The sequence below is a fragment of the Semicossyphus pulcher genome, unplaced genomic scaffold, assembly GCF_022749685.1.
Source record: "Semicossyphus pulcher isolate SPU_LCO1_2020_fin unplaced genomic scaffold, fSemPul1.0.p SCAF_26, whole genome shotgun sequence".
Lineage (NCBI taxonomy): Eukaryota > Metazoa > Chordata > Actinopteri > Labriformes > Labridae > Semicossyphus > Semicossyphus pulcher.
Genome location: NW_027211700.1, coordinates 4,069,552 through 4,122,815, shown reverse-complemented (window position 1 = coordinate 4,122,815; position 53,264 = coordinate 4,069,552). Strand labels below are relative to the sequence as shown.

The 53,264-nt window shown below is 42.0% G+C and overlaps 3 protein-coding genes across 3 annotated transcripts; 1 reads left to right on the top strand and 2 right to left on the bottom strand.

The window, feature by feature from the left end:
- The first annotated feature begins 428 nt into the window (after positions 1-428).
- Positions 429-5,081, top strand: tmem199 (transmembrane protein 199). The gene is made up of 6 exons (XM_069676627.1): positions 429-817; positions 1,030-1,103; positions 1,447-1,536; positions 1,634-1,676; positions 2,103-2,215; positions 3,540-5,081. The coding sequence occupies exons 1-6, from the start codon at positions 634-636 to the stop codon at positions 3,633-3,635; spliced, it is 600 nt and encodes a 199-aa protein (XP_069532728.1). The 5' UTR covers positions 429-633; the 3' UTR covers positions 3,636-5,081.
- Positions 5,082-9,048: 3,967 nt separating this feature from the next.
- Positions 9,049-12,054, bottom strand: sebox (SEBOX homeobox). The gene is made up of 3 exons (XM_069676739.1): positions 11,952-12,054; positions 11,133-11,338; positions 9,049-9,750 (listed from the first exon to the last, which is right to left on the bottom strand). The coding sequence occupies exons 1-3, from the start codon at positions 12,052-12,054 to the stop codon at positions 9,049-9,051; spliced, it is 1,011 nt and encodes a 336-aa protein (XP_069532840.1).
- A 1,406-nt stretch (positions 12,055-13,460) lies between these two features.
- Positions 13,461-48,393, bottom strand: smtnl (smoothelin, like). Its single transcript, XM_069676582.1, has 10 exons — positions 48,306-48,393; positions 47,095-48,031; positions 23,784-23,865; positions 23,201-23,455; positions 21,625-21,681; positions 21,121-21,181; positions 20,895-21,041; positions 20,682-20,805; positions 18,169-18,320; positions 13,461-14,177 (listed from the first exon to the last, which is right to left on the bottom strand). Exons 2-10 carry the CDS (start codon positions 47,767-47,769, stop codon positions 14,051-14,053), a joined length of 1,680 nt encoding a protein of 559 aa, XP_069532683.1. The 5' UTR covers positions 47,770-48,031; positions 48,306-48,393; the 3' UTR covers positions 13,461-14,050.
- Between the last annotated feature and the right edge of the window lie 4,871 nt (positions 48,394-53,264).

Here is a 53,264-nt window from a genome sequence, read left to right as displayed (position 1 = left end):
TCAATCATCATCATTTAGCAAGTGGGTATAACAAAAAAAACATGCTACTAAAACTGCTTTTGCTTAAAAATCAAGGTTTGAATTTCAATAAAGCCCTTTACTGAATGTAAAACCATGTTGACTGTATTAGCTCAAGCCATAGTCATTGGCTAAATCCTGTTAAAATACATAACTATACTATTTACGAGCTTCAGCGGGGCCCCTTAAGGTACCAACAGAGCTCACGTGTATTGTAACGTTACCAAGCAACGTTTGAGTTGAATAAGGATTAAAACGGTTATTTTCAATTTATTATTAACAGTGATGGTTTACAAAGATGACTAAATTAATTTGACAATTTTAAAAAATGCAAAATTCAAAATAAAATTTCACACAGATGGTCATGTGACGGCCGTCATCGTGTCACAAGACAAATAACATGGCTGCCTTCTTGTTCGTGCATATTTATCCGTAGCTGTGTAAGCTGTCAGACACTTCTATGTATAAAATAGCTGAGGATAGTTTTAATTCGTTTCTTGATAGTTTATGTACACTTGCACCTCTTGCTTCACTGAGAAACAGCTCGACAAAAGGTCTATTTAATATTTATTTGGATAGCTGCGTCGCCTCATTTCAGACAGTGTGATTAAAACCATGGCTTCTGCATTTGTCGTCGGGGAAACATTCAGAAATAAAGTGACGGAGTTATTAGAAAACCCGGACTTATCTCTGCCAAAAGGATTGAGAGAGGAACTAGAGGAGACTCTTGAAAAAGCAGAACCAACAACTCTGTCCTTCAGTACAGCGAGAAAACTAAAGAAATACCTTCAGGACAAAGGTAAAAATAATTTACGAATATTTCTCGATTGCCCTTTCTAAATATGGAAATAATGTTTTATTTTTCCAAATACAACAAGCATATCCTATAGAACCAACATCACAAGTTATAGTGTCTGTAAAAGGATTAATCTAAATTGTTTTTAAAAGAGTTCAATAAATTAACATACTAGCAGTCATGGCAGTAATGTGTAATGCTAATATATTCTCCAGGGCACCCCTTCTACCTGCATGAGTTGCTGGAGGACAGCTCTCTGCACCTGCCTGAGGTTGTGAAGCCTCCCAGAGTGAGTGAAACCATGTTTCTCATGTTATATTCGTCTGATTAACCTCTAACGCTACCATTAGTGAACATGAGAAGAAACATAGTTACTTCAGTGAATCAGTTAATCGTTTTTGAAAATGTTCAAGCCAAAAGAAAGCAATCTGAAGATGTCTCTTTTTTTACAACTGTCTGATATATTGTAGGCTAAACAATCAACTGATGTATCATAAAGATAATCAGTAGATTAATGCATTACTAAAATAATTGCTTGTTGCACCCCTAGTGTTCAGCACCTAAGGAAGAAACCTCTGCAGCCCTGCAAACAACACCAAATTCAAACTGTATTTTTTCCTTTTTTCCTCCAGAACCCCGAGCTGGTCGCACGTCTTGAGAGGATCAAAGCCAGACTAGCCAACGAGGAATACAACAGAATCACACGCAACGTCAACGCTCAGGTATCTTTTGTTATACGTTTCCACTCAAAACATGTTTATCTAAGCCTTTGGTTTATTGAGGTAAAGAACAGCTTCTTATATCCTTCTGTGTTTTCAGGAACTCAACCGCAGCGGACCGTTAGCAGATATTGGACTGCAAGGTTAGTGTGGTAAACTTGTACTGTTCAATATCTTATTTCAAATTCAGTGTTTCCAGCAAACAGAGGCTATGTATTGCATTTTTAATTATACATATTTGTAATAAATTTGCTAATCATAAATGATCTATAAAAGGCTCCTCAGGTGTGATGAGGGCTAAGTCATTTAGTCAGTGATCTGGCACTTCTTCTTTTATTGTGCGATAGTTTGTATGTTGTAATTTTCTGTGTTGTTATTCTTTGTATTGGGTTTGTCTTGATTGATTTGGTGTCTTTTAAAGGCCCAATTTAGGGACGACATTGCAATTTAGCTAAGGCTTTATCTGCTGTGGTGTGTGGCATGAGGTTTACATGCTACATACTTGTCCCCTTACAAACAAAAAAACCTTAATAAATAAATAACAATTATTTTCACATCTCTTTCTCCAGTGCGATCAGCCAAAGCAGTGGTGGTGACTGTATTTAACTTCCTGGTCACAGTGGTTGCTACTTTCGCCTGCTCATACATTGGAAGTCAGTACCTGTTCACCGACACAACTGCGGTAAGAGAAGTTAATTTTACATGTTTACCTAACGTAGCTGTCTTTATCATATTCCTCCTAAAATGGTCAGACACTTCAACTGATGATTCCAAGATTTATTTAAAAAAACAAAAACAATGTAAGAGCTGGTTTAGAAAATAAAATAATATAAATTGGAGCAAAAGTAGCTTACTCTATTAAACTTTGTTAGCATGAGTTACTTAGCCTGTTATTTCAAAACTAAACTTGAAACTTTAAATTCTTGACCGTTTTCTCTGCCGTTTCAACCAAAGACTGTATAAAAAGATGGATGACATGACAGGTCCCTAAAAGTGAAGCCAAAACATTTTGGGCGCCCCCTGCTGACTGGCTGCAGTATAGGTCATAAGCCCCGCCTCCTCCATGTTAGCAGATGGGACATGAGTCAAACTATAAAATCAAAATACAGCCCGAAAATGTTTTCTCAAACATTGTTTCTGTCATTATAGTTCTTATCATGCTGATTTATGTCCAAGTGTTCATTTTTCTGACGAGTTTATTTTTAATTAGTTATTTGATGCTGTCAAAATGATGATTGACAGCTCTGTTGTCAAATTCGGCTCCTGCAGCCGATCAGTTCCAGATTAGCAGAGTAGAGGACAAACGGCGAGAGGAGACGTTACTAAAACAATCACTGCAGTCATTGAAGTTTCCATACCTGTGAACGTTAACCTCAGACCGACACAAAGAAGCTGTTCTGCTGTTAAACACGCCGGTGTGCAGGATACTTGCTGTTTTTTCACTAAGTTAAGTGTGTGTTTGGGTTAGCGGAAGTGGCTACGGCCCCTTCATTCGCCGATCTCTACTGCACAGTCTCTGTGACCGTATGACATCACCATCGAAAAGATGGCAGCGCCTATCACAGGGGCTATTTTGGCATCAATTTCGTACAATGGGAGCAAATGGAGACTCGTTGTCCATCTACATATACAGTCATTGGTTTCACCTCACTCTTACTTTTATGATCGGCAGGAAGTTTCTATTGGTCCTTTCAAAATAAAAGCTTCCGGACAGGAAACAAGAAATAAAATGACATTTGCAGTAAAAAAGGCAAAATAAAAGCATCACAAAACATTTTATGAGGCAATCTCTTTAGAATTAAACAAAAACGGTGTTACTTATTTTACCATTTAAGTCCATCTAGCTACCAGCTGCCCTACAACTACCAACATGTTCAGATCTTGTGTTTCAGATAGGTATTCGACAGTATTCGAATAACAGGTGATTTTGGAGGCTGTTTCTTGTGATGTTTTTGTATTGATTAAGGTAACATTAACTTTTTTTGTTTCTGATGTGTGTTCTGCAGCGAGTGATATCCGCTGTGATCGCTGCATCTGTAGTCGGGCTGGCTGAGCTGTACGTGCTGGTCCGGACCATGGAGGGAGAACTCGGGGAACCTTAGCAGCTGTACAGAAACAACAAGGGAAACGCAATCATCTTCGAACTGTTGCAGCCATCACAGCAGAACTTTGGCCACCGCACAAAGCCCTGTGCTTCAGAACAGACATCTCACTCTGCTGTGAAAACACAGTGGACTTTCTTCTTTGAATTTGACAGTAACACGAGGGAAGTTTTGAATAAGTTACTGAGAATGTGTTAATTGAGACACCAGCGGTACTAAAAAAGGAAGCTGGAACATTAAAGGAAAGAAAATAGGAGTAAAATAACTGAATATCTGTTCTTTCCTGATAAAATACCACTGCTTTATTTTGATGACATTCCACCTACTCTGGCTCTTATTAAATCATAATATGAGAGTTATTTCTTATTTATTTACAGTGATTTTCTTCCTCCTTAGCCCTGCCCTATAAAAAAATATTCCTTAATTTCTGTTTATATTTTTGTGTTCAATAAAATCATCACTGACTCACGCTCACTCCTGCAGATAATCCCTCACTCAGTGTCTCTGTTCCCCATGAAGTTCATCGTCCTCGTCTGAACTTTGCACATGTTTATTCAGAGGAAATTTAAATACTGTTGTGGAACACTTCGACTCTAACCTTGAGTTATTTAAATATGGCCTCAATGAAACTGTTTATAGTGTGTGAGCTGACCTACCCAAAAATGGCTCATGAATGTAGAATAAAAGTACAAAGCTATATTTATTCTTATTGTCAACAAATAACATTACAGTACTTTCCTACCCTGTGTACGCCACTCAAAACCAAACACATTTGTTTCTGCTGAAGACAAAATCTTTATTAAATCAGCTCCTGCCTCCCTGAAGGCCCTCATCCAGGTCTACACTCCCTCACGCTCTGCCAATGAAAGGCGACCTGGTACTCCCATCACAACAGGGCCCTACGTCACTAATTAGACTCTTCTCCTCAGTAGTCCCCCGGTGGTGGAATGAGTTACCAAACTCCATTCAGTCCCTTTCACCTTTAAGAAGAAGCTAAAGACCCAGCTCTTCAAGATAGTGGTGCTATTGATGATGTTGATGATATTAAGGATGTTGACTAGGATATTTATGATGATGATGATATTGACCTTGTTGATGTTGTTGATGAAAAAGTGCTCCTTTACGCCCTGTGCACTGCCTGTCGGCACCAGTGTCCGATCCAATGTTGACACTTGACTTTGTTCCCTCCTGTCTTGATCGTTGCTTGTGTTGTATTAACTCTTAGTTGTATGTCGCTTTGGACAAAAGCTAAATTAAATTGAAACATTGTGTAACATTGAAAATGATCAGTTACTGTGCACCTTGCTAACCAAGCTAGCACTGTTAGCTGAAAACTATGCAAAATCACACTCCCTTCAACCTTAGCTGTACTTTGTGATTAGCACTAGGTTGATAATGTTAGCATGCTAATATGATTAACTAAAGTGGACAACATGGTTAACACTATACCTGCTTTTCATCAGCATGGTGGCATTGTAATTGCATCTAACATTATCATTTAATGTAAAGGTATAATAAGTAGGATTTTCCTGGAAAAATAAAATTTAGACTTTTAAAAATATATGATAAATCATCACTTATGGGCCTCTATACATGTGTGTTGGTGAGTGTTTGTGCAGATCCTTGTGAGACCCTTCTCTCTGCATCTATTCTGTTGTTTTGCTTTGCACAGGACGTTTTCAGGAGGGGCGCTGTCGTGGTTCCCTGAGCCAATCACAGCATATAGGTGAGTGTGGGAGTGGTTCAAATTAGCACCTGGGCCCCATTCAGACAGGCCAACATGGCGAAAGAGCGATGCAGAGTTGGCCTTCTCTCTGTTGGACAGGTAGGTGCCTCAAACCGGGTAGGACAAGCTAACCGGCGGTCGGAATGCTAGCGCAAACGTAACAGGGGGTTAGCAAGCTAGCGCAACGGTAACCGGCGGTTAGCATGCTAGTGCAAAGACCGTGACGCTGTCGGTGTTAGCCCGGCGGGGTGGGCGTGATCTCGCCCCAGGCGAGTGAGAGTGAGTTTCTGGTGACGAAGAGCCCAGGAGGAGGGGCCCGGTTTGAATGTGTTGTTGACATAATGAAAGGAGAAATCCTATTATACCTCTAAAGCACTTCTGCCCATAATTACAGATCATATACTTTATATAAGACGTGCAGAGGGCGACTACACTGGCTGCAAAGAGAAGAAATTCTATGACACCAGAAGGGAAAATGATCCTACTTCTCACTTGATTTAATACTCCAGTGAACATTTCCCGAATGAGTTTATTGTTTCAATCTCTAGTTTCAGGTCTTCTTAAAAACAGCATGATGCTCCTTTTCTAAATTATGTCCCCATTTAGAATAAAACAGACAATAAAGCAGGGTATGCTTTAGGGCAGGGCTACAGATGTGGCCTGTCACTTCTGGTTCCAAAAAAACAAGATGACGGGGAAGGAAGGGTTCACAAATAACAACACAGTAGCCATGTCCACTTCTTTTATGCAGTTTATGGTACAGCCTCACAGAGATGCTAGCATGGATGTAGACTCCTGTTGGGCAACAATGGAGCTCTGAAGCACCAAGGAAGAAAATCTATGGGGCTTTGGAAACACAGACAATACTTGTAGTAGAACGTACTCACAGCTGAGCGAAGGTTGAAAGTCCCTGTCAGTGGTTGTAAATTGACCTTGAAGTTGTTTTGTGGTTTTATTTTGCTCTGTAGCTGCCTTTGTTTTGACTCTTCTGACTAACCCACCCGCTGCGGCATCGGTTAATAATATTTTTCTTGAATGATTTTGATCCTCCGCCTCCAGCCGACAGATGCGTTAATAATTGTCTTCTGATCTGTGATTACTGTATCCGCTCTGAAGTGAATTATCGAGCCAACCAACAGATAAAAAACAAACGATTAATGTAACTCAAGGGTACAGCAGCCGTGATAACAGACTTATCATCCTCAGAACAATAACACCATGTTTCTTAACTCCAAACAATTCCAATACAGCACACAGGATCTGTTTCCTCTGATCCCCTCTGCAGATATGAATTTCTGTAAACTATCCGATCCTCTTCTTATTACGGTCATATCAGTGGAAGATTAAAAGATGTAACTACATCTGGAGTACCAAAAAAAGTATCTTCCTAAGATCTGAGATTTGACACCCGGATTAAAGGTTTATTGAAAGATTATTTGGTATTAAAGATGATTATGATATGCAGAGGTCTCTGGACGAACAGTGTGCGCTGCTGTCGCTCATACTTCCCTCTGTATTATTCCTCTCATGTAATATTTCTGAACTTAAATCCAGCAGAATTACAGAGCCTGTAAGCTGATAGACCCTGAGCTCTGGCTTTAATTTACTTCTTATTTTTCATCTTTTCCTCTTCCCTCTGTCCGTCTGATACTTACAGTGCAGGGAGATATGAAACAAATATATTTTGACTTAGAAAATAATTATTCCTGCCATGGTATCTTACCGCAAGGAATCATTTTAATCAGGATGTTTTGAAAGATAATACTCGCGGGGTCGCAGCATTAAACATGCCACGGTGCAGCTTAGAGCAGGAAAACAGGAGCTGGCAGCTGTGAGAGGAGTCCAAAGACAAGTTACTGAGTTTATCAGCGGCTCCATGAACCCTTCAATAGGTCCTTTATTCATGTAGAAAACAGCAACATGAGAAGGAAAACAAACAATGACCTTTCTACATTACATGCTTTACAGTTGTTCTGGCTCAGCTCTCAGTGCTTAAAGCAATACTTCATTTTGGCATACTTCACACACATCATATTTATGATGCTGTTAAACAGAAGCCAATTCTTTTTCTTTTAAATCCATTTTTTGAGGGGGGCTTTTATGACTTTATTGAGAGAGAGAACAGTGGTGTATTAGTAGTGTCAGAGACAGGGGGATAGAGAGTGGGGATACACGCATTAAGGGGGCGAGGGTGGGAGTCGAACCCGGTGCCGCCATATCGAGGACTGTAGCCTCTGACACGCGATTAAACTGCTGAGCTAAACCAGCACCCAAGAAACTTTTGATTTGATTTGAGGAAAAAAGTCTATCGCATTTCAAGAATAAAGTCAAAGCATAAAGTCACGCTCTCCGTATTAAAGCCAGATAAGAGATTGAAAAAAATCACAGGAAGATTTTTGTTTGTTTTTCTTTGAGAACAAAGACAAAAAACGTTTTCTCCTCTGATTTATTATTTGTAATACCTTACATTAATACTCAAAGAAAGTGAATTTTTATTCTTGCCTTTTCAATTGTATTTTAAATATTCATTCTCTTTTCTTAAACTGAAAAAAAAAAAATTCTTATTACACGGCTGTGTTAAATACTTGATTCTGATTGGTCAATCACGTCATTCCGAGGTCTGCTCTTTCTCGATAGCAGACTGTTGCTAAGAAGAACAGACCGTTGCTAGGGATGCTGTTCTAATCACACAATTCGGAGGACTAACTGTAATCATATCAATCCACGCAAAGAAGTGCGGTGAATTTGACATCAGTCGGTTGTACAGAGGGAAAAAAAAAAAGAGACGAAACAGCGGAGAGAAAGCAATAAAGGTTAAACGATGCAAAAACTCAGTACACAGTACAGGATACGGCGGAGTTTAAAGACGGTTCAAATTAATAAAATAATTTCCAAATCAATATTTTGTGATAAATTTTTTTTTTTTTAAGTAAAAAGCTGTGTAATAAGTGGGATAATGTAGTGAGCAGGTTGTTATAGCGGGGTGTATTCTGAAAACTAAGCATGTAAGGAAAATTGTTTTGTTTCAAGTATTTTGTCAGCAAGTTTGGTCATTTGAATGAAACGTTTTGTACATTGAAACTGAGCCAGAGCAGCTGTAAAATATTGTAAATTGAAGCAGATTGGAAAGAATCAAATCAAATCTTTCAAACTTGACTGGGACACACAGCAGAGAAACACACGACAAAGACCAAATACAATGACTTGAAAACAACGCTAAATTACGAGGTTTAAAGAACTGTAACAGACAGGACAGATTTAAGCCCTTTTTACACTGCGCGTCATGCAGCCTTTGCCATTTTACATTGGACCAAGCAATGCCGGTGTAAAGTGGCCCCAGTGTGTTTTACAGCATTCCGGCATTGCAGAAGTGCCCGAGGTGTTAAAGTGCCTGCTTCAAATATACAGACACACGGCGCTGTCCTGCCCTGCCAGCTCTGTTGTTTCCAGTGACGATGTTCCACCTCCTTCGCCTGTTACTACCTCAGATTCTGGCTCAGAGGCGGAACAACCACCCCACCATTACGTCTCTGTGCGTTTTACATAGAAGACGGAGCGTAACAGAGGAGCAATAATCCCGCCTTGAACTGGCAGCGTAAAAAGGGCTCGTGACACATGACGTGTTTTAAAGGGAAATACTGACAGCAAAGTTCTTCAGTGTTAAAATTTCCTCCACATCCAGACCGATCAGAACTCTAGGAAGTTGGTGACGATAGCAGCGTTGTAGATCAGGTCTGAGATGTAGCCCATGGAGGTCTGTGGTCCCATTTGTGGGTGGTGGTGATGATGGTGTGGGTGGTGGTGTCCTTGACCCTGAGTTACCTCCCAGAACACCTGCTGGGGGTGAGAAGGGACCACCTGGTCTACAGACGTGTGACCTCCACCTCCAGCTCCGCCCCCGTACACAGCCTGATGAGCCCCAGACGGAGCCACAGTCTGGGGTTTGAAGTTCCTGAAGGCCTGGTAGGAGGAGCGGGTGGAGGCCGGGTGGTGTGGCTGCCTGGTGACCGGCTGAGGGAAAGATCCAGGGAGGAAACCGGGGAGTGCTGGTCCGAGGGTCTGATGGTGGTCCTCCTCCCAGAGACGAGACTCAAGCGGTTTGGAGGAGCCCAGTGCGGCCTGCGGGTGGAGTGACGAAGAAGGTGGAGGAGATGAAACAGGGTTGCTGTAGATTTGGATCCAGTCTGAGTACATCTGCGGGCCGTCCTCACAGGAGTGGGTCTGCTCCGGTCTGAACATATCCGCCAGGGAGGTGGAGGAGAGGAAGGCGGAGGTGACGGGGCCAGGAGACGGATCCACTACACCTCTACCTGCCTGCAGGAGCGGCTTGGTGGACTTGGGGAGTCTCCCAGTCTTGATGCTTCTGGCTCGTCTGTTTTGGAACCACACCTGTGGAAAAGTGTAAGATTTGTAATGTCTGGGTCTTTTAATTACACTTTTAGTTTGTTATTAAAAAGAAATGTACATAGTTAAAAAATCTTTGTGGAGAAAGATTACATTTAATAGCTTTCCCAATCAAAAAGAGCCATAATTATATATTTCTAAACAGGTCAGGACTCCTCCTGGGGACGGCAGAAAAACAGGACAGCTGACGAATATGGCTGAACACAAAGATATGACCATGAATTCCCCATTTTAGAAGGTCGTTCTTCATCTTCTGTGTGTTCTCAAGATTAAAGTCATAATGCAGAAACAACCTGAAGCTATAAAAAGATTTATTTTATAACTCACAACGTGGACAGCAAAAGATTGATTTGCAATCAGTGTATCAATCTAAAGTTTTTCAGCGTAATATGACAACAATTCTGTCAAATCGGCAAACCAGGTACCCAGATTTTCTCATTCACAAATAGTTTTCTCTTCTGGAAACTAATTTTGCCGATTATTCTAACGCCATGTGAATGCAGGGTGAATCTTCAGAAACAACATGGATGCTACAAGGAACATGTTGTTCCCTAGCTAACAGCTGTCCTTAAAACCTTTTACCATATTACAAATTACATTTAAGAAAATCTCTAAATAATTAATGAATCAAAATCTTACAATCAACCCCAATTTAATTTTGAAATATGACTGTAATTTAGCAAGTTGTGCACCAAAATGTTCTCCCAGTTTCCGCCTTGAGGGAGCATTTGTGTTCATTTTCTCCATCAAAACCAAATGTTTTAAGAGGTAAGAGCCGTGATAGTGAACCAAAAGAGTAAAGTTGCAGGTCAGAAAATCAAAATATAGAGTTGCCAGACCAAGAAAAAGCACCCTAAAGCAGAGAGGAACAACATAGTAGAGTGATCGTTCTCTGTGGGTTCAAACCAATAGTAATTGTTAATATAAAGTCACTTTTACTGAACTACAAAATCGTGGAAATGTTTTTTTAATTAAAATTTTCCTTCTAATTTAGTGAACTAAAAAAGTAATAATGGGAACTATTTTTTTCTGATTTTTCAGACGCCACATGAACGCAGCTTAAGAGCTGTGACAGTGAACCAAAACGGTAAAAGTGCGGGTTGTACATTCAAAAAAGTTGCAAGAAAAGCGCTCCTTTAAACACAGAGGCACAAAGAGTTGAGTGATAGTTCACTGTGAGTTCAAAACATCGTGATTTTATCCATTTTAATGTAGACATATTTACTGTATAAACACGTCGACATTTTGTCTTCTTCTAATTTGTTAATTTGGCTAACCATACCTTACCTATGAAAAAGGTGTTAGTCACTGATTTACTTCAAAACGTCCACAATTCTGAACCCAATCTTTCCGAGCAGCAGTCTCACCTGTATCTTGCTCTCCGGCAGGTGTGTGCGCGCGGCCAGCCTCTCCCTCAGGGTGATGTCCGGGTAAGGGGTCACGGCGAAGGCCTGCTCCAGCTCGGACAGCTGCGCGCGGCTGAAGATGGTCCTCTTCCGCTTCCTCTGACCCTCCATCAGCCCGGCGGCCCGGTCCGGCTCCGGGGAGGACACCGTGCTCTCTGCCCGGGAGTCTGAGGAGGAAATCACAAAGGGAAGTGAAACTATCGAAATAGAATTAAAGTAAAATGCAATTACAGAAAATAAATATTAATTTAGAGGTATAAAAGTGTAAAAGAAAATAATGAATTAAAATTTAGATTGAGGCCGTTTTTGGGGATCATTTACACAAAATCAGCCAGGTCAAATTAAACAGTAAAAAAACAACCAAATATTGTTTGTCAATCTCACTAAAACATTGAACAGGCTATTTATATTGTACTTTTTATTTGCTATTATAGGTTATCTACAAATATCTTTAGATGTAAATCTTAATCTTAAAGTAATTTGTCTTAATTTCATGTTTTCATATCATATTTTTCTTATTGTAACCGAATGTTAACGAACTTTTGTGCATGTTTTTATTAACTTATAACACGGGTTTAAATATTTCTGTGGGTATAATTATGAATAAAATAATTCGCAAAAATCTGTTGCAAGATGTTTAAGAGATCGATCGCCAATTTATTAAATAATTTCTTTACATTTGTTTTATTTTGTAGGGTGAAATGTAATGACTGGAAACAGACCATAACATTGATTAAAGACATAAAGATGAAAATAAATAAATAAATCTATGAAACTGACCTTTACACAGATCCTGCTCTCCAAAAATCGCCTTGAAGTCCATCATGTCTCTCTGCTGGTTCAGTTTGAGTAAAGAGAAGTCTGCGTCCATGAACAGAGTCATAACTACACACACTCTTACAATAACACACACGCGCGCGCTGCTGAGGGGGAGTGACCGCTTATATACCCAGATCAGCCGGGACATCACATACCCACCACCCTGTAAATCCAGGTGTTTTTCACCTCTGTCTCTAATCCAGCTGAGAGGAGGTCGTGCTTTGTATTACTGCCAGTCTAACAAACAATACACACATATAGATATATGAACTGGCTGTGTGGTTACCAATATATCCGAATATGCTCGATTTGAATGCTTTGAAAATAATCGATTTATTTTTTTCTAAATCGACCCAAATCATGAAATCGAAAGTATTTAGGATAGAAATACGTATCCAATTAGACGCAGGGGGTCGTTAAAATGAGCTCATGTTCACTGTACCGATTAAACACATTTGATTTAAGATACATTTTTGATAAATATATTGTTGTTTTCCTTTTTAAATCTGTCAGACTCAAACTACCAAAGTTTTACAGAAAAGTAAATCCACATCAGTCCCCATGACGTTATTTTTCAAGCAAAACATCCTAGTGGTGTGTTTAATGACATTTTATACGATAAAAACGGCTTTAATCGATTAATTTGCATGGCGGAGTTACTCAAATAGCTAATGTATAAAAAATAGATCCAGACACTGTTAAAAAACGGGTTAGATACTTAGATCAGCAAGCCTCGTTGGTTATTTTCCATAAAAGGGTTTTATATATATATACATATATTTTATGAAGAATAAATCTTTCTTTCTCTTGTTTCTCTCACATTCTCCTGAGTGTGTGTGTGCCTTTGATCTCTTTGTTTAAAGCCTGTTGTTCATGAGTCTGCAGATCAGAAGCGAGATGGTAGACTGAGGAGCTGTGATGTGTTTATATTCCACTTCAGCTGCAGGACAGCACATATGAGTTTACGATCTGCCTCTTTGGGTGATGCAGCAAACATTTGACTAAGTGTAAAGTGTGTCAATCAGCTTAAAGAAACACTGAGGCTTATGCTACACACTGTATATTCTGTAAATGTATGTTCAGTTTAAGTAAAGGGCTGTTAAGGATAGTTACTGAGTTTTCCTGAAGTCGGTGAAGGTTTCATGAGCGTGTCTATCCGCTCCAGTTGTGTTGGTGTTGACTGCGGCCTTTAGCTGAATGTGAGCGAAGTGTGAATAAACAAACAAGGTAAGCTGGATAACTTCTTATAGTATAGTATAGTATAGTATAGCATAGTATAGTATAGTATAGCATAGTATAGTATAGTATAGTTGGCCTATAGTATAGTCAGACATAACAGGTAAAAAGGACAGTGGAGATGAAACATTCAAGTTTACCACCAGATTTTTTCTTGTAAAATGAAGAACAGATGTTTTAGTTTTATTTTCTAATAACACTTAAGACAATTATCTGTTTGACGCCCAGCAAGAAACACAATGTCAGCACGTAGGTATCAAACAAAAAGTACAATTTATTGGTTTCATATTTCAGATCTCAACAACACGACATCACAGGACATGTGTACGTAAATATACTCAAACACAACATTGTATTTATCTGTCAGTGATTGTGCTCCACACGGTGCTCTGCTTCATCACACTCCTACAGTTCAGTTATCAGTGACAATTGTGACACATACGTCATCTCCATTGGTGCAATGTTAAAGGTTAATATGGACTCTTATACAACACAGCATCTCCAGTACACACGCACAAACACGCACATATCTCCTGGTGACAAATCAACCCTGATATTTGTGACCAAAATCTTCATGACGTCACAGGACAGTTTTCTCCCTGTGAGTCCAACGTGTCCTCTGTGCACCTGTGAGGATGAACTGTGAGCTCTCCTCCTGCAGCATGTGGAAGAATATTCATTAATCCACCACCAGGGGGCAGCACAGTCTTTTTAAAGTCCTTGCCTCGAGCTCTTTATCTCCCCTCAGCTCAGAGTTTGGAGCAGAAAATGAAGAAGAGGTTGAGAAAAGTCGAGCTGAGCATCAGATCATCTGCTTCTCTTCTTCACTCAAACTTGCGCAGGTGGTTGTAGAGGGACTGGACGTAGGTGAAGACACACATGGGGTCTGGTTTACGGCCCATGATCATCATGTCGTCCACCTCGATCAGCCGGTCGCAGCCTGCCTTCACCCTGCAGACACAGACAGAGACACACTGGTCAGGCGAAAGGCTTTGTCCTGCAAGAACATGCTTCCAGTACAACCGAAACAGGATTTGGTATTTTATAAAGGAATAACTGAAGACGCTCCTGGGACAGTATATAGGGACAGTGAAACATATGTGCATGCATGAGACCAGCAGCAGTAGAAAACAACATACATAAGCAGGATAAATCATAAATACGGTCTCCTGATCGGTAAACATAATGTCAGGAAACATTAAAATAATCGACATTTCCCTAAAGCCCGAGCTGACATATAAAGATTTATTGTTTTGTCATCCTAACATCGTAAGTATTTCCTATGACTAGCATGAATGCTTCGCAGTTCAATGACTCCACCAACCAGTCAAGTTGAAGTTTACATCCATCAGTCTGTCCCATAGAGAGGCAGTGACGGGATGGGGGACATATACTGAAAATAGCAGCACACGTAGTCCTACATTAAACAGTCGAGGTGGCACACAGATCATTTACAGGAGGGACACGACACTTTCTCTGCAGAGCAGGAGATTGTCAGTAGCTCCTTTTTGCAAACAGCCGAAGCAACAGGAAGATTAGGGGTTGATTCTGCACTTGATTAATCGTGAGTGGCCTTCTCTTGGACGAATAAAGAAATACAAATATGCCGGATGTGATAAAAATCCCTCCATTTGTGGACGCATCAAAATCACAAGAATAGCAGTAGAATTGTAGGCTGAAAAGTGTTTTTTTCCAGGTTATTATGATGTCTCAGACAAGTTGACCTTTGACCTTTGTCCACTGCAGCCTTTTGGGTAAAAACAGTAATCACTTCATCGATTTATCCAATGAGAAACTTGTGAGAAATGTCACACCAAGATCTCATACGATCTTCTTAGAGTGTTGGTGCAGCTTCAGCAGTAATACGGCGTTGCACAGGACCATCATGGTTTAGAAGGAGCTGAGCCTGAATGCAAAGCTTTCGATTTACCAGTCGATCTACGTTCCAACCCTCACCTGTGCTCATGAGCTTTGGGTAGTGACTGAAAGAATGAGATTGCGGACACAAGCGGCCGAAATGAGTCTCCTCCGCAGGGTGTCTGGGCTCAGCCTTAGAGATAAGGAGGGTAAGGAGCTCAGACGTTTGGAGGGAGCTCGGAGTAGAGCTGCTGCTCCTTCGCATCGAAAGGAGCCAGTTGAGGTGGTTCGGGCATCTGATTAGGATCCCTCCTGGGCGCCTCCCTGTGGAGGTTTTCCAGTCACGTCTAACTAGGAGGAGACCCCGGGGCAGACCCAGAGCTTATATATCCCACCTGGCCTGGGAACGCCTCGGGATCCCCCAGGAGCACTGAAAAAATTGGTTGAAAGGTTGGAAAAACCTAGGTAACAATTTCCACACAGAAATTCCTAGTAAACTTAACAGAGGATATTCTCAGTAAAGTCTACATACGAATAGCATTTAGTTTAACCTAAGTAGTTTACTTACCATGGTAAGTAAACTACTTAGAGAATTTAAGAGTAAAAGTTACAAATAATTTCAGTGTGGAAATTGTTACCTAGGTTTTTCTAAGTAAATCGTACTCCCAATTTTTTTCAGTGAGGAGCTGGAAAATGTTGCTCAGGGAGGTCTGGGTCACCTTGCTTACCCTGCTGCCACAACAGCTAAACAACACGAGAAGAGGTGGAACCACAAAATGTTGGTCAAGATGTGAAACCGATATCAGCCGCATGTTTCAGTGTTACCTCTCTAAAGCTAATCTGCGTCTCATGTTGTGTCTCAACTTTTCCCATACATTCTCACAAACATGTTTTCTGCGGTTATAAAACATGGACACTATGCATTTAATCATTCCTATACATTCACTGAGCTGTAAGTCTGAGCTGCGTGATCTCTTTAAGAGGTCAGGTCACATGACGGATTGATTCTGTGACCAAGTGAATATTGTTTTTCAGTGAAATCAGCTTAATTCTGCAGCCGCGTCATCAGAGAGTCACACATCCTTACACAGAGTCTTTAAGCCGTCACGTACAGCACATGTATGTGAGCCTGTTTAATGTCTGATCTGTAGTGTGCGGTCTGTATCTGTCTGAAAACAGTGAAGCAGACTCCGTGAGGCCGTCGAGTCAGGCAGAAGGAATGAACAACATTCACCACACATGTTGTCATAAAAGAAGGAAGTGGCTTTTAAAATGTGCGTGCTGTTTTATGTGATCGGATATGAGAGGGTTATAAAACAAAAGCAACAAAGAGAAACATTGAGATGAAGTGAGCCACAGTAAACTTTCTTTGTTGATTCAGTTTCGCTCAATAAATATTTAAAGGTCGATTCAGGAAAACTCGGAAACCACAACAGACTAATGAATAAGCAGCTGTTTTATAACGAGAGCAGTCGGTTTAGCTGCATGAAGGATTTTTAGTGTGGTTTAAAGTTATTGTTCAATATTTGGGAAAATATGAGAGAAAGATGAGGGCCTGATATCGCTCTGGGTGTGTATGTGTTATGATATTTATGATATAATAATCGGAATAATTTGATATCCATGTATGAATGTACTTTTATTAAAGTGCTAATCTTGAAGATCTCAGTTTCGTTCTTTTTGGCGGCACCTAATGGTGATAAACTGTAACTGCAGGAGCACACTTCCCAGATATCCAGACAGTGCTGCATGTGTGATGTCCACAGTTGGCTCCGGTTGTAACTCTTGATTTTCCTGGCTGACGGTCGCTTTCCTTTTCAGACTGTTTGCTTCATCTGAGCGTCAAGTTTGTTTCTTCTTCTTTGGATTTTCACTTCTTGTTGAAGTTGTATCTGTAGTCATCCATCTTTTCTTTGTTTGTTCAGCCATAGTAGATTACCGTTTACTCGCAACACTTGCAGAGACCACGTAGCTCCGCCTACTCTCTCTGGAAAACCAACCACTGCTGGGTGGCTTTCATCAGTGGGCCTTAGGCTCAATCACCACTGTGCAACCTCATTCGGCGATAGTGACTAACAGAAATGTATTTACATGAAAATCTTTGAGATTATATCTTTAAGAGCGCCCTCTCTCAGTTGTAGTAGATATACTTGATTGGCAGCTTAGAAAAGTTGCCAGTTCATGAGACACATGATCCCTCTTGTCATTCTCAACCTAACACAGAGTTCAGAGGTTGCTTGAACCAGCCAGGAGCTGGAGCCAGGATACGGCTAACTTAGCTTAGCTTAGAAGTTAAATGTGTGTTTTGGTTAGCAGAAGTGGCTACAGCGGCTTCACTCTCTGATCTCTACTGCGCCGCTCTGGCTCCAAATGATGTCACCATCGCAAGGTGGAGACGCATCGTCCATCTTTATATACAGCCATTGGCAGAGACATCGTGATTTAATAATCAGTGTTTGTTGTAGGTGTACAGCAGGTCTGTGAGTTACTTTAGGTGATGATTGTTTATATTAGTCCACCAGCAGTGAGATTTTTCTGTTGGGTAAATTTGATTTATCACAGAAGGAAAACCATTCATAAAATAAGTACAGAATTCTGAGTTGGGTCGTCGTAGTCGGACTTATCTTTAAAGATTGAGCACTGACACTGCACACGGCAGCTGTTAATAAAAACATATGAACAAACTGAAGAGGTGTTGATATAAGTGTGTTTTTCACAGTATTAAGTTTGCAGGCTTCCACTGCTTTTAGTCTTCATGCTAAGCTATGCTAACGCCATCCGGACTCTATCTCTGGATTTAATGCACCAACATGAGATTGGTGTTAATCTTGTTGTCTCACAATTCCCTCAAGACTGCAACGCCACGTTTGTCTCCTTAAAGAGAAACTTATAATGTAGATTTGTGTTGAAACGTTCTGCCAACAATAATAATAATTCACTGTGATTGTGTCTAATTAATAATCAATTTATTTATATGCTGACTTTTATTCCTGCAGCTGGTAAATCATTCTCTAAATTAATTCTCGCCTCCCAAGTGCTGCCCTGTCAGGAAGTGTCTTTATATTGTTATATCACTATCACTCACTCTGCAGTCCCAAAGGCCAGCTCGAAGTTGTGCTTGCGGTCGGCGGGCGACAGGGCGGTGTAGTCGAACTCGGTGGGGAAGAAAGAGTGCACCAGGGCGCAGAAAGCCATCCCGTCGCTCCAGCTGGACGAGAAGTTCTGGATCTCAATGTTCTGCAGAAAACAAACAGAGGACAAGGAGACGTGGTGATGACATGACACGTGTCAGAGTTACTGCATCATTCAGGCCTTCGTGCTGCTGTAAGAGATGAGGAAGAGCACGAGTTGTAAAACTGACTGTCAGCTCCATAAAGACGTCTCCTCGTTCACTGTCTGGAACATAATTATGATGAATAAAACAGACGTCCCTCCTCGTGTGTTCTGGTCTCTTACATGCTTTTGAAATCAAGTCATTCTGAGGCCGTCCTTTATTAGTCTGGAGTTTGTTTTGAATTAAATGCAGCATGTAAAATCATTGACTGAACATCTCTCTCTCTCTCTCTCTCTCTCTCTCTCGTGTGTGTGTGTGTGTGTGTGTGTGTGTGTGTGTTTGCTCCCAGTTAATAAGAGTCTTGGCTTTGCCCGGCTTGACTGTAACCGAAGCCACATGGAGCAGCTGGCACGGGCTGCTGCGAGGAAAAGGGTACCAGAGTGCAGAAATGTGTCGGTGTTTTCAACTATGACGTAAACTAGCTCGACCCTGCACCCTCCGTCTACAACACACACACACACACACACACACACACACACACACACACACAGACACAGGGACACACACTTAAGTAGAGTTAGATATAAACACATTAGCACTGCACCGTGTGCTGACAGGTGAAGCTATATGAAAGACAGACAGGCTCATTTAAAACATATTACTCGTCTCATTTCAAGATAAAGGACGTGTAACATTTCGTTGCTGCTGGCTGGATTTAAATCAGGAGCTACATTATAGATGAGAAGGTTTACTCCACTTTTTAATGTCTGTCCAGCGAGTGAGGAGCTGGTGCCAGGGGACAGTTAGCTTCAAGCTTGAGGCCAAACCTAAGGAATGTTCTTATTACTGCTGTCCCCGAGTGCTCGCTCGTGGTGGATTAAGCTGGCTCTCTGTAGATGATATTAAGAGTACAACATAGACCTGCTCTATTTGTAAATGAGATAACTTTTGTAGTCATTTGGAGCTGTCTGAATGAATATTGATGCATTCATGGAGAACTTAGCATAATGACAAGCCGGGGAAACAGCCAGACAGGCTAATACTTTGCACTGAGCTTTAGGTGGAGCTAAATGGTGATGGCCTAACTTTGCAATCTTTGCAAACAACAACAAGGCGTCAAAAAAGAGGGAAAGGGCAACGAATCATCATCTATAAACCATCCATCCATCCATCTATCCATCCATCCAACCTTCTGCTTATGTGTGGTCGGGTTAGCCCAGACGTCCCTCTCCCCAGCAACATTTTCCAGCTCCTCCTGGGGGATTCCGAGGCGTTCCCAGGCCAGGTGGGATACGTAATCCCTCCAGCGAGCTCTGGGTCTGCCCCGGGGTCTCCTCCCAGTTGTTCCCTGGGCCAATCACAGCGTACAGGTGAGTGTGGGAGTGGTTTGAATTAGCAGCTGGGCCCCATTCAGACCGGCGAACATGGCGAAAGAGCGACGCAGAGTTGGCCTTCTTTCTGTTGGACAGGTAGGTGCCTCAAACCGCATAGGACAAGCTAACCGGCGGTTAGCATGCTAGCGCGAAGGTAACCGTGATGCTGTCGGTGTTAGCTCGGCGGGGTGGGCGTGTTCTCACACGAGAGAGAGAGACTGAGCTTCTGGTGATGAAGAGCCCAGGAGGAGGGGCCCAGTTTGAATGTGTTGTTGACATAATGCAAGAAAAAAATTCTACCTATTAAACCTTTAACGTACAGGTTTGAGATTGACATCAATTTTCTCAGGACCGTATCTCCCAAAATGTATTTAGAAAAAAAAATCAATACCTTAAAGATACTTAAACTGGATTGATATCTAAAGTCTGATGGCTGATGTGGTGCGTTCAGGTGCTGTCAGGAAGCTCTGTTATCTGATACTTATCTGAAGGTTAAGAAACAATATTACATTCAGAAACCGTGATGTCAGAAGGTTAAACCCCAAAAGACAACCAGCTGGAAAACATCCTTAAAAGGACATTTTATTAGCTTCTTTCTGCCGACTGTAAGGCCCCAGAGGACATGAACACAACCTTATTTTCCACTACATTTTTGAGCATTAAAGTCTTTGCCTGTTGATATTCATGCTATTTTTAAATGAATGATATCAGTAAAGGTCTGGGAAGTAGAAAAAACAATGAAATAAATATGTAAACAACTAGGACCTGTTTGGAAAACAGTCGACAGTGTCGTATTATTTGTTCTTTTTGCAGCAAACAGGCTTTAAACTTGTGTTGGGCCTTGTAGCAACTTCAAAAATAAGTAAGTAAATGGATCAAATGTTTGAGAACATCTCTCTAAATACACTAAATATAATGAATGTGATGTTGTGTTTGCAGTTTTTCTTTTACCTGGTATCCAATGGTTTTGGAGCGGCACCATTCAAGGAGGATCTGTTTGATGCTGCTGGCGCTGGACACCCCAAAACTCTGCGACCGCTTCAGTTTGGGTTTGGACTCCACTGGCTTGGGTCGACTGTCAGGAAGCAGATTCATGAGAGAATTCAACACTTTGAAAACTTCAAAATCCCATGTGTTACAAACGCACCGCCACACTGCATTTACCTATTATTGGCTTCAGATTCCAGCCTCTCAAAGATTGACCGACGAGCCTGAGCGCCGATGTTGCGAGGCAGAGTCTGTGACCTCACCAGCTCCCGCCTCCTCTCTCCGACCTGCCCGAAGGGTCTGTCTCCGCTTACATCGCCGTCTCTGCAGGGCGGGAGCACAGGAGGGTCAGACAAAGCAAAACATACTCTATCCCTAAATATGTCCTTTATGAGCCACTCACCTGTCATGCTGAGGCAGCCCTGAGTAGGTCACAGACTTAGCAGGGGCTGAATTAGCTTTCTCTGCAAAAGAAAAAAAGGCACAGTTAAAAACTTTTGTCCTGTTAGAGAGTTCAACATGAACGCCCGTGTGTCCGAAACTTAGACTGTACGAAAGAAGTGGACGTAGACATTGTGACATCACCCTTTGGTTTGTAGACTACGCTTCTGAAGCAGACGCCAGCAGAGCCGTTGTAGCGACTTTATCAATCATGGGTAGCCCCGCCCACAATCATATCCTGCTTTATCGTCTGTTTTACTCTAATGGGACCATAATTGACTAAATTAACATCATGCTGTTTTAAAGAAGATTTTAAACTAATGATTGAGACCAACTATTGAGTGGCCCCCTGCTGGCCATTAGAAAGAATGCAGGTTTAAGGCACTTCCTTTATTGGTTTCACTTCCAAACCAAGAGGCCACGTCCACTTCTCATATACAGTCTATGGTGTGAAAGCACGGCTCACCTTGAAGGCGGGGAGACCCCAGAGCTCTGATAGGTGTAGGAGTCCATGTGGAGGAAACTAACAGCAACAGAAAAAAAGTTCAGAATATGCTGTATTTAAAGTGTGTGGGGGGGAAAGCAGGAGAAAGACAATTAAAGATTACTTCAAACATAAAATACATTTAAGATTAGTTTTACAAAGAGAAAGCCAATTGTGTGTTTACAACGTCAGATTAGACAACAGCATAGATTTTAAAAGACAGAAAGAACATTAGAGCCTGACCAATCTCAGAACCAATCAGCTTTCATCTAACGACGATATAGCCTCTGGGGACAACGGCGAACATGTCGTGCATGTCTGGTTTAGCCAGCGTTTAGCGATAAACGACTTCCAGTCAGACTTCCTTTCCCGTTCGCTGCATTGTTTACAGTCCAGTCAGCAGCTCGAGAAGCGACCGTGTGTTCAGATCAAAGTGAAGTGAAATTCTCCCCTCCAGATATGTTTGCTAACTAAACGCTGTCATGTCTTGGTTCATCACATCCCCCGGAGGAGGTCTTAGTTTCACAGTAAACAGTAAGTTACACAGAGGCTGCACTCTGGCTTACTTCAGTGGCATGAAGCCGAAAAAGAAACAGATTTTTTTGTGATCGACTTTAATTAACGGCTTTTCAGTTTGTTGAAATAACAACATCATGATGCAGATTAAGAACAAGTCAACATGAAGCTTTGTCAGGTCTGTCCTCAAGAGGAGAAGAAAACTACTTTAACAGGACAAGTTTGTTGAATGGAGGTCGGATCCGTCATGTGTGATGCTTTCGAGGAAGTCAGGAAATCTAAACGCTGAGTGGCTTTCATGACACCACATCAAGGGAATTTGTCCCAAGTTGAAATTTTTGATCTAGAACAGATAGTTAGCTGAAGTTGCTTCAGATTTTATAGAGATTATGTTCCGCCTGCTTTTGCTCTCCACACGGATTATTTTTCCTGCATACACCGAAGCCTTCTGATACACGATTGGTCAGTATTACTTGGACTACAAACGTACTACAAACAGAAACCAGAAAACTTCCTGTATTAAAATTTGAAGATTCTAAATGTTTATGTAGAATCTGTAAATAGAGATTAGAGCCTGAGTGGTATGAGATTTTGAGACTGATAAGGATACTGATTGTACCGATACTACTGATATTGCAGCCGATATGGTACATTTTTGAGCTTGAATGAAAATAGACGCTTTCTACTTCCCTCTTGATTGTGCACTTATTTTGCACATAAAACAATATTAAACATTTTTAGACATTGTTAACCAATTCTAGTGCAGACTACAGTCTGCTTAGCTGTGATGCTATGCTACATTTGCTGCAGACAGTGCTCAGAGTATTGTAAACTATGGAGTCAGAACGCCCTCTGCTGGGCAAACACCGTAATGACACCATTTCTAAATCAACCCAAGAATTGTTCTTTGCTTTGTGTGTCGTGTTTAAAAGTTTTCATATCCGTGAATATTGGAAAAAATATCTGCTAAAAATATCGGCTAACTGATATATCAGTCAAACTCTGAAGATAGCTCTTCAGTTGAGCGCATCAGATCAGCCACCTGGTTTAAGTGGAGTCTCCTCTATTGGTTGGGTGTGGTTGATGCTGGAAGCTGATTGGCCGGTGGGTGAGGCCTCAGAGACCGGGGACGAGCAAGAGCCGACAGGGCTGCTGGGAGAGTCGGGGCCCTTCATTTCTGCCGTCTTGGTTGACGCGGTGATGGGGAGGTGGGGCATCCGCATGGCGACGGGGGCCGTGTGCTCGTGTGGGTAGTCATTGGGTGGAGAGATCTTTCCGTGCACCAACGCTGAATGTTCTGGTGGGATAAAATCAGTGAGGAAATAATGTTTAGCTTTACAGGGTTTTATAACACATCCACAAAGAATTATCACCACACCTGACAGCTCCTCTCAGCTCTCAGTCGTTATCAGGCTGCAGAGTCACAGATTATGGGCCGTAAACGAGGCTATGCAATGACGATAAAGTCAATACATTCAAAGGTAGACGTACATCAGGCTTCATGCCGTCCTGACAATATAACCCACATGTGTAAAGAGACGTGTGTAATGAGTAAAACCTGTGGACCTTTAAAATCAATTTTTAGAGCTACTATGACTGCAAACATTGACGTAAGTTGTTGTTACCTGTGTTAGCAGCGTGTCCGTTCTCCAGTGCAGCGTGTGTCGGGGCGGGGTCCACCTCGATTGGCTCCTCTCGCTCAATACTCTGAAACACACAGAGTCAAACATTTAACTACAGAAACACACAGTGACACCTTTCAGAACTCTTACAGGAGCATGAAGTCATATTTGACCTTCAGTGGCGACTGGAGTTTTTTACTTTAAAAACAGAGAGCGAGCTGGAAAGTTGGGTTGGAAAAACAGAAATGTAAGGGGAATAAATCATTATCATCAGCTGTATTGATTGATGTCATTTCTCCTGGGCTCTTGTGCGAGTTCGGTCTGGACTCATTACTTTGTGTTTGGATTAGAGACAAAGAGTCATCGCGTTCTTCTTGTCTGAACAAAAATAAGAAGAAATCCAGATGTCCGTTACTCATCGACTCATTGTTTGACTTTTTTCTTTGCAGGTTTTCCAACATGTGGCCTTTTTCGACGAGACTTCACTCAAACAAAACAAATCTGGGAGGCGTGACAGGACTCAGCGCACTTCAAAGTCGGACGACTTGTGGAGTTTGTGGGGTGTCCTGCTCTGTGTCCTGTGATAAGACTCTTTGTTTCAAAGTCCACAAAGACGCCAAACTCTCTCCGCCGACCCGCTGCTCTCCTGCTGAAGTGATTCAAATGTCAAACATCGTCAGCATCTTGAGTTCAGGTTTCAGTTTTGTTGTCTCTTTTTCCTCTCCGCATGGAAACAGCTAATCGCCCTCCAGAGCTGATACCTTTATCTCGAACTCTTAACCGCATGGTGCTGCTGACCCACATACGCTCTGGGTCAAGCTGTCACTTTCCATGAGGCCCTGTCGGACAGATAGACCGAGCTTTGTGTGTTGATAGTCGGCCGCATTTGGCAAAGAACAACACTTCTCGGGTCAAAAGTGCAGCGCTGATAGCTTTGCACGTTTTCCTCGAGGTCAGAATTAAACCACATGTCATTCTGTGTCTCTGTCAGACCCTAAAACAGGCTTTCAAGAGCGGTAACGCACACCAGGGCAGCCATTTTGGAACTCCTTAGCTCTTTAGAAACAAGGTCTCTGAACAGCTGGTTGTGTTTCCAACTTGGCTGTGACAGCGGAACGAAACAGACGAGGCTGATTTCTGTGTTTGTCCGAGGGCATTATTTCACCGCTGATGCATCTGATGCTCCGGTTCTGTGTTTAGATAACGTCAGCGTGTTTGGAAGCAGAACTGCAGCATCTGGACAGCCTGTCTCTGCCTGTCAGAAAACACTAAATAAATGGACAGATGAGGTGACCAAACAGGAAGACTGTCTTAGTACTTCACATTTATTTGCAATCTCCTGATAGAGAGCCAAACAAGGAATGGGCATGTTCACACAGCCGCCATCTTCTTCTGAAAACACTCAAATGCTGTCATAAAGTCGTACTGCTGTATTCCAGGTTGTTACTCGTAAAACAAAATATTTGACTCTAGATTTAGTAACATTACTGTAGTGTTGATTTGTCCTTTGATCAAAATAACAAAACTCAAAATCAAAGCAGCATAAAGGAAGTGGATGTAACACAGGATCACACTTGTCTGTATCTGTGTCTCAATCCAGGGGCCACATCCTTCAGAGGACGTATTTGAAGGCCGATTGCGTCACAGCGGCGCTTCAAAGGCTGACCCGTTTCTAAGGCTCCTTTAGATGGGGCCGACATCTGCGTCCTCCTTTTACCAGGCCACGAGGATCCATCGGATGCATCCTTCATGGCCCAACATATCCCGAAATTCATTGCACGCCAATTGAAACAAGATGGCAGACTCTTAAACGTTTCTGGTTTCAACTCAATCGAATAGCTCGACATACTAAAGTCACTTTAGGTTAGTTATGTTAGCTAGTTAGCCTGCTAGCTACCTATTGCTAGGCAACTAAGGGCGAGAACAGCTGGTGACACAAACAGGAAGTCCTCGGTAGACCAGACCGTCTCTATTCAGCTCGGCCTTTGCAGACGAACGACCAATCCTCTGTCCCCTGCGTCCTTGGAAGGATGCAGCCCCTGAATTGAGATGCAGCTAAAGTCTATGTACGAATAAAGTTATACACTTTTATATGCGTCACCTAAGGCCCAAACAGCCCAGTACTTTCAAAATAAAGAAATAAGAAATATTCTAAATCATATTACTCAAGATTTTTTATTTAATGTTTATTTGTATAGGGACAAGTATGAAGCAAGTAAACTTTCTGACAGCAAAAAGAAAAAGTTCCGTTTGTGGCAGAAACCTCAAACCACTACTGTAACCCCTCCTGTCTGACACACACACACACACACACACACACACGCATCATATATAAAGAGCAGCATGCTGTGCTCACTTGAGGAAATGGCTGAGAGTGTGTAAATGTGTGTGTGTGTTTGGTTGAGCTCACTATATAGGAATGCTGCTGCTAATGTGTGTGTGTGTGTGTGTGTGTGTGTGTGTGTGTGGCGTAACAGTTTCATATAGGGTGAGTGGTGGATGACACAGCTGTACGGGAATAGGTGGCAAACTGGAGTATCATCATGTATTAAAGGTGAGGGAGATAAAGGGGTAGGGTTGTGTATTGCATGATGGGAAATGAGGCAGAAACAGCTGTCTGTCGAGCGGAGGGGGGGGGGGATAAATAGCAGAATGTCTGGCTTCGGGGAGGGGATCTTAAGTCCTCCGATCATCAGACGTCCAGGCTGGGTCAGAGGGGGAAACATGATCGGCGGGCGGCTGAGGTTCCTGTAAACTCTCTGGTATCTCGAGGTGTTTTTTGTTGGCAGAACACGCTGGTGCTCAACACTTCACATGGCAGAGAAGTGACGCATACAAGCACGCAAAGACAAACTCTTTGGCACCAGAACCTCCTGAGAACGCACACAAGCATCAGCTGATATCTGTTGATGTACGGATTTATTATTATTATTTGAAGCCAAAATACCCCTGTGACGGGCGCTGCCATCTTGCTCTTTGTTGATACATCACAGGCAGAAAGCTTCTCTATGAGAGAGGTTAATATCGCTGCGAGCAGCTGCTACACGCAAATATTTACATTGAGTAGGAGGGTATATTTAAGTCTGCACCAGCAATAAAAAGCTGTGCAAACATACAGCTGCTCTGGGTCCATTGTAACCGATATCTGCATCGGTTGGAGAAAAGTGATGTCATGATAAAGAAAAGGTTGTGCACTCTTACACAAGTACAAAATCTAATTTATGTTGACGTTAGTGAGGTCAGACAAATGTGAGTTTCCAGATTTCCAAGCGAAACAAACCGTCTGCAGCCTCGGAGAGCATCGCCGAGATACAAACCCACCGAGAGACGATCGTATTTCACTCTAAACAGCTTTAGACCCGAGTGAACCTGAAGACACGAACGCTCATTGTTTTGTTTGACTCGAGCGTGAAGAATATTTCTCTTGCGGTGCAGTATATTCTGCATGCTAGTGTCATATCTTGACAACTTCCAGGGCATGTATGTTTCCCACAGGATAAACTGTAAGGGGAGGCTGATTGGACGGTTTAGCTTCCTCTGATTGGACGGTCAGTGTACAACGTGGAGGCGAGCTGATTGGCTAGTTAGCAGAGGCGTCAAGAAAGGGTAGAAATTTGTGCCCGTAGCGTGAAACTTCAGGTTCACACATGTGCACAGGAAATTTGTGTGTCTGTGACTCGGGCTTTGTGAAGTTGAAAATATTTTGGCACAAATTCTACAAATAGTTTCTACGGCTACAAACACTTTTTACACAAGGACAATCCTTTTTGTTACGCATTCACAAATTAATATTCTGACATTCCCATTTTGCATGTATACAAAACAGTGAAATGCAACTGCAGGCTGTGAAATTATTTTTGAACATTATTATTTGACTCAACGGAGGAGGTGGAGGCGTGTAGTCCATCTATACTGGTATTTTTGCGTATTGTGATGGATTTTCTTGGACTATTTTGACTTGCAACCAGTGGTGGCTGACCAATAGAGGGCGCCACCCTCCCTAGTGGAGAGTGTGTTTTTATTTTTATTTATTTTATTTTAAAAAACTAATATTAACAAAATTACGTATTTAAATATGTAATATATATATATATGTATATATACAAAAAAATATATACATTAATTAATGTTTATTGGAAATGTGGGAAACAAGTGTGAGGCTACTCGTCTCTGCTTTAAGGGCGCTTTTTCCAGCGCTATGAGTGATGGAAATGACAATGATGGACGTTGACACCGCAAAGAACTCTGTACGCTCGCTTCTTCAAAATCCGTTCGAGAGGAGAAGTTTAAGTGAAAAATTACGGATTAAAGAAACTGGACCGGATCAGCCAGATGTTAAAATCAACCAACAAGCGGGTGAAAAAAAGTAAAACCTACACCAGAGGATTTTCTCGCAACTGGTTCACCAGAAAGGCTTGGCTAGCTGGATGTAGCCATGTAAACGCACTATTTTGCTTCCCGTGTTTACTTTTTCAAACTGCTGGCACAGATATGGCATGGACTTGTTAAAAACTGAGTATGGCACAGCACAGCCCCACCTAGAATATTTTTCACCAGCCGCCACTGCTTGCAACATATCTCTAAATATCCCTCACTGAGCTCTCGTCTACAGACAGAATAAAGGCTATCATTGTTTGTTGGATCGGCCTCCTAAAAATGTGATAATAATATTTGTGTCCCATGACAGTCTCAAAAACATCAGCAGTGCCAAGAGTCAAACTCCGGACGCAACCAAATATCCTTGTAAATTAGGAATCAAATTTAAAGGCATGAGCTGCAGTCACAACAGAGCTACTCGTCACGTTCCTCTTTATTGGCAGACACGTGCGCACTAGTGTGTCTGATAAGCAGCTAAAAGTAGAAACCATCAAGTCAAGATGTCACTGAAATAGACCGAGCCGAGCTGTGTGGTGTAAGGAAGATTTGATTGACAGTCAGGAGTCGTGTTTACATTTCGCTTCATCCTAATTTATCCCTGAAATCAGAGTTAAAGCTAAGATGGGACCGACCAGTTGTTAAGTCTGGGCGCTGTTATTAGCAGCTGTCGCAGTCCTATTGCTCTACAGAGGTGGAAAAATCAATAAAAGTGGGTACATGCTGAATCTCTGTCGTAACAGCCTCATAAAGGAGCGACAGACGTGTAAGCAGACAAAAGCTCCCCTCTCTCTCTTCTGGGAATAACTAATCCTTTACTCCCTGAGAGTGCGTCATTACACCGTGAGAGGGAAACTATAAAATGTTTGGATGAAATAAATGAAACTGAGAAGAATGTGGAAAAGCCCTCAGTTATGAGAGCAGAGACATGATGAGGAGGGATGAGGAGACGGATTGCTCTAAATGTACCCGGCTTCTGACCGTGTTCTTCAGGTCAACATCGAATAAATGTTCTGTGCTGATAAAAGTTCTCGCAATATGTCCACAGGCAAGAAATACTGGGAACAAACAGAGAATAATGAATCAAAATGTATCATAAACAGCTGTTTGCTGCCCCAAAGCTCTCAAAGAAAATGTCTCAGGGTGACCATATTGTCAAACCCAAAGACCGAGGCTAACCCTTCAGTATTTATTTTTTACATCATAATTTCTCGGGGTTCATATTTCTTCTATGTTAGGGACAGAAAACAATAAACGTCTCTGTAAGCGCTGAAAAACTATGAAATTGTGAGTTTTTGCCTCCTTCGTTTCCAAAAAAATCCCATCCACATAAGCACGGTTATAAAAAATCCCCATCCAAACGCTGTCATGAGAATGCCACACAAGCAGGCGACGATAGAACCCGGTCATGCAAAGAAGAAGAAGAAGAATCGCGGCCAATCAAAAGTCTGAAAAGATCTATCCCAACGCCGTTGTTCCTCAATATAGTGGACGAGTAACTGTACATATATGTGTGTAAAAAGTCCAGTGAAGCATCACTGTTTTTGTCACCTCCAGAATATTTGCAGATGCCTTAATATCAGCTGTTACTGTGGGCCGAGGTGCCCTGGGAGACCTGTCTGTTCAAACAGGAGGAGGTATGAGAGAGCTGGGTGTTTGGTCAGAGGATATTGTTTAGCTGTCAGAGGCTTCTTCATCACTGACACTTTAATAAAGACTCTGTAGGGGAGAGGGGTGAGGTGAGGATGGGACGACTCGGCTGCAGGAGGGCGACTGTTGATGAGGATACACTGATGTCTGCTGGGAAATACACTCCACTCAGAGACAGTGACAGAAAGTTAGGTTAGCTCTCTATGAAACAATGACAGTGATCTTTAACGCTAACTATTAGCTTTACATAAAGGGTGTTATCATCCACATCAGATGCACAATGTAGAAAGTATATCCATTTTATATAGTCTAATTTTGCTTTGGATGTAGCTAAGCTAGCTGTGTCTCTGTTTCCAGCTAATTCACCATAATACCACAGCCGCCGTTATTTCTCCGAAGACACGCTCAGGTTGGGAAGCTCAAATGATGCTATAATGTTGTACTACTGTGTTCCTGGTCTGATGTGGTAAAAATATAAGGATCCTGACTCTTTCACGTAATCACGTAACGCTTCTCAATTAATGAGCAGGTACAGAAAATAGTTGGCCGTAAAAATTCGAAGTGATATTGAGCCATATTGTAAGGTAAAACAACTAACTTGATGACCCATTATCTGTAGAAAACAGCTAATGCTAGCATTCAACCACCTAGCTAACATTTCATTTGTTAGGAAGTATGTTAGGTAGTTAATTGTTTTTATTTCATAAGCAAGTAAGTACGTTAGCTAGTTGTTTGTTTATATTTCGTTTGCTAGGAAGTACGTTAGCTAGTTATTTATTTACATGTCGTTAGCTCGGAAGTACGTTAGCTAGTTAATTGTTTACATTTTGTTTGCTAGGAAGTACGTTAGCTAGTTATTTATCTACATTTCGCTAGCTAGGAAGTACGTTAGCTAGTTATTTGTTTACATTTCGTTAGCTAGGAAGTACGTTAGTTAATTGTTTACATTTAATTTGCTAGGAAGTATGTTAGCTCGTTATTTGTTTCTAGCTTACATTATACTAGGAATAAAGGGCTTTCTATTTTAATCCGGCAACATGCTCAAATGGTAATTCTAGCTTTTAGCCACTTCCTAGCTAACAGTAATAATATCTTGTAAGTGGCTGAATGCTAACGCTTCAGAGGTTGTCCCAAGATTATTGTTAGATTTCAAAGTGGGCTGTTAAAGTTTGGGAATGGCTGTTATAGAAGATTTTTACATTCAAGCAGATAAAAGACTCCTCAGTGAATTTCAAAGTTCCCTTTTTTTTTTTTTTGGTGCTAACACAAACTTTAAGTGCCACTAACAGGTATTTCGGAGTTAAGAAGTCCTCGTTGTTTCGTGTTTTTCTTACTTTAGACCTTACTGGAGCTTCTCTCCTTCAGTCTGGAGTTTTCTTTTTCTTAAACTTGTGTTTTTCTTTCCTCCCTCCATCTAATAAGCTGTCCTCAGTCTTTCAACCTCTGTTTACACCCCCCACTCGCATGCTCTCTGTTAGTTGACATCTGAGCCTCATGGGGCCTTTGGGTGATGGAGGAATGGAGCATTTGAACAATAGCGGCAGGCTGGCGGGAGTCCAACGGGTGCTCGTGTGTTCATCACCTGAAGATACACTCATCAATATGGATTCCTAACTTAGATACTAATTCTTTTTATGTGACAGCCAATGATTTTGTATTTTACTATAGGACCAATAAAACAGCAGTGAAGACAGCTGCAGTGTGAGAGCAAATATGGAGCAAGACGCTTGTTCTTGTGTAAACACAGCTACTGTACAGATATGAGAGTTTCCTCAGCGATCGTAGGAAGCAGTTAGTGACTCCTGCTCTGTAATTTCCTCTCAGGAGTCTCCAGAGGAATCCTCTCAGAGGAACAAAGACACAGTCGAACCACCTGTTCTTCAAATACATCCACGCAGCCTGCAATTTCTCCGCTAGAAAAATCGCAGGGGATACCACTTTGGGTTGAGAGGGGAACACATGCACTGCCTTTGAACTGAGAGGATATAAAAGCTGTAATTGCAGGTGATAGGTTCTGTTCAGTGAAATGTTTTCTTCATAAAAAAACACTAAGTGCATGTTAGAGGGCTGATGACATGATATCACATGTGCTTCTCTGCAAACTGCTTCTTCAAATAAAGAGTGTGTTCAAGCTTTCACGATGCTTTCGAGGTCTGTATTAATCTGTAGCTAAAATAAAAAAGGCTCTTCTTCTCTCACTCTGTTCATCACCAAAGACAATGGATGGTGATTAAAACTGGTCTGTCTCTGTAGATCTGAAGCACCATCAGTTACAGGACAAATTGATGCCCGCTAGAGGATGAGCACTTTCTATTTTGAACCAAACAAGTCTCCTGGCAGTTCAGGAAACAGTTACAAAATCGTACATTAACCAAAATTTCCCTTGTTTTCGTGTCTAATAACTAATATATTCTTTGAAGTAAATTTTGTGCCTGCAAAACAAAGGCCTTTTCATTTCACTTAGCATGTCCCTTGATATCACGCAGTGATGACTGCAGCTCCCTCCTGCCAGGCCTTCCTGCGTGCACATTCAAACCTCTGCAGATGATCCAGATCGCAGCAGCGTGACTGGTCTTCAATCAACCCAAAACAGCTCACGTCCCTCCACTGGCTCCCAGTTGCCGCTCGCATCAAATTCAAACCCTGTTGCTCGCTTACAAAACAGCAACAAAAACGGCTCCTGCCTACCTGAACGCCCTCATCCAGGTCTACACTCTGTCCCGCCAATGAAAGGCGCCTGGTACTCCCATCACAACAGGGCCCTAAGTCTCTAACTAGACTCGTCTCCTCAGTCGTCCCCCGGTGGTGGAACGAGCTACCAAACTCCATTCGGTCCGCAGAGTCCCTTTCACCTTTAAGAAGAAGCTAAAGACCCAGCTCTTTATGACCTCTGACCTTAATTATATTAATGGTACTGATGATGACGACATCGAGGATGTAGTTTATGCTGACTAGGATTTTCATGATGATGATGATGATGACTATACTGATGTTGCTGATGATGATTATTATTATTTTTTTTAAAAACGCCCTATACACTGCCTGTTGGCACGAGTGTCCGATCGCACTTGAAGCTGTTTGTTGCTCTCACTGACTTTGTTCCCTCCTGTCTCGATCGTTGCTTGTGTTGTATTAACTCTCAGATGTACGTCGCTTTGGACAAAAGCGAGTGCTACATGAAATTGTAATTTTCCTCATTAGTAGCGCGAATGACGTGCTCGGGGTGAATTCAGGTTTATTATGTTGGAAGTCTCTTCCTGTTTCCTGAAGGAGATCGCTGTTAATGACTGCTTGAAACTAAAATGGCCGCAGTTTGATTAGGTCCCCAAAAGTTCTTGATTTAAAACACTGAACCTTAAGGAACTTATAAAAGAAGTGTAATGAGTTGTTCTGGTTTATGTATTTTATTTGTATTTCATTGTTTAGGTCATTTCCTGTTTTACTTTGTCTCTTGTCTCTTGTGTGTTTTCCTGCTTGTTTGATTACGTGCCCTGCCCTCATTGTTTTCACCTGCTCCTTGATTGTCTCACCTGTGTCTAATTAGCGTTACCTCCAAAGTGTATTTAGTCTTTGCCTTCCCATGCCTGTGTGCCAGTTTATTGTCTTTCTCTGTGAAACCAACGTTTCTCAAGCTTTAAGTCAACCTTCTTGCTCTACCTTGGACTCCCGTGGACTTTATTTAGATACATGTCTGGACTGCATCTTGTGTTTTCTCCCGTTTGTTGGATTTGATTTGAGTCTTTTGTTGGACGATTGATTCCCTGGACTATTCTCTGTTAGTCTTTTGAGTCTGCACCTGGGTCCTCTCCCTTATTATTAAAACTCTGAAACGTGACGTGAAGGAAGTTATGTGACATAGCGAGGCAATCAAAACTTCCTTGATCAACAAAGTTTACACCCGAGCGGAAGAACTCGTTTTTTAGTTTCTGTTGTGTTTGTTTGGACAGAAATCAAAAAGCAGATCCGACAACTCATCACTGAGATCTTCATTTCAAAGCCAGCAGCCTCCAGCTGCAGTAAACATCACAATAAAACCATCTCCATCTTATTAACTGTACCCAGTCTGCACATGTCACAGTCTGCATCATGTTTACACTCGTAAAAACATGAAGGAGGAAGACGCAGCAAAACGAGAGGACGTGGCGCCGTGAGAGTTTAGATTGAAACATTTAATAAGGTCAGAAGAGAAGACGAGCTTTAGTCCGTCTCCCGACAGGATCCACAATCACCGTGTCATCGTTCAAGCCTTGTTGTGGTACACACAAGCAGCCCCTCTTCGTCTTTCTCCAGCTGTGCTCTGTTAACCATTCGCTATGTTGTATTTTTACTCGCTGCATTCTGTTACTGTAGCTGCTGCACTGCCTCCATTGCCCTGCAGGCCTCGTAGTAATGCGCAACAGGCCGTCTGTTCACCTCCAGCGCACTTTACATTTTAAATTTCATCCTCACAATGATTGACAGGCAGATAGATGAACTCTGGGTCATGAGCCTACTCCTCCTGAGCCTTTAAATGCCCAAGGTAGCTGTGATATCTGGGTCATCCTCCTGCAGTGGGAGACTTAATGTTAACCCCTTTTCTCTCACCCATGACCTCGCACGGTGTCACACAACCTCTACAAAACTACTTTCCTTTAAAGTGCCTTCTGGGCATTCCTCCAAAACACTCGATCTGAAATTAAAGTTTTCCCATGGTGCACTGAGCCGACGTAGCCTTGAAATCTACTTCTCTGAACTTCCAGTAAGGCTTACTGGTTCCTGAGGGGCAGAGGGGGCGAGCTGTCCACACCGGCCAGTCAGTTATTAACCTGTTTCCACAGAGATGATGACGGGAACACGGACTATTGTCTGGAAGTCATTAAGAGAGCCAGGGGTAGCCAGGGAGTGGCTGCATACCTCTGTTAAACCCCCAGCATGTGAACACACACACACACACACACACACTCTCTCTCTCCTTTCAGCTGTGCCCTGCTTTCAGTTATTTCCCCCCCTAAATCTGTCTAATATCGCGTCTCTATCAGAGTAAGTAGAGCCTTTATCACTAGTTTGCATCGCCAAACCACTAATGCAAACTAATAACAGAGATACACAGACTAACATCAGTGCAGAGAGAAATTTATACCTCAACTGATGATTTAAAAGCTTCTTTATATATGTAGAGTTTTAGCTACACTTGTATAAAATGGTTTGAGTGTGTGTTAATACTTGAAACTCTGTTTTCTGTTTCGGTCATGGCTGTATTAATAGCCACAAAGAGCGAGGAAAGGGGGGGGTTGGTGCCAGGAATCCAGCCTTAAAGTGCAGCCTATCTCTGAGGGGGGAGATTGGGGGAGGGGTGGAAGGGTGAGGAAGGGGCCACAGAGGCCGGGATGGATGGATGGATGGATGGACTGGTACGGGTAAAGATTAGACGTCAGAGTGTGAGAGACGGTGGGAGGTGACTCAGCCCGCATGGGGAGTCTCCACAGACGGCGTGTTACATGTCAAACCTGTTTGTCTTGGAGAAGAAGTCCCGATAATTGTGCAAAAAATACTCCAGTGAAAGAACTTTCTCAACTTCTTTAAAGTACAGGCTTTCAAATGTATTCAGAGTATAAAAGTAGAAAGTACCCCTAAAGGACGCTTTTACTGGCTGTTTCTGTGCAAAGCTACTGAACCTCACGTTTATTTATTCTACTTCAAATACGTGTGAAAACAATATTCTTTATCTGTGATGCAAAATAAACATTATCTGTACTTTCCATCAGTTGCTAAGAGACTAAGAAGTCTCTTAACTGTGATCACTGACTGGATATAAAGATTGACGACACGTCTCCATCTCCTCTCATTGTCAACAAAGTGAAGCCAAAATATCCCCGGAGCAAGTGCTGCTATCTGAGTCAGAGCAGTAGAGATCGGCTGGTGGAGCCACAGTACTGACATCCCACCCCTTCCTCTACCCGAAACACACATTTAACTTACACATAAAACAGCAAAGATCCTGCATGTCAGTGTATTTATCAGCACCTCTACTCTGCTACTCAGGGAAAGAGGAGCCCGATTTGTCAACAGAGCTGTCAGTCATGAGGCCACACCCCCTTTTTATAGCATCAAATAATTAATTAAAAGTAAACTGAACACTTGGACATAAATCAGCATGATAAGAACTAACTATAATGACAGAAACCATGTTTGAGAAAAATGTATTTGGCCTGTATTTTGATTTTATAGCTTGACTCATGTCCCATCTGTTAACATGGAGGAGGCGGGCTTTATGACCTATACTGCAGCCAGTCAACAGGGGGCGACGGAGAGGGTTTGGCTTCACTTTAAGGGAGCTGTCAGGTCGTCCATCTTAATCATCAGTCCAGATGAGTTTAAACTGTTTATTAAACTAAAAAACATCCGATTCCGATGTAATGTAAAGACCTGTGGTGATCTCATGTGACAGAAAGTATTGGAGCCCTACCCACCCTGTTTGTTTGAATACGGCCACACAACTGAACAGGTAAATAAAGGTGAAACAACACCCAGGTGCAAATTACCAGAAGTGATAGTTTAAAAGTAGTGCATTCTAAATAAATAATAACCAACATGGGGATAATGCACATTATGGCTCCTACAGAGAGTGAAAGCAGCTGTAAAAAGCACTTAATTTTGGTTTCAACTTCTTGATAACTTAATGCTGAAGATGAATCTGTGCATGTAAACGTGTGCTGCAGCAGCCAGCAATCACAGTGTAATTCAGTTTGGACCAGGATCAGAACATTTTAGAGTCTCCAACGTGCAATCTATCCATCAGTGTATTCTCAGACTGTGACTAAACTAAAACACTGCAGTGGTCTGCTGCTCAAGTGAGTGTGTGTGTGTGTGTGTGTGTGTGTGTGTGTAGATAAGAAACAGATAGCATCAAGGCTGAGTTGTGTAATGTTAGTGGGAGAGGGAGCGAATGGCTGCACAGGGAGGGAGTGCACCAACTCACTCGTAGATTAAATCAGACTAACTTTAATTTTGAAAAAAAGTGTGATAGAACTGTCATATTACTTTTCATTGTTTGCTATAATTGCTTCTAAAATGAGACAACAATGGAGACAATGGGTAGCTTCTGTCTCGTAGCAGTGGTGTTGTGAGTACAGATCAAAAATTAAAACCACATTTCCCATAAATCCTGTTTGTTCTGCAAGGATAAATTGAAAGCAGCGTTAGCCACCGCTAAACAAGACTTCTGCACAGTTTGTTCCACACTGTTTATGCTAGAAAAACCTCCAAATGTACCTGAACTGTATTAACACGGCAGCCATATTCCCCTTTTGTGACACAAGGGTCAGAAGCTTAGATGCTGTTTTAAAGTCCTACAGCAGTCTTTCAGATTGCACTTTGTATAAACCTATTAATCTGACAAATCTCTAAAGAGATAATAGATATTGAAAATCTGAAATGACATCGGACCATATTTCAAGTTAAAACAACGTGTTTGATAACCCACAAGGTACTGACAGCTTATTCACAACAGCTTATTAATAGTATTGAACCATTCCCTCGCTAACATACCATTAGCTCGCACTTATTGTATCGTGATACACTATCGAATGGTAATCTTAGTGGCTGAATGCTAACATTAACTGTTTAACTAGCTAGCAGTTCCCAAAAAACACAGGATAACTCATTATTTACCATCATCATCAACCGTTAGCATTTATCAACTTCTTGGCTAACGGTCGCTAATGAGCTCTAAAAACAACAAAGGAAAACTCATTAGGTACCGACTGTTAAGTCACAGCAGCTAATGTTAGCATTCAGCCACTTCCTAGCTTATATTGCTGTTAGCTAGCGGATATTTCTGTGAGCTACAAATTTAAGGCTTTCCCATCTAATAGTGTCACATCTGATAACTGTAATGTTAGCTAGGAAGCTTCTGATTGCTAACATTAGCTGCTGTGACTTAGCTGTCGGTACGTGATGAGTTATCCTTTGCTGTTGTGAGAGTTTCACTTGGAATATTGCCTGCTGTCCCTCAGGATATTCACGATACATTGTCTTTTCAATTGCTGATAAAATGGGAAGCAGTGAAATGATGACTACTATCAGATCCCCTTAATTTAAGCCATGTGAAATCTAAAACCGCAGTACAACGTTATAAAAGCATTTGAGCTTCCCACTCTCAACGTTACGACAGAGGAAAATGGCCGCTGTGTGACTGTAATATTTCTTCATGTTACACCTTTAAAATGATATTTATGTGACATCTTTACAGCTTGTACGAGGAACACATCCAACTGCCCCTTACTCAACTTTTAAATCTTTAAATCCCCACATATGTGATGCAACTGCTTTATTGAGCCATAAATCAAGCACACCCAGTCTCTATACGTAGAAAGCAGCAGATAACCCTCTGACCTGACTGCGCTTATCTGACACACACACACACACACACACCGGCACGCACACACGGACAAGGAGGAATGTATGTGTGTAACGCTCTGCATGAGTCGTGCAGGTGTGTTTTGGGAAGGTTGGTAGAATGGAAAATTAAAGTGTGTGTGTTTCACTGTGATAGAAAACAGATAAAGAGACAACGTAAAAGATTTGAAGAAATGTTAAAGTAATTAAAGTTCATCTGTATTTATTTACAATCACTCTTTATTGGCCGTTGTTCTACACGTGATAAGCCATCTCCATGATAACTGGGGAAAATTCTATGTGAAGACAGCCAGATGTGGTTGAAAGCTGGAAATTGGACCTTTTTGTTTCATAAATGTCAAAATGTGGCAGTGAAAAATCTGAAAGACAAGAAAAGGGTGCGAGTGAGATTGATAGAGATGAAACGAGTGAAAGAATGAGTCAGAGAGGAAGGGGTCGATTCTGTAATCCTTCCACACTCAATGTATTCCCAATGAAGCACAAGAACCCACACAATGACCCATTGAGACGGCTGCTTTGGCCCTGTAATTGGCCACAGCGGTGTTGTCTGCTTGCTGAAGTGTGTGTGTGTGTGTGCGTGTGTTTGTGTGTGTGTGTGTGTGTGTGTGTGTGTGTGATGGAAAAGCAGAGGAGGAAGAGGAGACATTGTTGAAGAGGCTTAGGTCTTTGTCCTAATCCTAATCTTAACTAATTCCAGTTCCCCTGAACCATTAGAGGATATAAAAGAGCCACACAGCTGCAAACCTCACAAACCATACAGATGGAAGCGTGCACACACACACACACACACACACACACACACACTGTTACACACACAGCTGGGTTTCTATTCAAGTATTTTTACATGAATTCCAACGTTCTGATTCAGACAAGAGCAACAGAGGCGGAAAAATTATCTCAAATGTTGATAAACATCACCTGTCATGTCGATAAGGTTTTAGACAATAAAGGTTGAGTGTTTTGATTAAACCTCTGTAACTCTGGCCGTGATTGGGGATCAATTTGTATATCGAGAGTATCTGAAATGATACATCACGAAGGGGGGATTGTCCCATAATCAAGGTATGGTGATCACAGGAATGGGCCGCAGAGACCTCGACCTTTGACCTTCAAACACCAAATTCTAATCAGTTCATCTTTCAATCAGTGGACGTTCAGACGAATAGGCAATAAAAAAGGCCAGAAAAGTGTTTTTCCAGGACATTTCGATGTCCCAGTCAAGTTGACCTTTGACCTATAAATTGCGTCATAAATAGGCTTAGTTATGGCCAAAACTTTCTTTTGTTTCTACAAGCTGAAAAGGGAACATTTCTAACTTTCATTTTTACGGCTCTGTCTCACGAACAGAGAGAAAAAAACGGGTCGATCATAAAGAAAGACAGCAAGTATTCAGAATTAATACAGATGCGTGCTGCAGGTGTGTTTTCTACATGAATGAGATCAGGCTGACGTGCTGCAGGTGTGTCTGAGTGCAGGTGTGTGTGAGCGTCTTGGCAAGTCCCAGTGAAGGTGCACAGGCTGCCTGTAGAGCAGGCTGGAAGACAGACGTGCATATACACATATCTCTGGCACAGACAGCTGGGATTAAAGCCAGTCTGTGTGTTTGTGTGTGTGTGTGTGCGTGTGTGTAGGTGTAGGTGTGTGTATCGAGTCAATCAGGCCTGTTTGAACAGCCAACTGAACTTCATGTACTGTATCTCACACATGTCTGTTTCTGACAGGCAGGTGAGGATGTGGCAGGAAGAGCGAGCTGCAGTTCTGATTCAAACAGAAGTGTGTTCTGACTGAGAAGCAGCCGACACACAGTGAGTGAGGGGGTAGCAGGGTCTTAAGCGCCCCCTAAAAAGGCTAAGCTCCCACTAAGCCCCCTTTACCCCAGTAATTTAGTGAAGAAAAGTATTTATGGATTTAAAACATGTAATATATTAAACTGACTTTTTTTATGATGAAAAACTAAACTAATCAAACATTTTATGCACAATAATGTTGCAGCGTTTGACACTTTTGGTTTGTATCATTGCAAGTCTGATTTTATGTTCGGAATTATGTTAACAAACAACATGTTGAAGGCAGTTTATGGACCGCTTTGCTTTCGTTATTCCACAAACAAGTGACATGGGTGATGTCGATAGCAACAGTTCACAGCTAATGCAACGCTATCGTGGTGAAGGATATCATGGTGCCAAACATGGAGGACGATGAATAAGAGGGCTGTCTGAGCTAGCTGCTTTATACTGTAAGTTAGCGTCATGAGCTGAAGGTAAGCTACTTCTGTCATGCGCTGTGCACCTCAGGGTAACATTAGCTTCAGCTGGCAGGTAGCTGCTTGCTAGCACAAGTTCTGTCTGTTTCCATTTACGTTAGCCGAATCTGCCATATTTAACTGTAGCTTGCAAGTCTTTTTTGCTGTATGCTAAAGTATTCTGTAAATCCACAAATGTTTTTTTCTGCTGACTATGACTCTGAATATGATTGTTTGTTGTTGTTGTTTAGTTAGTTTTTGTGGGCATTAAATTGTTTGTTTTTTTACTAAGGCTAACACTAGCTACAGCTGGCAGAAAACTGCACGCTAGCTGGAGTTCTGTTTTGCTGTTTCCATACCTTTCCATTATGTTAGCAGAATCTGCCTTACCATATTAAACTGTAGCCAGCGCTGGTCGTTTTCGCTTTAAGCTAATGTAATATGTAAATCCTCAGATGCTTTTTCTGGTGACTCTGATTCTGAATGTTATTATTCACGGATGTTGTTGTTGTTGTTTAAAGGCAGTTATTTAGAAAAAATCGTATCTATTTACTAGATAAATTGTGTTTGTATATTCCAGGGGTGGGCAACCCTGCTCCTGGAGAGCTACCTTCCTGCATGTTTTAGGTTTCTCCGCACTCTAACACATCTGATTCTAATGTTTTGCTCGTTACCAATCCCCTGAGACGCTTCAGTTGGTTGATAACGAGCAGATCATTAAAATCAGGTGTGTTAGAGTGAGGAGAAACCTAAAACATGCAGGAAGGCGGCCCTCCAGGAGCAGGGTTGCCCACCCCTGGTATATTCAATCATATAACTTAAATGTTGTTTTAGCTGTGTACCTGGGGCTAACATTACCAACAACTGGAAGGTAGCTGCTTGCTAGCAGGAGTTCTGTTTTGCTGTTTCCATGTTTACGTTAGCAGAATCTGCCTTACCATGTTAAACTATGTTTTATCTTTATTTACAGGAACAATTGTGTATACATATCTTATTCAATTATAGCCTACACCGTTTTTACTCAGGCTAACATTAGCTACAGCTGGCAGGTAGCTGCTAGCTAGCTAAAGTTCTGTTTTGCTTCTGTTCGGTTTCCATTAGTATAATCTGCCGTATTAACCTGTAGCAATACAACTCTTTTGTGCTCTAAGATAAATGACTTTGTAAATCCACATTGTGATTGTTCATGGTTGTTATTTTTGTTGTTCCAAAAATCTATACACGGTCCAGCCCCCTTTTAGCTCCTCCCATCACACTTCCCTGGCGCCGCTGCTGAATTTCTGAGTTTTTTCTTCATCTCGTGATTTAATCTGACGTGTGTTTTCTGCAGCGGTGTGTTTGGCTGACAGCGGGGAATCTCCCACAGCACAGACACACAGAAACAAAGGTGCCCTTGTGTTGTTTAGCTCTGACCGCATGATTTCACAGAAGATAACATTCCTCTGATGTATCCACCACATAGTTTGGTAATTACAGATACAGGAGGAGTAATTTGCATAAAGTGTGCATGTCCGTGCATGTGTTTTTAACATCTTATCTGTATAACTAAGTGTGTATACTGTACCTTGCATGAATTTTGATGTTGAATAGGAGCTGACACGTAACAAAAGACTTAAAGATGGTGTGCGCTGGTATGTAATGTGTCCCAGCTTTGTGTCAGAGCTTCAACCAGGAACAAACAAATAAAAATTAAATCCTCTTCGGACTTCCTCCTGCCATCCGTGTTACCAACTGTGGCTTTGAAGTGCTTGTAAAGTACAACAGTTTGACATGGGATTAAAAGTCTTTGGTTTCACTGTTTACCCTTAGTCATAAATGTAACACTTCATAAAGGTCGTTATCTACTGCTTGACTGACAGACAGTTATATTCGGTGCATGAAAGTCCGGTAGAAGATTAGATAGATGTATCGGTCAGTTTCAGCTCATTGCAGATATATCAGTAAATTGGTGCTGAAATGGCAAATGGTTTGAGGTGCCGCCATTACATACATACATTGTTTTTAAAGTCTAAGATTTGGACTCTTTCTTCCCTCACACCTCTCTAAAGTCCACAATTTCTGCAACTTTCCAAAACTGACATTCACACCTCCGTCATGCAGAGATTTGCCAGCTGTGCAGAGGTGAGGAAGGAGACTGCGTGTGAACTTATCTCTAGCAACTCCCCCCTTTTTTTTTTTCAAGCATTACACAACTTTTTCTGGCTCTTTTTGTGTTAAGAACCAAGCTATAAACCTCGGGCCCTGGTCAAATCATGGGCTTAACTGCATAGTTCAAGTGCATTTGGGTTGCATCCAACCCCCCTTTTTCTAGTTAAACGAGGCATAGTCTTGGAGCAAAGTAAGTGTAAAGTACAAAGGGGGTGTATTGAGTCTCTTTTGTGTTTTTGTAACATGAATCAAACTGATTGGTGAGCTTGTCTTAATCTTCCAGCGCAACCAGAACAAAGACATGATGGGAAAAATCAGGAGACGGGGGAAACAAAACTGTGGCATCTCCCAGTCCTTGATCCCATCACAGACTGTATAAAAAGATGGACGACATGACAGCTCACTAAAAGTGCCACCAAACCCTCTCTATCGCCCCCTGCTGACTGGCTGCAGTATAGGTCATAAAGCCCGCCTCCTCCATGTTAACAGATGGGACATGAGTCAAATTATAAAATCAAAATACACGTCAAATACATTTTTCTCAAACATGTTTCTGTCATTATAGTTAGTTCTTATCATGCTGATTTATGTCCAAGTGTTCATTTTTCTGACAAGTTTATTTTTAATTAGTTATTTGATGCTATAAAAATGATGATTGACAGCTCTGTTGACAAATGGGGCTCCTGCAGCCGATCAGTTCCGGATTAGCAGAGTTGAGGACGAACAGCGAGAGGAAACGTAACAAAAACAATCACTACAGTCATTGAAGTTTCCATACCTGTGAACGTTAACCTCAGACCAACAATAGTTGTTCTGCTGTTAAACACACTGGCGTGCAGTATCCTTGCTGTTTTTCGGTAAGTGTGTGTTTTGGTTAGCGGAAGTGCCTACGGCCGCTTCACCTGCCGATCTCTACTGCGCAGTCTCTGGCTCCAAATGACGTCACCATCGCAAGATGGCAGCGCCTAACGCGGGGGCTATTTTGGCATCACTTTCGTACAATGAGAGCAGATGGAGACGCGTCGTCCATCTATATATACAGTCATTGGATCCCATCAGCAACTCCATTTGGTGTAAGTGCGTCTTTTTTCTTTAGGTAAGAGAGCTGGATCTTGGGTGGAAAAAATGTGAATTGACTCGGGGCTTGACTTGCCTTAACCAAGGACTCGACTTGACTTGACTCGCCCAAGAAAAAAATGACTCGAGACTTGCTTGAGACTTGGACCAAATGACTTGCGACTTAATCGCAACTTGAGCAAAGATGACTTGGTCAGAAGACTGGTTGTTATACCCCAATCCATGGTATGTAGTCTAAAAGAAAAAGGTACAGTGCCTACAAATGACACATACATGTTTGTGTTTGCCTTGTTTGGCTCCTGTTTAAGCATACTTAGCAGTGGGTAGACGCAGAGTGGAAACTGGATGGTGTTGCAAGAGTGTTTTGAAAAAACATTCTGGAAAACAAGCAGCAAGCGAGCGTAGCTCCAGGAATTAATGGAGAGCTTGGTTAATGTTTGCTCCACAAAATTCCTGAAGAGTTACAACACAGAAACACACTCGAAGCCTTCAAGGCAACAAGATCTTGGTCAAAGTGAGTTCATGTAGTCTCTAATTCTATTAATTATATTTAGAACGATAGGAAAGATTTTTCCCGTGTCTGAAAGCCAATACATCAGGAGCGGTCCGGGGACAGCACACTCATTATCAGCTTGCTGAGTGACACAGTGAACCACAGGATGGATAGCAGCCACGAGATTCTGTTTTTGGTTTCATCAGACCCAAGACAAGCCGAGGGGGGGGGACACTCTTTCATTTATGCAACAGTGATGTGATATGGGCTAATCACAGTGAGATTCTCCAAGACAAGTTACAAATTGAACCCCAGAGGACAGACTTTTAGGAGCAGCATCTCAAGATGACGGTAAAAAATTATTCCTGATAATAACTCAGAAACCACGGAGCACTAAAAGTGATTAACCATGATGTAAGCCAGACACAGACACAACATAAACCCAGCTTTGATACAACCTTAGTATCAAGAAAAAGTCAGCTTTCCAGGAACTTATAAAACAGTCCTGTTTCAAGCTTGAAACACTAATTGTTACATAAAGGGAGTTTTACAAGTTGAAGGAACTTTTTTCAAAGCAATTGTTCAGGTGAAGGTAAAACAGAAAATTCTTGACCTATAAAATTTGCAGCAGACGACAGTGATAATGACTAACCAGATCCTCCATTTCACAATGCTTATTGCGCACATTTGAGTCAGGTCTGAAAACCACACGGCCACAATAACCTCACCTCCCAGGAGCCCGCTCGACTCATGTTACTGTACTTCATAAATCCTTAAGCATCCCGGTGGAGCACTATTGTGAAACCGCAGGGACACAGCCAGTGCCTCGTATGACACATCCACACAGCCACAACGCAATATGGCTTCAGTCAAACTCACAGACTGCCTCTTTACCGCAGCGGCCCCTTTCCCAAACTAGAAATTTCAACGCAATTACTGGATTACCTCTTCTGCTTTTGTTTATTAAATTTCCATCCATGTTGAAAAGTTTCTGGCGCTGCAGCTTGAAGCTGTGGGTCAGAACAAATATGTCAAGAGGTTCTGTGAGCAACAGCCCAGAGGGGCATCAACTGCAAATTGATTTGGATGAGCTTCTGTGAGATTTAGAAAGTTCTGGAAATTTTTAAACTTTTGCCCCACAGGGGGTAGTTCTACAGTTGCCAGGGGATGCATGAAAGACTGTAGCTTAACTCATTTGAATAATAGACTGAAGGAAAACTAGTAAGCAGGCAGCAAGCCTTAACAGTTAGCTAGGACTATGGGGAATTGGTTGAAACTGATGGAAAAATAGTTCAGTTAGCTAAATATAATGATTATGGTTTAAATTGGGGACTCCCTAAAAACACAGTATTTCACCCGTGTGTTGAGTGCCTGATGCTCGTTCTTGCCAGTTCGCATTCGGCACCTACAGGAGACGTCTCGCCTAACTGTAACTTCAAACAGAGATGATCTTTATTTATTTTTTATCATTGGTTTACAAAGATAAACTTAGATTCTTGTCATTGTGCTGCTGGCACGGCTACAACCGTGACTAGACTTCACTGCTGATTGTCAAATGACTTCTACCTGACTGTTGACTAATTCTCAAACTGACCATAATAACGTTATACTGGAATATATGAACAACTAAATGGTGCTACAATATAATGACATTTAGAAATTATGTCCAACAACAAAATGTACTCTGATATCAATGTACTATCTACCCCAAATGAGCTTACAAGGCAGTTAGCTTCCATGTACATACATAAGGTGTGATTTTTTAAATGTATATATGTATATAACTTTTGCATTTATCTCTTATTTTATCGTATATATAATGCACATATTTAAAAATTTTCTTACTTCTATTATGCCATATATTTCTCTATGCTTCTCTGTGTCAGAGCAACTGTAACGCCCAAATTTCCCCGCAGGGATTAATAAAGTATTTCTGATTCTGATTCTGAAATCCGTCGACAAACTGCGTTGGGGTTATAGCATTTAACCCACGTTAACTCGGGTAACTTCATTCTTTATGGCCCCGTGGGGCAAACGTTTACAAGGGCTCCATACATAACGCTTGTTTCAAAGGAAACCTGTTCACGTAAAGTTAGCTTGCTAACAGTTAGCACTGAGACGGCTGAAGCGTGCACTGTTACGTCCTGCAAAGCCACGCCCATCTGGGTGAAATACCGTGTTTTTAGGGAGTCCCGCTTAAATTGTTAGCTTAAAAAAAACGACGACTGAAATTGTTAGCTAAAAGTATGTGTTTGAAAGAGTTAGCTAACTGGATTCGTTAGGTTATAGACTTAACTAGGTTAAAGTAATGGATGAATTGTTCGGGTAGCTAAAGGTAATGGAAAATGCTGGGAATTGTTTGCTAAAAGAAACAGGCTAAAACAGTTAACCTAGCTGACAAATAGTTGATATCTATAGCTGAAAGTAATTGATTAAGAGTTCTATTAGCTGAAAATAATTGATAACGGGCTATGTTATTAGCTCAAGATAATAAATCAACAGTTCATGAAGCTAAGAAAGTATTTTGCTAATTGGTTGAAATAGCTCAAACAAACAAAAAGCTGCAAGCAATGGACACATGGTTAAAGTAGACAGGTAATGAATGGCTAATGGACAAAATCGTAACCTATAAGTCATTGATAAATATCTAATCAGCTAATGTAGAAACCGTTTTAATAGTGGATGAATTTTTGAAACATCCAGCTCTGTGACTGAAAGTCGCAGTAGTGCTACTGCAAAACTGAAGGTTGGCATGAAACCAAACCAAAACATGGACATGTAATTGAATTAAAAACATTGTTATAATATCCCCTTTAATACTACCAAATTTAACACCAATGCAAAATGGTTTATTTTAACTGTGGGTGTCGTGAGTGAAGGACCCTTGAGTTCATTCTACAGGATTTCGCTTGGTTTAAACACTCAGTACTCACGTTTGTCTTGCTTGACACAGCGAATGTGGCTCGGCTGGAGAAGCGGGTGGTGGAGGGGCTGCTGCCCGACACTGGACCTGTCACCATGGAGGAAACTCTGGAGCCGACAGGAGGACTGCTGGAGTTGGGGGAGGACGAGAAGGTGGCAGGTGGTGATGCAGGACTGGACTGGCTGCTGAGGCCGCTGTAGCTTTGGGCAGGGCTCCCCAGGCTGCAGGACTGGACGTGGAGGTGACCCTGACTCTGAGTGTGCGCCTCTCCCTTCCCGTAGATCACCTCTTTTATCTCCTGATGGTTCTCCTGAATGTCACTCAGGTGATTCTTGTGATTCTGACTGTGATTGTAGCTGTTGTTAAGCAAGGTGCTCCTGTCACATGTCATCCCACTCAGGAGCTCCACCTGTCGGGTAAGAGCCTCCAGCTGGCTCCTGAGCTGCCGGTTCTCCTGCTGGAGCTGAGCCACGGCTCTTCCGAGAGGCCCGCTCAGGTTGGCTGTCTCCTCCATACGACGCTCCATGCCCAGTTTAAAAGCGCTGACATCCACGTGGATCTCCCTGATAGCATCCCGGAGAGTATTCTCAAAACGTGCAAGAGCTTCACACACTGTCTCCCCCTCTGGAGAGGAAGAGCAGGGGTGACACAAGTCTCCCATCTCAGCCAGGGTTGGAGCTTCCATTGGTGCAGCCTTAGCCTCTGGTAAACAGGCCAGATAGCCTCTCAGTCCAAAGTGAGATCCTCTGGTCACTGGAGAATGTGTATTTTCAGTCAGTGTGCTAAGGGTTTGGCTTGAGGGGAAGGGGGGGTTGATGGACAAGGGGTTGGGAGGTGAAAGTTTGCAGGGGGGAGCGAATGTCTGGTGTGTTTTATCCTCACTCCTTTAGCTTCTTCCTTGGTCCCTGGCTGCTTTTCAGGTACGGATGTCTCACTCTGTCGTCCGTCTGAGAGGACAAAAGGGACAAGACTTGACCTTGTGAACAGCTGTGAAACTCTTAAAACTGCCAACCAGAGAAGGCAAACAATGACAGGGCAGCTACATTAGAAATACACCAAGCTTTACTAAATTACTTCATTCAGAATCTACAACTTTGACTATATTATATTGCATTAAATTAACCCAGAGAGTCTGTCTTTAAAGAAGAAAGCACACATCACTTTGAGCCAGTGTGTTTCCCAACAGTCATAAAACACAGCAGTGAGATAATCTTTACTTACCTTCGTTTTCCGATACAGCTCACGAAAGTTTCCTCAGCGCTGAACAGCTGTAAGAGAGTGTGTGTGAGAGTGTGCGTGTGTGTGCTCTGCCGGCTCTCTGGTTTGTTTAAACTCTCAGGTTGATCACTCCTCCGTGCCTGACTGGAGGAGGGAGGAGAAAGGGAGGGATAAAGGGGGAGGGTGGTGGTGGTGGTGGAGTGAAGAAACAACATGGAAAGAGTAGTAAATGTGAGGGGAGGGGAGGGAGGGAGGCGGGCCAGGTTGCTTTTATATCCCTGCACTGTGTAAACTATTGGAAAGGGGACTCCTCCTCCTCCTCCTCCCTACTTTGTTGCTGCACCTCCTCCTCCTTCTCTCCTTTCTATCTTAGGTATGTCTTCTCCGGCTCTGTGCCATATTTTTCTCTCTCTTTTCTTTGACACAAGGTATGTATGTAAAGAAATACTGCAGAGTCTCTGTTAGGTGTGTTACTGCAGTTAATTACACAGCTGTGTTAAATACTCGATTCTGATTGGTCAGAAAGTGCCTTCTATGGTCTGCTATTTCTGTATAACGGACTGGCCTTTGCTCCGGACGCAGTTATGATCACAGACTCTAGAGGACCACATTAAGTCAAATCAATCAGCAGAAAAAAAGTTTGGGAAACTTTTAGTTTGGTAGTTTTAACATCAGCCTGTCCATAGAAATATGTCAAAGAGTTTGTTGAAAGAAAACTGAAGAAAAGCAAAATGAGCTGCACAATTGAGTAACTGCATATACGTTCCTGTTTATGTTGCTGTTTTGTTGTTTGACCACAGCTTAAAATGCCTGATCAGCCCTTAGTTGTATAGCACGAACGCAGGTATTCGAAAAGTAACAATATTTCTTTAATCCTAGAAGCACAAGACATATACTTTTAAGACCCAGGTACCCATGTCAGAGCACACGATAAAAAAGTGAGTGGAGGATACATTTCAGTTTCACTGTCTTTTCAGGGCTTTCAGTGTTGTGACCAAGTCATCTTTCCTCAAGTCCCAGTAAAGTCTCAAGTAATTTGGTCCAAGTCTCAAGCAAGTCTCGAGTCATTTTTTCTTGGGCAAGTCAAGTGAAGTCAAGTCACAGGTTATGTCAAGTCAAGTCGAGTCGAGTCCTTAGTTAAGGCAAGTCAAGTCCAGAGTCAAGTCACTTTTATTCCACCCAAGATCCAGAACTCTTACCTGTAGTATCCGGTCTTTATAAAGACAAAACACAAGGTGTTACTAGTATAATAGTATAGTAGTATATAATAATGATATTATTGGCCAGTTTATATAACCTGTTCAAAAAGTATGACAATGAATTGTATCTGTGTTATCTTGGCACAGACGCAGCCATGATGATGGTCTGCTCTGAGACGGTATTGAGTAGTAACGAGTACGACTGATGAGGCTTCTCCTTTTGTTGCAGGTTGCCATAGCGAGGAGTTTGCCAGTCATCCAATCATGACTATCACATACCGGGAGCTTTTTGTGTCGTCCAATCATGACTCACAGTTTGCACTGCGTACATACTTGATAGTTGGACAGAAACTTGACAACATTGAATTTTATCATTTTAAATTTAAGAGCTAACATTCAAACTTATGAACACACCCACAAGGCATCCGAGTCATCATGCCTCAATTCCAAGTCGAGTCTCAAGTCATTTATTTTTTGTCAAGTCACAAGTCATCAAAACAATGACTCGAGTCAACTCAAGTCCAAATCACCAAGTCTCAAGTCCACATCTCTGTTAACCAAAACAGGTCACACAACAATTTTATGGAAGTGGATTTGTTATCCCAAAAGTCACTGAGCCTAGTTTCAGATGGTCTGTTAAATATGCTTTTTGTTGGTACCAACCAAGATGGGTAAGAGTTAAACAAAACTAAATCTGAAAAGATGCCATCTCTGCAATTCAACATATCCTTTCAGAGTTTCTTTCTTTCTGTTAACTGAAGCTCGGCTCGCAGCCCACAGAGCCCAGCTGAACAGTGAATTATACTGTGAGCTGCTTTATTATACATCAATCTGACCACCTGCCTTATATTGTGTAGATCCCCTCCACCAAAACTGCCCTGACCCGTCGAGGCATGGGCTCCACTAGACCTCTGAAGGTGTGTTGAGGTATTCCTGAAGTCCTGTAAGTTGCGAGGTGGGGCCTCCATGGATCGGACTTGTTTGTCCAGCACATCCCACAGATGCTCGATTGGATTGAGATCTGGAGAATTTGGAGGCCAAGTCAACACCTTGAACTCATTGTTCCTTAAACCATTCCTGAACCATGTTTGCAGTGTGGCAGGGCGCATTATCCTGCTGAAAGAGGCCACTGCTGTTTGGGAATACTGTTTCCATGAAGGGGTGTACTTGGTCAGCAGCAATGTTTAGGTAGATGGACCACACGCCAGCCTCTCAGGGGTTTTCCTTCCTTGGACCTCTTTTGGTAGGTACTGATCTCTGCAGACGGAGAACACCTCACAAGAGCTGCAGTTTTGGAGATGCTCTGACCCACTTGTCGACCCAATCGACAGTCACATTTCAATCAGTCGCATTTTTCCTGCTTCCAACACATCAACTTCGAGGACAAAATCTTCACTTGCTGCCTAACATTTCCCTCCCACTGACAGGTGCCATTGTAACGAGATAATCAATGTTATTCACTTCACCTGGTGGTCATAATGTTATGGCTGATCAGTGTATTTCTTTACTGGTTTTAATCACCATGTCGGTTTTATTTCGGGGAGCGTGGACTCCTCTGCTGATACGTATTTTTTAGAACCTTGTGCCCTGAAGGAATCTTGTGCTAAACTCAAGCTAAGCTAAGTTAGCGACCGCGCTGCAGCACAGATGTTTAACGTTAAAGTCAGTGTTTATTTACAGCTTTTAATTATCTTTACTTTCAAATTAAGAGCCTTAAAATGCAGTATAGACAACTTAAACTTATCTTTATAATCTGTACTTATAAGTTTAACCAATGAAAGGGGTTGGGTCCATTCTAGTGCCTGTGTTTGTGTGTGTCAGCGTGTGTGTGCTTAGACTCACACAAATATTCTGACATTCCACCCTCCTGCTTACTGTCAACAGTGTGTGTGTGTGTGTGTGTGTGTGTGTGTGTGTGTGTGTGTGTGTGTGTGTGTGTGTGTGGTGTGTGTGTGTGTGTGTGTGTGTGTGTGTGTGTGTGTGTGGTGCAGCAGGGAGTGTTGGGAGTTGAGGAGGGGGTCTGGTGAGCTGATTTACTGGAACACTGTCCCCCCACCTTCCATCTCTCTCACTTACTCAACAGCCCCTCAGGGTTTAACGCGAGTCTGCTGGGGGCACTACAAGACCCAGACGGCAACAAACCACTGTAGAGGTCAGAGGTCACCAGTATCAGCTCATCAGTCATTTGAGCTTTTTTAGACTGTAGATTGCTGTTGTATCTTAGATCATGTCCTCCTGAATGCTCATTTATATATAGTTCTCCATATTTAAAGTTGATCTTAAAATCTGATGTGTAGTTATCAACCTTTCACCAGCCTGTTTCTGTGCAGCAGCAACATTAGGAAGCTAACAGTAAAAGTATTAAATATATAATAAAAATGTAGAAAAATTACTATAAACTTAAGATAGGCTCATTAATAGCATCCCATGGTTCACCAAGCAATTCTTTATCTCCTCATGCACAAGAAATTACCTTTAATACTAGCCTAGTCATTTATTTATCTTATCTATCTGGAGCCGAGACAGCAAACACAAGCTATGTTCTGCTGCAATAAACATTTCAAACTCTTCCTCTTTACAAGACGAGGTCAAAACCTAATATGTGGCTGACCGCATCAGGTCAACGTGTGCTTTTGTGGGCAATGTGTTCCAAGGACTGTCCTTATCAGGCCGATGACAACGTGTTTGAAAGCAGGTGCACACTGTGGACGTAGGTGAGGACAGCGGACGAGCAGTGGAGGAGCACCCCCGCCCTCTCCCCGAACAAAGTATCCAGAGCCGCATAGAGAGAGAGTCGCGTCAGTGGAGGTCCAATATGCTCCGTGATCCGCCATCGTGATGTCGCAACTCTCTCTCTCTACGGCTGTGAAAGTACCGTCACTCACTCTCTCACTCAGTCAATCACATACAGACCCCTAAGTAGGGCCTTTTTTTGTTGTTAAGGCAACCATCGAATCATTAGCTGTCATTGACCTAACCGTTATATTGTAAACTGACAGAAGGCCCGCCTCTACATTCATCCGATTGGACAATGAGATAAAACGTTGATTACGTCAGGCGTTTTTCTGCTTAGATTTGAAGTTTTTTCAACTGGAGGCGCTCAGAACGTTTCCCCAAAGAAGACCGTCAAAATTCTGGACAGGAAACCTTTTCATTTCCATTATTGCAATATCATAAGAAAGTATAATATTTCAGACTTTGACAGTCTCCAAACTTTCATGGATGTTTGTCTTGTTTTTAAAGTCTTAAATGGGCTTGCCCCCAAACCATTAAATGATTTTAAACAGAAAAAACAAAACAATACTATAAATACCAGACAACAAAGAGGAGGCTGTAATGTACGGAGGCATAGAACAAAATTTAGCCAAATGCTATCTGTTCGAGGCACACGCTCCTGGAACAAATTAACAGCACGTATCAGAGACTGCGACGACTTTACCTTTAAAAAAACACAACCAGTTGTCAATTCATCCACAACATCTGGCTCCTCCTCTGTTGCCCTTTCCTGAGGTTATTGGGAACATCTTGCATTTTAACCAACTTAGTGTGGATATGTTATTTCTATATGGAAAATTGTCTGTGAGCACGTCTGTGTGTTGTCCGGTGGGTCGTCTCGTGAGGTGTCCTGTAACTGTAAAATGTGTTATATGTGATTTTTTTAAAGTACCTGCCTTCGGACTACGGATGAAATTTAGCTATTGTGCTCATTCCGGCATATTTACTTTGAAGCATATTGCTAATAGGTTGATTAATGTGCACTATC

What these genes read in the sequence shown, in the direction of transcription:
- smtnl (XM_069676582.1), bottom strand. Translation starts at nt 47,769, where the DNA reads ATGGAAGCTCCAACCCTGGCTGAGATGGGAGACTTGTGTCACCCCTGC. An exon ending in CGGACACGCTGCTAACACAG is followed by an intron (nt 23,456 to 23,783) that starts GTAACAACAACT and finishes TTATCCCACCAG; the next exon opens with AACATTCAGCGTTGGTGCAC. An exon ending in CTGGCCTTTGGGACTGCAGA is followed by an intron (nt 14,178 to 18,168) that starts GTGAGTGATAGT and finishes CTGTGTCTGCAG; the next exon opens with GGTGAAGGCAGGCTGCGACC.
- tmem199 (XM_069676627.1), top strand. Translation starts at nt 634, where the DNA reads ATGGCTTCTGCATTTGTCGTCGGGGAAACATTCAGAAATAAAGTGACG. An exon ending in GAAATACCTTCAGGACAAAG is followed by an intron (nt 818 to 1,029) that starts GTAAAAATAATT and finishes TATATTCTCCAG; the next exon opens with GGCACCCCTTCTACCTGCAT. An exon ending in AGCAGATATTGGACTGCAAG is followed by an intron (nt 1,677 to 2,102) that starts GTTAGTGTGGTA and finishes CTCTTTCTCCAG; the next exon opens with TGCGATCAGCCAAAGCAGTG.
- sebox (XM_069676739.1), bottom strand. Translation starts at nt 12,054, where the DNA reads ATGACTCTGTTCATGGACGCAGACTTCTCTTTACTCAAACTGAACCAG. An exon ending in AGAGCAGGATCTGTGTAAAG is followed by an intron (nt 11,339 to 11,951) that starts GTCAGTTTCATA and finishes TTTCCTCCTCAG; the next exon opens with ACTCCCGGGCAGAGAGCACG. An exon ending in TGCCGGAGAGCAAGATACAG is followed by an intron (nt 9,751 to 11,132) that starts GTGAGACTGCTG and finishes ACTTTTCCACAG; the next exon opens with GTGTGGTTCCAAAACAGACG.